The sequence below is a fragment of the Protopterus annectens genome, chromosome 10.part0 (genome assembly GCF_019279795.1).
Source record: "Protopterus annectens isolate FY-2018-M chromosome 10.part0, PAN1.0, whole genome shotgun sequence".
NCBI lineage: Eukaryota > Metazoa > Chordata > Ceratodontiformes > Protopteridae > Protopterus > Protopterus annectens.
This window is the reverse complement of record NC_056744.1, coordinates 1,079,737,051-1,079,809,139: the sequence shown is the minus strand read 5'-3', so window position 1 is coordinate 1,079,809,139 and position 72,089 is coordinate 1,079,737,051.

Below are 72,089 nucleotides of genomic sequence, written 5' to 3'. Positions count from 1 at the left end.
GCAAAGCCACAGGAGGTGGATTTTTAAACATTATCATAGACATACACACTTCCAGGCTGGTCAAACAGTATGACGCATGGGAGACATCCAAAGTGCTGTTAACTGTTGACAAAACACCTACTCAAATCATAGCTAGCTGCAGACCTCCAACCATGACTCTGGACACCCACTACACCTATCTAGACTTGCTTGAATCTGTCAAGATTCAACCATCTACCATGCTCCTGGGTAACTTTAACTACCCAACATTAGTGTGCATTCTACCTGAACATGAATGCACAGAGATTCCTCGGCTTTGTCAATGGCAATGCATCAGATCAGCTTATCAGCATTCCTACAACAGGTGGTAATATCCTGTACCTGCTCTTAATCAACATGAGTAGCCTCTGTAGCACTCTTACAGTGTCATCCTCCTTGGTAATATCTGACCATATAGCCATCACTGTTGAGGTCACCATCTCCCCTGCCCCCCCCCCGTCAGGGTCAAACAAAAAAACAAACTTTCCAAAACTGACTGTAAATCCACTCAGAGCAGGTAGAAGTAGCTTTACAGCCACCGTCCCATCAGTTGGAACTAGCAGTAGTGTCCAAGCCTACACCACAATACTATCTAAGCACCTACATAGCTGTATGGACTCAGCAATACCTGAAAGTACAAAATCATTCCCTCAAGGTAGGGTAAACCTCTGTGCTGGACAGCAGCAATACACAAATACCATAATAGGTGTAAATAAATGTTGGACAGGGCCAAGTTGGAGTAGGTGCCTGAACAAGCAAATAAGGTTACAGGTGAATTACCCTAATTGGACACATCCACTAAGGCCAATCACTAGGCCTTCCACTCTGCAAGCCCAGAGGCAACACCCAAATCTGCTCTGTAGTGGTGGTCAATAACACTACATACACATATGGCATAGATATAGTCAACCTGCTGCAGACAGGTTAAGTGTAAACATCACCCCCTGTCCCTCCATTGGTACACCTGGACATGCACAACACCTGCTCCCCTCCCCTCATCATCAGGAAGCAGGTCCATAATGCCCTCTCAAAGGCAACACAGAGAAGTCTCCATAGGCCTGATACCATCCTTGGCTGCATCCTACATAACTCAGGCATGAGCTCTCAGCTCCATTACACACTGTAGTCAACCAAAGGCTAAGCACCAGTGTCATCCCATCTGCACAGAGGACAGCCACTGTCATCACTATACACAAAGGTGGAGCAGTCCACTGACCCAGCCAATCATATGCACATCAGCCTAACTAGCCTGATCTGTAAGGTCATGGAAGGCAATATCAAGGACCTTATAAACACGGACATTGGCAACCTCAGAATGCTTGAGCCCACACAGTGTGGTATTGTCAATGGGAGATCAGGCCTGTTAAACCTGGATGACTTCACTGAAGTGGTCAACAAACACAAGGACAAGGGGAAGATCATGCACACTGCCTACCTTCACCTAGCCCACATCTCTCACAATAATCCCCAGGTGGCCATGATACATAAGCCTACACAGCTAGGCATCAACCTGTATGCTACCAGCTGGGTAGCTAACTGGTTCAATGATAGTACCCACTCGGTCAAAGTAGTGGAAGCCACCTCTAGTAGTAGACTCTTACAGAGTGGTGTACCCCAAGGATCGGTCTGGGGGCCTCTACTGTTTGAGATATACGTTTCTGAGGTACAAGATAAAACCAGTGGTCTGTGGCTGATCAGATTTACAGATGATTGCAAGCTGGTCACTGTCTTACATTCACCCTACTTATGTGAGCATCCTCCAAGAGGCCCTTACCCAAATTAATGACTGGTGCAAGAAGCAGTGCCTCAAACTGAATGCCAGGAGATGCATTATTTTCCCTGTTGTAGTAGATGTCATCCACACTAATTATGACAGTAATAACAAAAGGACAAAATGATTGACTTCAACAATTGGCTAAGCTTCTGGTGTCATTCTAAGGGGATCCAGTATCTGTCTGCTTGGGATGACATGGTTGACAAACCATGATGCTTTGCCAGAGATGGCCTGCACCTGTCGCCCCTGGGATTCTGGGTACTGGCTAAGGCACTTGCCACCCCTATAGTGCCTTTTTAGGCAAGGTTCAAATGACAAATTCAACACCGTAACAGGAACAGGCAAGGAAAAACTGAGGGTAATGCTACTCAATGCTAGAAGTCTAAATCTCAAAATGCACTCACTCGAGGCACTCCTTAAAATGGAGAACATTGATATCTGTGCAGTGACTGAGACCTGGTTCAAGGCTCCAGAGAGCACCCCTGCACTACCAGGCTATAAGTTGGCCCCCTGGTGGTCCCCTGCCATGGGAGGGTGGCCTAATCCTATCCTAGACCTAGTCATTACCAACATGAGTAACCGGTGTTCCACACCTGAAGTCAACTCCTCGTTGGTCCAGTCTGACTGTAAGCTAATCACCCTTGATATCCACATCCTGCCCCCACCCCCCATTAAGGAAACCACAGTAAAAAATTTCTCCAAAGCCAACTTTATACTTCTTAAGACAGAAGTGGTGAACTTCATGACACCTATGCAGATGGACAATACAGTTACGACTGCTGAATCCTACACAAATGCACTTTATAAGCACTTACACGACTGCATGGATTGTGCTATCCCAAACAGAACCAAGATGCTAACCTCCAAAAAAAGGAAGCCAATCTGGTGGTCCCCTGCCATAAACAAACTGTACAACAGAAGGAAGAAATTGTTGCAAAAGAGAATAAAATCCCATGAGTGGAGGAGCTCCCTGGTCAGCCTCAGTAAGATGCTAAGATCCCTTATACGATCCTCCAAAGCTAGCTATGAAAATAAAATCACCACTGATTCTAAGGACAACCAAAAAGCATTCTATAGCTATGTCAAGAATCTCAATGGCAACACCCAGATCTGCTCTGAGTTATAGTACAACGGCACGAAAATTACAGAACCAACTGATATTGTCAACATCCTGGCAGATAGGTTCAGTGCTTATCCCCCTCACCCCCTAAAGGGCCCATATCTATACAGGAAGAATGCAGAGTCCCTGTAATCACAACTATGCAGGTAAAAGTTGCACTCTCTAAAGCCAAAAACACAGCATCCATGGGATCGGACAACATCCCAGGTTGCATTTTACACAAACTTCAGAACGAACTGGCTCCCCACCTAAGCACCACGTTCAATCATAGCCTCACATCAGGCTTTGTGCCCACTGAATGGCGTACAGCAACAGTTATCCTACTCCACAAAGGGGGAGTCACCACTGATCCCGGGAACTATCGCCCTATTAGCCTGATGAGCCTAGTTTGCAAGGCCATGGAACGTATCATCATGGAACTCATAAACAAAGACATTGGTAACCTCCACACTCTGGATCCCACCCAGTTAGAGTTTGTGAAAGGCAGATCATGCCTCCTGAAGCTGATCAACTTCTTTGAGGCAGTCACCAAAGCCATAGATGAGGGTAAGGTGGTTCACACAGCCTATCTTGACCTCGCCTTTCGACACCATCCCCCATTCTGGAATTATAGCTAAGCTCCCTAAACTAGGTATAAATCCCTACGTCACAAGATGGGTTGCCAACTGACTCACTGACAGAACCCACACTGTAAAAATTGCACACTCCAAATCTGACCTCAAACCAGTGATAAGTGGAGTACCACAGGGTTCAGTCCTGGGACCTCTCCTGTTTGGTATCTACTTCTCTGAAGTACAGGCTAACACAGAAAGCCTCTGGCTAATGAAGTTCATAGATGACTGCAAACTAGGAGCCATAGTTGAGTCCCCAAATGATGTGGAAATCCTACAGAAGGATCTCGCTGAGACAGATGCCTGGTGTCAGAGCAATGGCCACAAGCTCAATGCCAAAAAGTGCATTGTCATCCTCTTTGATAAAAACTCTGTACCCATGAACTACTACATAGACAGCAGTCTACTTAACACCGAATGTGAGATAAAGATACCTTGGGACCCAGGTGGACAGTAGTCTGTCCTTTGATAGTCACATTGCCACAGTAGTCAGGAAGTCCTTCTACATGGCACACCTCATCATAAAAGGGTTCTCATCCAGGAAAAAAGAGGTCATTGTTCCCCTCTACTCGACACTCATTAGACCCATTATAGAGTACAATGCCCCTTTTGGAATGTACCTCACAAGACATCTGCAGCAGCTGGAAAGGCCACAGAAGTACCTCACAAAGAGGATTACTGGCCACAAACAGATGCCCTACACTGACCATCTCAAAAAACTCCAGCTTTACTCCGTTGTATATTGCCTACTCAGAGGCGATCTCTGCCTAACATATAAAGCTATGTCAAACCCAGAGCTGTTGGACATGCTACACCTAAAGAAATCCCAATCCCTCCAAGCTACACGCTCTAGGGACCTAAACATTGTCACCACAATAAACAGAACATGCTGGAGGGATAGATTCCTGTCCCAGTGACTTCCCATACTCTGGAACAAACTACCTATCTATATCAAACAAAGCTCTTTATTAGCACTCTTCAAGAAAAACCTTGATGATTGGATGGGAGATAGGAAATTCACCCCGGGGATCACCTCTGTGGCTTTGCTCGACAGGAGCACAGGAAAATAATTTTCTTGGGTGGCTAAAGCCAGGGTACCTTTTTGGCTAGGCTTGTATAGGCCCTAAAGACCGATAGCCTAGTACCTACCTATGAACCTATGAGCTATCAAGGAAGACAATGATAAAATAGGACAACAAGGTAAAGTTACACATTGCAAATGCATGGGTACACCACACAGGATGCTGTTGAAAGCAACCCAAAATATATTTAAGCAAACGGCAAATGCATGCCACATGGGCAGACTGCATTGCTGATGTTCATCAAAATGGGCAAGTATAACTCATACATACACAGTAATGTGCAATCATGTGACATCAACAGGCATAGGTAAGAAAGCTAAGAACTTCAATCACATACACATATGCTGTCATGCCAATGTGGAATAAACAACCACAGGTATATGTCATGTACCCTTCTCATTACTGAGCAGAGTGCACTCCTGTAAGCATCATTATAGCACATCAATGATAAGAATGCTCACATGTCAGCAGTACAATGGTGTTTTAGCATGGACTGGACTATGTGCAGAGACATGTACACTCATCAGTTAATGTGTACAAATATTGCCAGAAATATGAACTTATGTGAATAAGGAATGAGTGTGGAAATGTAGCATACAGCAAACACGGCATACTGTACTGTTACTGAAGAAAAGGAGGACAGTCCATTGCCTTCACATGGCACACAACATCACATCATGCCAGTGGGATAGCATGACAACTGTCATCCAAAACAGATGGGCAATGATATGTCCTTCTGTTGTGCATAAATGATATGGCAATACACAAATCTTAACCATACCATTGTGGTAGTACTGGACTATGGACAACATGTGTTGTCTGTCATTTTCCCTCAGTAAAACAAATGTTTACAGGTAATTGTTGCAACACTAACCACAGTGCATGGACAGCTGAATGTGGGAGTAAAGTGCAATGTATCAATGCATGTTCTCCTCCAGGATGCAGCAGGTATGATGGCTTGTGCAGGTATAAGGCTAGCTTCCTCATCTTCACCCTCATCATCATCTGAGGACTCCAGCAGTGGCTTGGCATGCACTCATCCACAGGTCCCATGCTCTGTCAAGATGAATCACAACACAGGAGCGAAATTACATATGCATGCCCAATACTGCCTGTCTGCATAATATACTCACTGTGACACAATGAACAGACGTAGAATATTTAAAATATGTTATGACGATAGTCCAGTGTATCACCATATGTGATATATGTCAGTAGTCAAAACCATGACAATGAAAAGGAAATGTCTATTATGCCGCACATTCCCATGAAGATCATCTTCTTCTTTCGGCTTTTTCCCGGTTAGGGGTCGCCACAGCGGATCACCTTGTCTGCATATTGAATGGCAGTGGAGTTTTATGGTGTTGAGTTGCCAGCCCAGCGCCCAACCTTCCACAGAAGGCACACTCACACGCACACCTAGGGCCAATTTAGAGTGTCCAATCCACCTGCAGCATGTCTTTGGGATGTGGGAGGAAACCGGAGCATCCGGAGGAAACCCACGCAACCACATGCAGACTCCGCACAGAAGGCACCCCAGCTGAGGATCGAACCGGAGAACCTCTTGCTGTGAGGCGGCAATGCTAACCACTGCACCACCGTGGCCGCCCATTCCCATGAAGATCATACTTGACCTTAAAATGAAACTGATGTGCACATCTGCAATCTAACATATATTAATTAACATCCCATCCACATGTGAGTTCTGTAAATACAAATATGAGACTGAAGGTATAGTAGCGTACATCAAAGTTTTTATTTAAAACACAGTTCAATTTAAAATGGTGCAAATATTAGCAAGTAGCACAATTATAATCAACACAGTTGCGGCTATCGAGTGTCTCCTCATGCACACGACACCTTCCCTATGTCACATTATCTATACTTATATCATCTATACTTGGACATGTCCAATAAGAAAACATGTCAGGGGGAATGCATCCATCACCAATGTGAGCAGTTCAATCAAGGCCATGCAATGGTATGCATAACACAGCTTAACACTGGAAATCATGATATAACATGATATGACATGAACAATTGTTTATTAGCCAGCATGAAGCATGGCAAGCGTATGCAAAGCTAGCACATGTAACATGTCCTGCCATTTGAATGAAATCATGCTTGACAATGCCTCATGCCACATTAACATAACTGAAATTTACCCAAATAAAAACATGTAAATGTCAAGATAACATTATTATTGGGACTTGCATTGTTTAATAATGTTACCTGCCTCAGTAACCTGTTCAGCTGAGTGTCTGACAGCATGCCATTATTTCCACTGTTTTTCTCTTGCATGTGTTCCCTTTTGCAGTTGTGTCTGTGTAAATGTAAATTGTAGACTCTGTTTGTAATGAGTCATATGAACAGCCACAATTGACATTGTTAAAATGAAGACAAAGTGAGATGACTGTATTGTGGAAAGTATGCAAGCCATATGACAAATATCTGAGCCAGGCAGCATGGTAACTTGCTTACCCCAGATCAATATGAACAATACACAAATAGTTGGAATGATCAGTCATTAACATAGTCACAGCCTGTGGTGCTTGAGAAGCTAGTATATGTTGTACAAACAGTATTGTATGTCTACAGCTGTATGCAGGAGCTACCTACAATTATTAACAGCCAGTAGCCTGCAAACTGCAAACATCTGATGTTTGCTGATTATGAAATTTTGCAAAGAAAGGTCTATCTGCACAAGTATCCACAAACACAGGATACAGTTATGATGTAACAAAAATATCCAAGGTGTAGGCAGATGTAATACCAATGTTAACTAAAGGGCATACCACACAGTCTGCCAATGAAAGTGCAAACACTAACAGCAGCCACCCATTCAGTCGATGAATACACGCAACAAATCAGTCACTAGAAAACACATCCACAAAAATACCAACACATACATCATAAACAACAATCAAAGCACTATAGACTTGTATGTAAAATGTATGTGTGACAGATACACAAACCTGACTGTCATTAGGCTGTGACCTACATTTCAAAAATTATCTTCGGAAAACATCTCTTGCTACCAAATGATATTTCAACATATTTTTATTTCAATCAGACTTGTAAGCACAGGTATGGTTTGATTATTGCACTTACCCTACTGATGCATGATGGGTATTCCGGCATTCTAAGCAGTATACCCGATGCTACAAAAATACAGACTTGCACCAGATACATTTTATTTAACAAAACAGAAAAATTAAGTAACATACCTGTCTCCCTCCACTGCTCCTCCAACCTGTGCATCTGCTTGATCCACAGGTAAAATTACAGGTCCTGTCTTCATCACCTGAAAAAAGAAAAGAGCCCTCAAATAACAGGGATACATGTTGCTCAGGTCAAGTACTAAATACTGACTTTCAAAGAACATCAGAGTATCACAAATTATCATATGTATTTTGCAGTGTTACTCACATAGGCTTTTACTTCTTTGAACACAGTTGAAAGGACATGAGCTTTAAGCCTGCATTTCTCACCTATGTCCAGAGTCTAACCCTGACATCTAACTGCTTAGCTAACCCATCCTGTGTGAGACGATGTGTTGTAAATTTAGTGAAAAGAATTGGGGTTATGAATATGCAGGGATGTGTTACTAATATGGATCATGGCTTAGGATTTCAAAAAAGGACCCACATGCTGGCCATGAAAGTAAATAATTTTCAAGAATGAATTCATGTCAGCACTGTGGTCACAACCACTAACAGCAACTGACACTTTCTTCTTCTGCTTTCGGCTGTTCCCATTAGGGGTCACCACAGACTAACAGCAACTGACAGTAACAGCAATTGAAAACCTTCATCCCTCAGACAGTGGGACAGTGTCAGATATCACATAGCTTCTGCTAACAGAGACATAAAAGGTACTGTATTTTAGGGACACAGTAAGGAAAGTGGGAGGACTACTTTTACAGATATTCCTTGGCAAAGTACACATCACAAATCAAAAAGCATATCTTCCTTATCTGCAATTCAATTGTAAGTCTGACCATCTGACACCCTAAAAAGATAAGATGTGGTTGTTGAAGTGACTGTAATAATGAATGACAAAGCCCCACTTGATAGAACTTTTAAAAATAATTCTATAGTCCACAAAACTGTTTATCAGACATATAATACTATGTTGCAAGTTTAGACAGAACCCTATACTTAAAGATATGCTGTTAATAGAACATTACGGATTACAAAGATATGCATAGCAATTTGACAAGTAACAGAGTTATTTTTAACCATGCAGAAAATAAATGTTAATATCAATAAGCAGTTATATACAGAAGAATGCTGGACAATATATGAAATACACAAATATAACAATATAATGATATGTCTCCCCTATATGGAATTGAATACAGCATGCCAAAATATGGACAGAATGGCTAATTTCATTACAGGCCAAGTTAACAAACAGCACGCATTTCTTTTTAACAAACTGATACTGTATGTGTGTATCTGTATTCCTGCAGGTAAAGGATGAATACAGAAACATCCAACATTTTATTGGCCATTATATTCTAAAGAAATAACAGCTATCAACATGTAACTGAAAACATATCTGTAAGCAGTCAGACAGGCATTTCTCTTGGCTTAAACAAACAGGGCTGCAGAAAGAATGTTTACTATATTAAGAGGACATATCCATGTATATACAGATGTTGTGGAATACCTGCAAAGTGAAGGATTTAATGTAGGAAGTTTAACACAGGTTATGTCACAGCATGATGGAACGAGTCCCCCATGTAAGGAGAAACAGGAGGAGCAGTTGCAATCTGAAGAAGAAATATGGACAAGGGAAAGAAAAAGAGATTTAATATGGTGCAATATTTGTGCAACGGAGAAAGCAAAACTAACCAATACAAAAAGAGCAGCACCAAACATATTTGAAGAGAAATACAGTCAAAGGCATCCAGATATGGAAAAACTTACAATACAAAAACATAAAAAAAAACAAACAGGAAAAGTAGAAAAGAGGATTAATAATGGAGAAGTTAAAAAAATAGAAACTGAGGTTATGGATTACCTGTAAAGTGAAGGATTTACTGTACTAAATCCAACTCTGATAACATCACAGCAGGATAGAGTGATGGATCCCTAAATGAAGGAGAAACCTGTGGATTGGGAAACATCTGATCAGTTGCCATATGAAGATACTTTTGAGGCTTCCACAGAAAACCAGTATAAATGTTTACTTGGAGTTACACAGCAAGGAAAGGAACAGGAAACTGTAGCAACTCTGACGCAATGTTGTGGAGTGATAGGCCAGTGAGTTCCCACAAGAAAGAACAATGGATGACATAGAAAAAAAATGAAGAGAATATGACACAGGAAGATGCTCTGGAACTTTCCATAGAATGCCCACAGCAAATGGAGAATGTGCCCTCAGTTTAGAAGAAAACAGTCGAAGAGAAGAGTTGTTTGATTTAATAGACATAGACAGACATATTGAGATCAATGAAAGAAATAGACTACAGAAAGTCAATAAAACCTAAAAAGTTAGAAGTTTGATAAAACAAATGAACACAGTATTTAGGACTGTTCATAGAAATCCATGCAATATAACAGAAGTAAATAGGATATATTGCTGTGCAGCTAAATTAATAAAAGATAGACCCCCGGATTCATGAAGCTCGGCGCAAGGCCGGTGTAAGGCCTGCGCCGGCCGTGCGGCGTATATATGGTGTAGTAGCACCATATGCATATTAATGAAGGTGCATTGCCACCACATCCATGTGCATAGGACACGTGCGCGAGTGCATGGGGCATTACTAAGCTGCGCCCGGAGGCGTGTCAATGTCGGCTGTCGATGAGCAACCTAAACTGCTGAATATTATAGTCCGCCTGCAATAGTAATCGCACCTATCAGTGTCCGTGGATAATGAAACGTATGCAAAGCATGCAAGACAGTTCCCGGCTACACAAAATGGAGAACCAAACAGAAATGCACGCAACACAGTATGAGTTTCCGTCCATGGAACAAATGATATTTAAAATCGTGTGTCTGTAATGTACTGCACTGTAAGTAGTTATACCCAGTGGAAGTGAAGCGCATCATGTCAGCGCGGTGCCAATACACATGTCTAGCCCCATGGGCAGGGTCACCAGCAGTCCCACAGTGGTAGTGATAGTACACAGCTGGGCAGTTGTGGCCATATAACAACCGTAAAGAAACCTGACAGTCCAAATTGTATACCAAACACACACAAACATATGAATATTAAAATGTGCTATACACATGAACAGGAACGTAACCGGCACATACACATAGGATGATATATGCGGAACCGGTACATCCAAATGCAGAACCCATGCATGCAAATGCAATACACAACAACCCCTGTATAGCGCATAACCCGCACCCATATCCGAATGTCCACCAAATCCAGCTACCAGCCTTGCACAGCCGTACACCTACACATTGCGAGTATTCCCCATATGTAGTAGGAAGTATCGTCCTAGGCAGTGTCAGGATTGCAAATATGTATCCCACGTTTGTAAACATCCTATCACAGTTACGTAAATCCAAATGCCCGCGCGTTCATGTTTTGGCAAAATGTGTGTACATCCTGCGTGGGATAAGTAACCTGTTGAAACCTCAGAGTTGTTTACACGCCACGGTGTCTAGTACTGTACACATCTGGACAAAACATGTATGTGTAGTCACGGTACTGTTCAGTTTCTAGACATACATGCAAAACATACTACGCAGGATGGAACACCTGTCCACCATGCAGGTCTCCCCACTAGGGTTGCCACCTGTTCAGATGCCCAAGGTGGGACATCCTTTGTAGACGTGAGAATTTGCAGGATAAAACATACCCCCGGCCAGTGCAAAGGACAGAATTACACTTGTATGCCAAGATAAAAGCTTATTTCATAGCATTTGAATAGCTTATGCTATCCCAAATAATAGTTATGTGTTTCAGATACAAAATACCTGTATCATGCAACTAGTAAAGAAAATAAGAAATATACTTTTGTCTTAAAATCACAGGGCATTTGCCATGTCTTAGGTTTCATCACAGGACACAACTATCCAAAGTGGCACTTGCCCTCGCAAAGAGGAACAGGTGGTAACCCTACTCCCTACTGAATTATCGACAGTATATATTCAACTCAATCACATACCGACACCACCTCTCAACCTATTACAGCAACAAAATCTGGACAAAGCCTAAAATGATGGGTGGACAAATAGGGACAGATGTAATTACTGCTCTCCCAAACTTCGAAAGTTCACAGAATAATAGTATGTACATCAGCATGAAATGTTGTGAAGGATGTGGGGTAGTCCCCGAGTATTACAGAGGTCCGTACATTTTTACTGTAACAAATCTTCACATATGTTGACTGTACTACTGCATACCTATAGTTAATTCATAGTTAATTCATGTGCAAAATAATAATCCTCGTATGAATGAATACAGGAAATAGTCAAATGTGAATGGGAACACCACTCACCGTGGATTATGTATTGTAACCACCCCCACCCATATTATGTATTGCCAACATTATAAGCTGCTGACAGGTGCCCAAACACCTGTGTCTGTAAACACAGGTAAAATAATGTGAATGGGAACACCACTCACCGTGGATTATGTATTGTAACCACCCCCACCCATATTATGTATTGCCAACATTATAAGCTGCTGACAGGTGCCCAAATACCTGTGTCTGTAAACACAGATAAAATGTTTAAAATGGACAAACACTGTCCATGTGCTTTGTCTGACATTTGAACACTGTCAGGGCAGTTCCGTTCACCATGCGGACAAGCCTAAACCCAGATCACCACATGAACACCTTGACAATTAAAGACCTGTATGTGTCAGGACTATAAGCCTTGGGGTTCTGAATATCCCTGCAGTGATTAAATATGCAGCTTGGGCCCAGAGCAGTAGGGAATAGGGAATGTGTAACATGTAGTACCGCATTTTTCCCAGCAGGAGAATGGATGCCTGTGTCGTAAGTGAAGCGGTGAGGCATATGTTAATGTAGCTATGTACTATGGGTATGCATATAAATGAGTCATAACACCAAAAGTATAGTGGTTACAGCATCCGGCCAACGTGAATGCAGTCCCGGTTCAACTACGACTACAGCACATATAATGTTAAAGTGTAATGAATGCGTCTGTGCTGTACAGACATTTAAATATGTAAAGGTGAACGTGTGTTTCGCATACGTCCATTAACCGGATTACAGATAATTTACTGGTACTGTCACAAGTAATAAAGCCCACGTAAGCACAAAGACTTAGTAAACATATGTAACCCACAATAAGGATATGCATGTGTGCCTGCGCGTAACCCACAATAAGGAAATGCAAGTGTGCCTGTGCGTGTGTGATCCGCTCACAGCATAGTAAATGAATGCTGTTTCCCCCACGTTAGATCTACATGGCTCAAACCTGTTAACCTCGGCCTATTTCATAACCTGTATGAAACCGGACAAAGGCATGCAAACTACCGGTACAAATAGGGACAAACCCCAGATATGTGCCAGAACAAACATAGAAAGTGGATAGAATAACGGGTGTGTCAGTAGCATGGATTCTCTGAAGGGTATGCAGTCGTAACCTAAACTGCTTGCCAGTATTTCCCACCATAAGTCTCAAATGAAATGCCACTACATTGCCAGATAGACACAGGTTTATGTAAAACACACTGAAGATAAAGAGGCAACCAGCTGTACACTCTGCGACAATCTGTACAGTGGAAAGGTATGGTATGGATATAGATATATGTGTATACACATAATCCACAGACGTAAACCAAAGCAAGTTATGAAATGAGGATTGTACATGTATATATGTATACACAACAAACATATGTCCTGTAGATATGACATATGTACATAAATAGGCCACGTTATAGCTAATATGGGTAGACAAACAGACATGCACGAAAGGTGAATAAACCACTGCCTTCCAAACCATTGGCCAGAAAGTGACAGTCCAGCAAGTTCTACACTTTAAACATGCATATAGGTGTCCATTGCAGGACCCCAAAAATTGATCCATACGTAGTGTCAACTGACAATGACGCAAAATAAGTGACTTCAGCAAATATGATATAGCTGTACATGCAACAGTAGCAGGTGCAAGGGTGATGACACATGTGTCGATAGAATGTATATCGTACGAACTGATATCCGGAGAGTGGGGAGTGCATATAAGTGTCTCCACACTTCAGTACCGCTCACATTAAACATGTGTAATGGGTACTGTAGAGGATTGTCAGGTATGGGAATCATAGGTATGCAGAAATGGGCCTAGGTGTTGTTTGGCAGAGATTTCGTAGGCCTGCCCCGTGGGAGTGATGTGGGTATAGCACACGCCTATATTCTCAATAATGGGACAAACCATCCATTGGATATTGCGTAAACCATTTTGGGAATATGTAGGGCCCTATATCAGTGTCATACAGGCGATTATCATGGATGGACATGCGTACGACCAAGATGGTAACCATAACTGGCAAACTGTCAGAATAAGACAGCTGCACTAAGGCATAGTGCATGAAATACAAATAGGGACTATATTAGATATACCCCAGACAAAGTCAGAACATTGAGAGAATACTGGCGTAGCCAGGAATATGAATGTTATGAGTGTTACTAATCATGTAATAGAAATGTCAGTCACTATTATCTAACCGCACAGTTCATAATACCTTGCCAGCAATTTACCAGAAAGGCACATTACTATGACAAATGTAACAAGGGCAAAGGTCAAACGTCAGGGCATTTACCCATAATGTGTACAGGTTAGGGGTATGTAGGTAACCTGTCCAAAATACATGTACAGAACTAGTGATACTAGGCAGACAGGTGAGAAGAAAGACATCAGGACAAATGAGAAAACATGTACAAGTCATACGCATGTACTCCGACAAATGTGAATGACAACGTATGCCCTGTGAATGTCAATGTGGAAGGTTAATAGACTCAAAAGACATGTGTCCCTCAGGGTGTCATGCAGTGTCACCGTAACAATTTCCAGTCCCCCATACTCGTACGTGAGCTCTGCAACTGACGGAAAGCGCAAATACCGGCGCACACATACGGTACATGATAGACTAATCAGTGTGGATAAGCAGCTGTTGGCCTGTGTGAGGAATACTACCCTCTGGGTGGGTGTGTCCTGCAATATAAATGTAATGGCATGTGGCCTGTGATGCCACCATACAGTGTGTGTATTGGTGTCAGAAAGTTGATATCTTGTATCAGACACATACTCCGCAACTTTACAGATTTACGCAGAATGTGCAGAGTTCTGCCTCATATGTTTGGTGTGTTCCACGTAACATCAGTACCATTCTGGCACATTCCTGATAACTGAAGTCATGAAATAATGACAAACATGTGTGTTTAAGACACCAAATCCATCAGAAAAGCCATACTAATGCAAAACCTATTATTGTGTCAACTATCTACATTTGTAAGAGCAACATGTCACTACTGCCCCTATGTGTCCCACTATCAGATAAGGCCTTGTCCAGAAGTTTGCTCTAGGAGGTGGAGTGGTATGATCAGAAACAGTTACATGTGTGAGGAAACAGCATTATAGACTGCAAGATAATGCAGAAGGTATGAAATGCGCTGCAGTAGGACGTTCAGTACTGTCCGCAGGTATGTGCTGACATGTCACATGACACAGCAGTCTACATGAAGTACCTATAGGGCTGTCACCTTTACAAATGATGATAGTGGGACATACCCACAGCCATGCACACAGCACAAATAGACATACACACAGCAAAACTAGGCCATGATACATGAAGCCTCCGGCATGTACGAGTACAGTGAGAGTACAGCAAGGATAGATGTCTGCCAAGATATACAGCAAACGCCTGTAAGGGCAGGTAACACCACCCGTAACATGGACGTTGCATGGACAATGTTGGGATTTGCAACATACCCCATTGGTATGTGAAAGCTATGCAAATATGCGATACATGAAACAGTCAGCTGTCCATGCAAGAGCAGAGTTATGGGCAGAAAATAGATTATTTGTATATATATATATATATATATATATATAGAGAGAGAGAGAGAGATACAGACATACACACACAGATACACACACACACACACACACACACACACACATGGCAGGGTTGTGAGCAGAACACGAATGTAACCACTGTACCACACAACAGCATTATGCAGTGACAGAACGTGCAACCATGAGTAGTGGATCACGGAAATCACACAGGCATACGTCTAGCCTGTAGACAGCGGCATCAAAGGCAAAGACGCCGCACAGATGTTATGGTGAGTGAATACTGTAAAAGCAATGTACTGTTATCATGCAGCTGGAAACACACACACACACACACACACACACTTGGCAGGGCTGGTAATCGAACTTACACATAACTACCCTATCACACTACAGCATGACGCATTTACAGAATGCGCTACCGAGATTACTAAACACAGCAGACCCACAGGCATTCTTCTAGGTGTGTGTCAATATCTGCAAAGGCAAAGACATCAGCAGGATATATCTGTGGTGCAAAGTGTCTGAAAGCATAACCTGAGTCCCCAGGCAGAGGGGAGCATGCACACACACACACACACACACACACACACACACACACACACACACACACACACACACACACACACACACACACACACACACACACACACACATACTTGGCAGGCCTGTGAATTGAACTTATACCTAACTACCTTATCACAATACAGCATGACGCATTTACAGAACGTGCTACAGCGATTACTAAACACAGCAGACACACAGGCATTCTACTAGGTGCGTGTCAACATCCGCAAAGACAAAGACGTCAGCAGGATCTATCTGTGGTGCGAAGCATCTAAAAGCATAACCTGAGTCCCCAGGTGGACGGGAGCATGCACACACATGCACACTTGGCAGGCCTGGGAATTGAACTTACACCTAACTCCCCTATCACACTACAGCATGACGCATTTACAGAACGTGCTACTGGGATTACTGAACACAGCACTCCCAGAGGCATACTTCTAGGTGGGTGACATCATCCGCAAAGGCAAAGACGCCGATAGGGAATGTATGTGTTGTGAAGCACCTAAAAGCATTACTGTGTCCCCAGGCAGCTGGAAACACACACACACTTGGCAGGGCCGGGAGTTGAACATACACCTAACTACCTTATCACACTACAGCATTATGCATTTACAGAACGCGCTACTGAGATTACTGAACACAGCACTCCCAGCGGCATACTTCTAGGTGGGTGACGTCATCCGCAAAGGCAAAGACGCCGATAGGGAATGTATGTGTTGTGAGACATCTAAAAGCATTACTGTGTCCCCATGCAGCTGGAAACACACTTGGCAGGGCCAGAAGTTGAACATACACCTAACTACCTTATCACACTATAGCATTATGCATTTACAGAATGTGCTACCGAGATTACTGAACACAGCACTCCCAGCGGCATACTTCTAGGTGGGTGACATCATCCGCAAAGGCAAAGACGCCGATAGGGAATGTATGTGTTGTGAGGCATCTAAAAGCATTACTGTGTCCCCAGGCAGCTGGAAACACACACACACACTTGGCAGGGTCGGGAGTTGAACATACACCTAACTATCTTATCACACTACAGCATTACGCATTTACAAAACGCGCTACCGAGATTACTGAACACAGCACTCCCAGCGGCATACTTCTAGGTGGGTGACATCATCCACAAAGGCAAAGACGCTGATAGGGAATGTATGTGTTGTGAGGCATCTAAAAGCATTACTGTGTCCCCAGGCAGCTGGAAACACACACACACACACTTGGCAGGGCCGGGAGTTGAACATACACCTAACTACCTTATCACACCACAGCATTACGCATTTACAGAACACGCTACCAAGATTACTGAACACAGCACTCCCAGCGGCATACGTTTAGGTGGGTGACATCATCCGCAAAGGCAAAGACGCCGATAGGGAATGTTTAGAGAGTGAGCAGTCTGAAAGCATATTACTGTCCCAAGGTAGACGTAGACAAACACAAGCAGTGCTGTCATCGGGCCAACTAAATATCTACGGAGCACTACAACACTAAATATATACGGGATGTGCCACAGACAGTACACCCTTCGAGACAGCAACCAGTGTGTTCAATGTAGGCATCCATCGTGACATTGAAAATGGACATCTGTTGCCTGGATGACCACCATGGCTATACAGGATGTCAATGGCCATGCCCACACGCTTAGTATCACATGCCTGTTTGGAATGTACTGTGTGTCCATCTACACAATGGCGTACTGGGCATGCTCACACACTTAGCAGTTGCAAAGGGCCATCTTGCATGCACACGGATTGTAATCACGGAAGGGCGCAGTTTGGAATGTACTGTGTGTCCATCTACACAACGGCGTACTGGGCATGCTCACACACTTAGCATTTGCAAAGGGCCATCTTGCATGCACACGGATTCTAATCACGGAAGGGTGCAGTGTGGAATGTACTGTGTGTCCATCTACACAATGGCGTACTGGGCATGCTCACACACTTAGCAGTTGCAAAGGGCCATCTTGCATGCACACGGAGTCTAATCACAGAAGGGCGCAGTGTGGAATGTACCGTGTGTCCATCTACACAACTGCGTACATGGACTGTACTGTGTGTCCATCTACACAACAGCATACTGGGCATGCTCACATACTTAGCTGTTGCAAAGGCCTGTCGTGCATGCAGATGGAGTGTACACACAGAAGGGCACAGTACAGAAGGGCACAGTAAGGTATAACTGTCCTCACTCACAGGGCGGTCACACATGCAGTGACCTGTACACACACAGCTGACATCACAGCTGTCACAGGTGCAGGTCACACACGTACACACTGCAGTGTACACTGTAGCTGTCAAGTCAGCACCATGTCATTGGTGCAGCACTACACAGCCTTACAGTACCACAACACCATGTGACACATGACCACTGGGCTGTACAGAGGTGTACACCAGCTGTGCAGAGTACACATGTACCAACAGGGATCCAACAGGTGTTATGCATTGCAATGATACCAGTATACATGCACAGGTCGGCTCAAGACATACCACGACCCTTACACAGCTGTGACACCTGACTGTTGCTGTACACCAATGAACACACATCTGGATATGTCATACATGTGATTGTGTGGATGTGTGCATGGACTGCACACACAACACATACATACATAACCTTTGATGTACCTCATGCATAACAGTGGCCTAATCAATGCTACACATGCGAATGGAAGGTGGGCCCATGTCTGTTGAATGCTCACACTACAGGGGGTAGCAGTGTTGACCAGGACACATACCCTTGTACTGGTCGCCTGTGACACCCATGATATCATACCACAGTCCATGTGTTATGTATGTCAACACACATGTCCAACAATAGCAATGCGTACAAACATGGCAACAGGAGACACATGTGACATCTGTACTGTGCATGCAGCAACCATGCATGTGCAGTGGCCGATGTCCATAACATAGTTGCACCTACCTATGACATGCAGTCACAATGCAGACCCATCATTGACACCTGTATATGGTGACATACAAACAGCACATATGGAGGGATGTGTGTACATAACGTGGTGTACCACCTGTGTATATGTATGTGTGCAGGGGGTGGCTCACAGTTGTGTCACACACAATCCTATCATGCCATGTGCAAACAGGACGCTATGTCGCTGTTACGTGATGGTGCTGACACAATGCATACACAGCGGTCAGGTGTTACCAACTATATGTCACATGGCACCTGTAACACTTACAACCTCCCGTGTGCATATAGCAACACATTTGCCAGATATAGCATTGGCACACATAATGCAATCAATACCGCTGCATGTCTATCAAACGTGTCATCATATGGCAGTTGTATCATTCCCAACACTGCCATGTGTGTCTGAATGTGTAACACATATCGCATGGAATATGTCCCAGTTGTTACACATCCTTGTACACCATTGTAGAGATCTGTACATATGTCAGTGTGGGAAGCATGACGTCGGCCGGTGTGGTGCATCACACACGTCGGCTGTCTGTATACACGTGTGTGGTCACCACAGTGTGTGTGTGCCTGTATGTATGTCTGGTGCTTGGTGTGAGGGTGTATGCTAATATACGGTGAGAAATGATCACTAACCCCACGTGGTGATTAACCCGTAATGGTGATGCATTGCACTACCCTGTTGATGCCATAGGTCCCAGCCATACTGGCTACCTGTGCATGTTCCTTCTCTGTGACACATTGTGTGGGTGCATAGTACTGTGAGGGTGATGACCACATAGGCAAGGGTCCCCACCTGCACACTATGGGGTGTGCGTTATAGTGGTGTACACCCCGTGAATGTGGCCATGTTCCCGTACTATTACAGGGTCCTACTGCTGCACAGTGTGGCCTCCAGCTACCAAGTGACACCTCACAACATCATTGGCCAGACCGCTGTGTACAACCCCTGCACCATGTCACCATACCTGTAATGGGTCCTGCTATGTATGTCATGTCTCTGTCCAGTGTAGCCTGTGGCACTGACCACATGTGTCAGGTGCAGTATATGTGTGGACATCTGTGTCATGTTGGTGTTTCCAACAGTCAGGTTGAGGGTACATGTAGCATGCTGATATTGCCAGACGTGCCTGTGAGTAATCCACAGTTACACGTGGGGGACTGCAAACAGTGCTACCTGTAGGCACATGCAAGCACACCATAGGTGGGAACCAGGGTATCACAACCAACATGGTGCTACAGATGTAACCGAGACACATACCGTGAACACATCACAATGCATGCTGCACCTGCACTACATGGTATGACCGGTGCATGTCGACAGTACACAACCTATGTCACATACACATCTCTCAGTATTCACACACAACCAATGCAACATACACATCCCTCACTATGCATACACAGGTAATATTACATACACCTCTCACTATGCTGTTCACCCTGTGCATCAGAATATTTGTGCATAACCCTGCACTGATGGTGTGGATGACAGGGATGCGGCACAGGCTTCATCATATGCACAGGCTGATATGTTTGCCAGGGGCATAGGCTGCACCAATGGATAACATCATGTGTGTGTGTAAGGGCCGGTGAGTTGACTGGACATGTCTGTGCAGAATGCATGTGGATGTTGTGGAGCCCTACAGTTGTGTTTGCTGTGTGCGTGCATGTGTGTACACAGTTCTGCCATTTGTGAGGCCTACACGGGGTATAAGTGACAGCCCCAGATTGTACAGAGCAGGTTGTACAGCTCACTGTTTCCGTCCACGGCCATGTGACCTGTGCCTGCCTGGGGATGCACGGGCACTACCAGGTGGAGGTACAGAGTGGCTACTGTCTGACGACACATGTCCGCTGGAACCATGTCCTCACTGAGAACATCCAGGGCCACGTCCATGTGGCCTGCTGTGTCCTGGTGTTGACAGCGCAGCAGCAGTTGCACTGCTACTGCTACTGGCACTATGGGCATGTGAGGTGGCATGCTCATGTCGACCTACACTAGGTGGTGTTGCTGGCCTACGTCCACATGGCCTACGCCTCACTCCTACCAGGTGTTCCAGCACAGACAGCTCCCGCTTGTGGATTGCCATGCCTCGGTCAAGGATTCCGACCATTTCAACTAATCGCCTATCCAGAACATTAGCAATCTGCTGTTGAGCATTTGCCAATGCCTGGATGTTGTCATTTAGGGTATGGATAGCAGCCCTCTGCAGCCTCTGCCCTTCTCTGTTCTGCCGTTAAGCACATGCCTGTGCCACCATTCCAGTCTGGAACATGCGTCTGGTGATACCAGCTGCTGCACTCTGTCCTGCAGGTGCATGTCTGACAGAGGTCCTCCTACGAGCAGCACCGGCCACATGCCTGTGTGGCACATCTGCAGTCATTACACTGACACCATGGTGTGTAGACACACCTTCTATAGCCACCACACGTTCCTGTTCCATGCTAACAGATGCTGACTGTCCTTCCTCTATGGCCACTGGTGATGCGGTATGTGTTGGCAGCAGAACTGTGTGCGGGGAAGAGGGGGACATAGCTGGGATGGTAACCATTGGCACAGATTCAGCCCCTGACAACCCTGCCTGTACCTCATGCATATGTTCATCACAGCTAGTATCGGTGGGGCCACTAACATCAGATGGACCGCAGGAGGGTAACACACCTACATCACCTGTGAATGCAAAGAAATACTGTAAAGTACAATAGACACAGACACAGACACACACACACACAAACACAGACACACACACACACAAACACAGACACACACACACACACACACACACACACACACACACACACACACACACACACACACACACACACACACACACACACACACACACACACACACACACACACACACACAGACACACACACACACAAACACAGAAACACACACACAAACACAGATACACACACATAAACACAGACACACACACACACACAGACACACACACACACAGACACACACACACACAAACACAGACACACACAGACACACCATGCATGTGATTTGTCAGATGGCATGCAGCATGCCTGCGATACAGCAGAGGGCATGCAGCTCAGACATTAATAGTGTTAGTAAGCATACCTCCCTGGGGTGCACACTACAGCAAGCAGGTGTCATATCAGTAGCCATGCAGTTCACACAATCATGGTAGTATGCATGCATCTCCCTGATACACCATGTGGCCCAGAACAGGATAACAGTACACATGGCTGACGCGACCTTGACATGTAATCTGCTGACATGTGCATTAACATGCATACATGTCTGACACAATGGTGTCCTGACACATGTACAGCATCATAATGGGCTTCACATTGCAGTGTTGTGTGTATGCCCTACAGATAGAATGCATGTTTAGCAAATGTGCATGAGCATGGGAGGGTAGTGTGAGCGATCTACATTGCTATACAGTGTGAAGTACAGACACTGTGCCATTGCATGGCATCATGAGGCATCTATGTTGCAGTAGAATGCATAATATGTACACATTGCAGAGCCATAACTGCAACACAGTCGTGATGTTCAACAGATCGTATATGGTAGACTTCAGTGACACCTCTAGTAGCTGTGCACAGGCTTTTAGGTTGTCCAGTGTACCACATCAACTGTATAATCGGTCAACTAAGGCTATAATTGGACCATGCGTGGACAATGTGCAACAGGGTGTATACACATCCCAAGTACTGTGTGGCTACATGTCTCTGGCCATCCCCCATGGCCATGTGTGCACATGTGTTGGCCAATTGTGTGTGATGGGCATCTATCTCACATGTCTGTGTTGTCCCATAAGACATACACTCATAGATGTCAGATATGTCACAATCCACAGGGCTATGCAGACAACGGGTTGTATGTTTGGTATGTGGGGTATAGGTCATGCGATAGTGTGACAATATTGCAGACAGAACACTACATGTCTGGGACATGTCAGGTGGCACATCACAATGTGTGCACCCAATGCAGGGGCATATGACACAATGGTGACACCTGTGGGATGCCCATATCACAGCTCACTGTGTGGTACTGTGTGTGTACCACACATGTTGTTCCAATGCATACTACATATGCCTCCATTGTAGAACACCTCCACCGTTGTATGCACAGCTGACCACACATGTCGCAATGACAAGTACTGTGGTTTCAAGTCGGTGTATCATTACATTTGTATATATTGCACATGGGTGGCCTGCGTGAATGAAGGGTGGTGCGACCTGCATATCGTGACTGGAACAAACATCAGGTGTGCAAGTGTTAACTGGCCACATGGCAAATAGATCTATACTGCAACATGCCTGATACTGATGACAGTCTCACCTGCAATGGACTCATGTCTGTGCGGCATGCCAAAGGTACCTGTATAGGGGTGACACACCAGTATGAACATTATCCATGACTGTATGACAGCCACAGGTTGCACTGTGCATGTGAACACATTCACCTGTGTAATAGCATATAGTATGCACATGTGTGCATACACAACGTAGCATACTGTAGTATGCAGCATGTGTGTCCACATACCTTGCATATGTTGTTACTTTACATAATGTACAGTGACACATGCAACTACATGGGATATAATAGCCATATGTGCAGTACTGACTTACCAGGCAACTCCAGGCTCATTGGTTGGGAGACACCCACCTCCACGATGGCAGCTAGTGTTTCTGGATGCTGTTCCCTGGGTGTCCGCAGACTGGCCAGTAGCTCCTCGGTGTGTGTGAGTGGGGGCTGGGATGGTGGCCCACCACCTGTTCCACCTTGTTCCCTGGCGATTGCAGTGGCACGCTGTTTTGCATGTCATATCAAGTCCATGCAGTGTCTGCGCACCTGCTGGTAGGTGCAGTTATGGCCATCCATATCGTTCACCCTCCTGCATAGATCCTGCCACAGGTCATCCCGCTGCTGGACATGCTGTGGCACATGGCTGAACAACAAGTCATAGTTGTCATGGAGCTGTGGGATGAGGACATCATCCTCCTGGCAGGTGTATGCTGGGAGGCATGTACAGGGCATTATCTGTAAGACATAATGATGATGACAGGTCACAGTTTCAGAGATGTACAGAGATACTGCTGCACATACATTTCTATGACATCTACTACATCTGCACAGTTATCTTTGCAAAGCATCATGACACTGACATGACTGATGTGTTTGTGTCACACGTCACACCCATTATGCATTGGATATCATCACCATATATGTGTGTCACCTCATTACAGTGTTCATACTCCATGTAAATGCTGTCTTGCTGTGGGCATATCTATTTGCCTGCACTTGTGTTCTTACCTATCTGCACATGCCTGGATGTGTCCATGGTACTGCTGTTGACCTGGATGCTGTGTATATGTCACATATCAACACAGACACAGTCGTAATGGACTTGAGCAGTGACAATGCACACATACGCATGGATACCTGTACATGCATGTGTTTTGCCATATACATCTACACAGCACTGTACAACTGTTCAACATTCTGCCATGGATCGCCTGTATTGCACATGTGATAGACATGGGACAATGGCTAGTCAGACAACATTCGCAGGGATGATTATCAACCATAGCATGTACGAGCATGGTTTCCAACCTGTAACAGACAGCCATTGTGCCACCGCAAGGTGCATCAATGCCACATTACTGATCCAGTCAGTTGATAGTACATCTACCATGCGGCCATCACACCATGTATGACTGGGATGACATGTGCAGCTTTGATGGACAGGGTTGCATGGTATGGTGGGAGTATGTCACATATATGGCACAGGGATCTGTCCAGCCTGTGGTGATCCTAGTATTAGGATGGTGGCTGACCATGACATATGTCTTATACATCAGGATATGGACATGTAGCATGTCCATCATCATGGTGTAGCAAATGTCTTTCTGCAAGGTGGACAGCATGCTGCATAGTGGAGGTGAGGATTGTGAAGGCTGGTATCGCACATCCATGCATAGCCATTACCCCTTAAAGGTGGTATGTGATCCAATATTGGTCACCACAGTGCTGTATATGGCTGTCCAGTGATCTCCGTGCTCATGGATGGCACCCTGACATGACATGGGTACCTCATATGAGTACCTAAGGGGCCTGGAGATGTCACCAAGTCGGGGGGTGCACCACACAGCACCATCCCTTACACAGTGTCCATAATGTTGACCACAGCCTAGGTAGTAGTTTATGGGTACAGGGATGTTCACCTAGCGGTGACATTTCTGGTATCATCCATCAGACTGTGCACATATGTCACACACCTCACCCACACAGCCCATTCTGTATGTTGTTCACAACACTGACACAGCTATACTGATAGGTCATGGCCATTCACAGCCTTACATACACAGATGCCTAACATTTGTCTGTGTGGTATGGGCTACAATGAGGGTGGGGTACAACACATTAACCCTGTTCTACTGTAGCTGGCACTGGTGTGCTGTGCACATGTCACTGTTGCACCTTTTGTAGTTGTGAGTCTGTCAACAGGCCACTGGTGGAACACTCCTGTGACATGCAAAGGTATTTGTAATCAAATATCCGTGCTGTCTTGTACATCTGTACTGCTAACATCTACAGTGCTAATGGTTCATGGACATGCACACCATACTCAGCAGGGTTATAGTGTGGTGCCACCCTAAATGACTGTCATCACCACTTGTGGGTTGATATTATCCAACACCCTATCTGTATTGTATGGTCATGCTAGGCACTTGTTCAGAACTTATGAGCATGTCATGAGCTACTGATTACTATAGCACCCATTCCACACCATTTCCCACAGGTACACTGGCTGTCCTACACTTTCCAGCTTGCTTATGGTACAACAGCTGTTGTACACACGTAACGCACATATCCTGTGGGACATGGTTGTGTATACAGGCATGTCCAACTGTCACGTACCAGTGCTACTGCCTGTCTATATGAGGGATATGTCGTACATGTGGCAATAGAGCAATTGTCTCATGTACACATTCAATGCTCACCTCCCAACATACGGCACTACAGCCTGTGGGGGATGCACTTCTGCAGCCGTGCTGGGGGCATAGCTCTCAGGTGTACCTCATTACGAGGCATTACCTCATTTGGGGTTCTAAAAGGTGCATGTTCCTCAAGGTTCCACATTGGAAGGGTCTGTCACACATTCATTGTTGGAAATTGTTTACCTGCTAGCCATGGCTAAATAGTTGGGAATCATATTAATTCATTAGAATACCTTTTTTATACATAAAACCAGCCTAGTTTAGCCATCATATGCCCTTCCTAGTTGAAGCTGTTAGTAAGCCAGTTGTAAGTGTTCCACGTTTTGCCCATTTGTCACACAGTATGAGGGCTAATGTTCCTCAGTTTGGGGACAGGAGGTTGACAGCTATGGCTGGGGGTAATGCTGTCACCAACCCTGACTGCACCTGACAGTCATTTGGGGATGTGTAACATTCGCAACACACCCCACCCATCACATAGTCTCACATGATCTACACCACTGGCCACACCTACGAGGACAGCTTGTGCAGTATGTCTCCATACTCACTGTAGGCACCAGAGGTAGCCCCCATCATGGAAGACAACATCACCAGCTTATAGCCCACAGACTCATGTGTGCCCATCACATACAGCCAATAGTGAGTTATAACATTCACAATGCAGCAGTCATAGATGACTCTGTAGGGATTCACACTGCAGTTCCATACAGCAGGCTACACAAGGCATTAGTCGCTTACATCTTGCTGTCGGGTAACTGCTTCTGCAACATAACCTATGCACCCATGCCACACCTCACCAGGTATGATATGACTGTCATTCTCCATGTTAGTGTGACTGCCCTGTGATGCCACTTCACAGACTACGTGTGCAGGGACATGCAATAGCTCACCAGTCTTATAGTCCTGAGGGTGTGGGCCAAGCCCTGGGGAGCATTTTGCATTCATCTGGACACGATACCACTGTACAATGACCGACTGTGTCACTTCAACAGTTGCCTATGCTCCTATTGTCATTCCACAGGCATCTGGTATCTGTCTGCTTTGACTGACCTGGTCAAACACAATGCTGTGGCACAGATGACTTGCACCTGTCAGCCCTGGGAGTACAGCTCACATGTAAGGCTCTTGCTGCTTCTATACTGCCTGTCTTGCAAAGTTTCCAATAACTGTCGCCGGCAGGACGGGAACTGGCAGGCACGACATGGGGTCATGTGACATAATGCTTGCATCTTCCTCTGTGACGCACGCAGACAAGGCACACCTTATAATGCACCACTCAAACATCTCTGCAGTGACTGGGACCTGCCTCTAGGCTCTGCAGAGCACACCTGCAATGACAAGTTATAGACAGACCATACCTTTCAGGCACATACCTGGACCGGCACACCCACAGCTGAGGGGTTCCCATATCCCACTATGTTTTGCACACATCCTGGCAAGTTACTTAGCACAATGCATCAGAGGTGCTCCACGTGCAACTAACTGTGTCCGGGACCGCTATACACATTGTAACAAGCGACAGAGTCAACATCATACCCCACGGGTAACATACCTTCTATGTTGGTATATTGGACAGTGGGCCTCAGACAGCTACTACTGATGTCTGACTGACACTACTCCACACTTCACTGGGATAGCCACTCATGTACCAACACATCCATGAGTCATACCATCTGCTCTGCTGGATCAACCCGTACACACCACCTCCAAGACCTACATTACCCTTGGCATGAACACTACCACCATGTGACTGGTGTTACACACCTGGGATTATCCCTTCATTGGTGGATTCCGAACATATGTTAATCAACCTTGTTAGCCACATCCCGGCACCACACCCATCACAGCATACACAGTACATGAGTACTACAACACCTACTACAGACGTCTGCTGACAGTGGTTGTTAACATCATGACACCCGTGCAGATGGACAATGCACATACAAATGCTGACACATACCCCAGTGCACTTCATTAGCATGTACACAACTGCATGGATCATGCTATTCCACACAGAGCCATGATGGTACACACCAGATAACAGACGCCACTCTGGTGGTCATGTTCCATGGACATATGATGTACAACAACAGGTGTAGGCTGTTGCAAAGTGATGTACATTCCCTTGTGTGGGGTGGCTCAATGGTCAGCCGTGGTGGGGCCACAGGGTCCCTCATCACATACTTCAAGACTAGCTACATAAACATGACTGCCACACATTCCGGGGTGTACCACAAGGCATTATGGTGGTATGTCAGTAGTCGATGGCAACACCCACATCTGCTGTCACATACAACAGTCACTCAGGAACATTGCAGACCCAGGTGTTGTTGGCAACATGCTGGAGGATGGATTCAATGCTGACATTACACCCTCTCACTCACTACAGGGCCGCAATCCATACATGAACATTGTGGTGTCCCTGTGGTCACACCTACACAGTACTGACCTACACTCTATATGTCCTGGGACACTGGCCCCATGTCACCTTCCAATGTCCCAGGCTGTGATGTCCACCAACCTCTGAATTACGTCTCCCCACTAGGCCACCATATTCAGTAATTGCCTTGTTTCAGACATTGTATCCCCTGAATGGCACACAGCAGCATTTATCACACTACACATAGGTGGCACCACAATGCATGAGTGGGACTATAGTCCTATACACCTGACTGGACTGTTCTGCATGGCTATGGGGCACATCATCAAGGACATCATTCACAGAGACATTGTTGGGCTCCCGTCCTTTGCTGCCATCCGGGTTGGGCTTGTTAGGGCCAGAGCATGGCCCCTACACATGGTGGACTCCTTTCATACAGTTACCAGGGCAGTTGCTGATGGTACGGGAGTCCACACATCCTACATTGTCCTCTCATTGCCTTTCAGCACCATTCCCCATTCTGGTATTGACAACATACACATCCACCTGCACATCGTACCCTGTGTCTCAGGATGTTATGCTATGTGGTTCATGGACAGGACACACAGTGAGGCCAGCATACCATAGTACCTACTACATGTCAGGTACATTTGGCATACCACGGTCCTCAGTCATAGGGCCCCTCATGTTCAGTATATGCTTCCCTGTGGAACAGGCTAGCACAGGGGACTTTCCCTGCCTAGCTTTCATACCCCTGCATACGAAGCACCATGATTGCTCCACCAGCTGATACTGACTCCAACCATATGGGTGTCACTGTGACAGATACATAATATGACTATCATGGCATCAAGCTGCATGACACAAGGTGCATGCACATCACCTTTGCATTACACCATTCACCCACTGACTATCACATGGATGGTAGTCCCCTACATACATATCACATTGTACATGTTTGCAGTACACACATATGTCGCACCCACTCCTGTGGTTACCGTATTGCCACTATGGCATGGATATCCTTCTACATGGCCACACCTATCTGTACTGGGTGTGTAACTGGTGCATAGGCACCCATTGTACCTCTGAACTCAAGACATCTACACACATTCAAGGGTACACCACCCCATTTAGGGTGTACCTTACACAACAGCTACTGCTTTACATGCCACAACATTAACACGCCATGACGTTTACTGAGCTCTGACAGTTTAAATATGCGGCTGCACTATGGACACCACATCTGTGCACATTTGCATACTACATACTCAGGGGTGACCTCTGCTGATCAGACAGGACCCATGTCCACAACATTATTAATGGATATACTCTTCATACGTGACATAAGCAGAGGCCACTGTGAGCAACATGCTCATGGATATGTGCACACACGCCACAATGAGTGGGATGTGCTTGTGGGTTACATTCCCAAACCGGACACTCACCATGCTTTGGAACATAAGTCCTATGTACATCACACAGGGACACTCAGTAGCACTGCTCATGTGATACCTCCCTTGGTGGTTGGGAGACACATGTAGGCCTGGGATCACTGCAGTGGCTGTACTGTGCAGAGGTGCAGGTGACACCTGGCTCTGCTGTTCACAGGACAGTACCCTAGAGAAGTGCCACTAGTGTGAACACTGTAGTTGTGCTTACACATGGACTTGCCAGACTGCATAGTACCCCACTATGCACCTGTGAAGCTATTACATGTCCTTTGTGCATGGTTACTTGGTAGCCCTTCCATTTAGATTAGCTATCATGCTATTACAATGTCCCATACCTACAAGCCATATGTATCTTGTTATTGTACATAGCAATAGACGATACCTGTGGTATGCATGATATGTCTGTTATGCTGTGTAGAATATCTGTCATATCTACCTATAATACTATACATTACACATATTTCACATAGTATCCCATAATACAAAGCATACTTGCACAGCGGGACCACCTTACATATGTCATTAAAGTTATATGCCCATACACATGCGTGCTGTGACAGTATATCAACATATACTATCTCCTTCTATGGCACGTCCTTATTGGACATACCCTACCACTGACGGCAGGTTGTATGGAATTGTTCTGTTTAACACCCTCATGTAGCATCCCTTGTGGTGTCTGTGCTGTTTACCTTGTGTCCTACTGCTGGACGCATGGTTTCTACAAGCATTAGTATGCTCAGCAAGACATCACTACATAAATACCTTTCCCCACTTTATGCATTGCGGTCACATTTAATTAATGCAAACCAGGCTATACATACAGTAAAACTAATTAATACAGATCATGCTATACATAACCTTACATATCGGGCGTTCTACATACCTTGTTGTCGTTACGGCGTTTCATTTCTATCTCTCTCACAGTGTTTCATCTGGTATTCGGTATGAGCATACGGTTTGAATGTCTGGCAAGTCATCCTTATATACGTCGATACCTGTAACATGTGGATTCATCCCGCCAATTGATGTTCCTGAGTGACTAATTACTTGCATATCAGCTGTGCAGCTACTCCATTCGCCAATTATGCGGCAACAGTGGGGTATAATTGGATTCTCCACTTGGGCGTTGCCTATTTGCCCTACCTTCGGGGAGATGGTCTGTATTGTGTTTTGTTATGTGTAACTGCAACTGCTATGCATGGAGACAAGTATAGTTTGGATTCATGTCCCCCATGGATTGTGTGTGACAGGTAGTGTATTTGGTTCAACATGTGGGTGTACCTGTCATCCCAACGTCTGTTAACGGAGTATTGCAAACAAAACCTGTAACATGGCTTTTTATTCCATTCTACAACGCCTGCAATTTTGCATGACGCCTTTAATTGTGTCTCTCACAGTATGTTGAGGGTTCTGCAGATGTAATTGTCTGACTGGATGTTTTTGCTGCTATTACAGTCTGTATTGCTTTAGTTTCTAGTGTGGGGGATGTTGGTGGGTGTATGTAGCATATACAGGTGTGTGGGCCTTGCATTTCTACATAATCCGTATATATGTGCGTGGGCTCCGTCCCTAATTAGAGAACTAACAGTTAGTAGACTTATGTTACGGGATTGTACATTGGGCCATTGTTAATTGGTTTCTATATCGTCTGCAGGTGAGCTTGCTACTTGTATACCTCCGTAATTGCAGCGATATATCAAGGGATATGTGTAAGTGACAGCTATCCCTTGTATTTATGTCCCACATATTTGCAGTCATTGTGGTTGTGTTGTTAAAAGAGCCTGTTTGCCATGGGTTGCCACCTTTTCATATGGTCATTGTTGGACACTTGTGGGACACACAGCGGTGTTTACAGGCCAACACGTAGCCACGGTCAGTACACAGGTTAGCACATACTTTTATCCTCACTACATGTCTATTGTTGTGTGACTTTGGCTACTTATCATATTGCATGTAACATTTATGTTTCTTACATACAGGCATAACTATTAAATACGACTGTTACATTATATATGGGACATATTTATGTCCTACCATCTCGGATATTTGCCCTTTGTACTGTTTTATGTCAGGACACACCTGCCCAGGGTGGGGCTGTCCCTCCTACTGTGGGACAGGTAGTAACCGTATGCCTACGGCTAGCTATACCCACACCTACCGTACTGATCTGCCTCTGACTTGGCACTAACAAACACATGTTGCGGACACACACACACATTACAGTCACACAGAGATGCACACGGCACCCTCAACACACACTTACACAGTCTACGGCACTCACAGACACAGTTGAACACAGTACCTACGTGGACCGCAGCACCGGCAGCAGTGACTAACTGTCCCTTCATATCATCATACTATTACTCGCGGATGTACTGTTCCGGTACTGTGTTCTATCGGTCTTTCAGCCTCGTGGTTACGCATGTCGGTATGTTACACATTCCATGGTTGGCAGTATCCTATTTATTTGTACCTCCAAGGTGTTATGAATGTCGTTGAACTATCTATTATATTTTCAGATATCGCTGAATCCATCTATATCACCATATATCCCTCTATTGCCCTTTCTATCTGTATTATATATATGCATATGTGTACACACATATATATCTGGCGGGGAACGTGACAGGCACACAGCATCACCATATGCTGTAAGGCTCATGTACTGTTCAGGTGTTGGCATTCCGTGTTCCACTGGCTGTTGTGTTTACAATGTTTGAGGGCTGCCTATGTAGGAGTCACACATTGGGCCACCTATACATTACAATTTACAGGTGGTCATGTTTGTGTGCCATCCATTTTACTGTGTGTGCAGGTGGAGAGGTGTCAGTCCGTAGGGGCCTACACTGTCAGAGTATGTGCTATACGTTCCCTCTTTGCCAAGACGTAGGCATATTGGTTACACCTCTGTCTGCCTACTGGGGCTGGCACAGTGTGTTCATGGTCTGAATCCTCCTGTGCCTGTAATGGCCTTGGCAATTGTGGTGGGCTATGAGGGCCTTCACCATTTTGTCCCTGCTGCAGCTGCTTCCGCAGGATCATATTATGTACCATGGCACATACTATGACGATGTGGGCACACGTGCCTGGAGAGTACTGCAAGGCTCCACCAGATGTATCCAAGCACCGGAACCGTGATTTCAGCATCCCGAACACATGCTCTATGATGCTTCTGGTTTGTGCGTGTGCCTCATTACGGCGTTCTTGCATGGGTGTGTGTGCATTTCTGATGGGAGTCATCATCCACGGCTCCAGTGCATAGCCAGCATCCCCCACAAGATGGCCATGTGGGATGTCCCCCCTGACAAATACCTGATACAGCTGTGAGGCATGCCAGATATGGGAGTCATGGTAGCTTCCAGGACTGCCAGCACACACATCCATGATAATGCCCTGGGCATTGCACACGACCTGGCAGTTGATGGAGTGGAATCCCTTGCGGTTTATGTAGTGCCTACCCTGCTCACCGGGTGGTGACTTGATTTGTATGTGCGTGCAGTCTATCGCACCCAGTACCTCCGGGTAGTGTGCCACACAGTGGAAGTGGCGCATATTGCTGGCCAACTCCTCCTGAGTTCTGGGGAAGTATATCTGCTCATTGGCATGTGGTAACATGGCATCCAGGAACTGGTGTAGTACCCTGGATGCTGATGCCTGTGAGATACCCATTATATTTCCAGTTGGCCTTTGAAAGGTACCTGTGGCCAGTATTCGCAGGCTTACACATACCTTTGTGTCCACTGGGATGGGTTCCCCTCTGTTGTTTCTGGTTCTCAGGCGTGGCCGGCACAGCTCCACTATTTGCTGTAAGATGTCCCTGTCCACCCTGTAATGCTCTACTATCTCCAGGTCATGTAGCCCCTGGTAGGTTACCCTTGGTCTGAACACTCTCCTTCTCCTCCGAGGCCTGCGGTGGTTGTCAGCATCATCCTCCACAACACCGTCAGTCTCTAACACATGCTGATAAATCACAGCTATGGCAGCTCCCAACATGTACATTTTAAAAGTTCCCCGTGTGTTTACACCTATGGTGCGGTGTTTGGGAATACACAGGTGTGTGTTGGGTGCTTTCACACTTTATACTATTGTGCTGTGAACACCGATGATGTCATAGGGTGTGTATGTACGATCATAGCTACAGGGTATCTTATGTGTTTTACTACCAGAACTACTATTGTGGTTCCTTTGGTGTTGAATTACATTTGCCTGCCGTGGATTACCTCTTGACCTTCCCTTTACATTTCTGCACGTTGCACCTACCATTTTCTGGCGTGCATCCTGCAGCCTACTTTCATTTGTACTTTACTGGACCTGGCGTATCTTGCGTTATGTGTGCTACTGCCGGCCTGCTGTCAGTTTGCTTTGCTCTGCTGTGTCAGGTCTCCTATCTTTGCAATCCAATACCTCCCCTCCTTTCTTTGCATTCCAATGCCTCCCCTATCCTGTTTTGCAGGTTTCTGCAAGCAGACTTGTCAGCTACCGTCGATTGGCCTTCGTGGGTTGATTGGTGTTGATTGCTCATTAGTACTCCAATTACCTGACTTCCGCATTTCCTTCTTTTCTTCCCCTGACCTTCCTGTTTCTGCTATTGTTTGCGGCCCGTGCATCCGATTACTGGGTTTCGGTCATATTTTCATCCTCGTACACATGCGCTTTTGGGCACCATGTGTGCTCTCAGCTAAACGATTCTATACCTTCCTCCCCACCCCTGTCCTGCAGCTTTGCTTAGCAACGGACAGGCCATATTTGCATTGCTCCAATGTGCTTATTGCTATGGTAGCACACCCCTCTGCTGATGTCATGTATCTCCTCTGAGCCACTCCTCGGTGTTATACCACTGCGCCGTATTGTACAACCTTCATCCGGTGGGACATTTGCGATTCAGTATTATCTGCCTCATTTGCATGGCATTGACTACTAATTCATAGTTACCGTGCGGAACACTATCGCAGGCCCTTAGCAACTCTTGCACCTTGGTTGTGGTGTTCCATGCCTACCATTGAGTATTATGCTGTAAACCTGATTTCTATTACGTTGCGATTTTATGACATTTTTATAGAATTTCTTTATGTTACAGCTTCCGCGCACATGCCCTGCGGTTGTGCTGTGCGTTACTGTGGACATGACATTAAATGTTGTTATTTACGTGTTGTGCATCTTTTCTTATGCCATTGGCTGTGTATTTCGCCATTGGCATATGTTAACGTTGTGATACCTGGGTCTGGCCCTCTTCCATAGCTCCGATGTTCTGTTTGGGAAAATGTAAACCGTATTTTTTGGTTTACATTTCCGTGGGCTTACGCTACATATGCACCACTTCATGAATTGCTATATGCCTTCTTTTGCATGGTGCGACACTACACATGGGATGATTAGCATACCTACGTCGGGGGCTGTGCAGTTCTGGCGTATGCCGGTAGTGCACGTGGAATTGTATCGTACCTGAATCGCTCAACGGCCATATTTGGCATTATACTGCCTATGCTATGCCTCCGCCTGGCGCAAGCTTCATGAATCCCAGGGAGAGTCTTGCCACAAAACACAGGGTAGTAAGGGAAAGGATGGGAAAAAATCAAATGCCATCATGAAAGTATTGGATAGAGAAAATGATAAAGCAATTAGGACAAGAACTGTTGAAGGGTATACAAGACGCAGCAGCTCAACAAAAATACTTGGAAAGATAGATGTGATAAAAGCAATGTGTAGTATCAAAACAGATCAGGATCTATTGTGCACTATCACAAATAATAAACTAAAAATATCTGCACAGGCAGAAAAACTTAGAAGATATGTAGATAAATATAAAGGAAAAGTACAAAATAAGCAATTTATTGATGACCCAAAAACTTTTATAGAGAATTGGGAAACAAGGCAAAAGGAATTGAAACACCACAAAAAAAGAAGAAATAGATACATTTTTGGAGAAATATCTATGAAGATCCTGTGGACTTAAATAAAGATGCTGAAGTCCAAATGTAAAGGATATGAAATGGGATGAAGTAACAGCCAAAGAGACTGAAACAAAGTTAAGAAAACCCCCTAACTGGAAAACCCCAGGCCCAGATGCAGTACCTAACTTCTGGCTAAAAGTATTAACATCTTCACATGAAGATTTAGCTATGAATAAGAACAATGTATAAGCATACGCCAAACAGACACCAACCTGGTTAACAAAAGGAAAAACAATACTCCTACTTAAGAGCGGACCTGCAAGCTATCCTAAAAACTATAGACCAATAACTTGCCTTCCAAGGACGTATAAACTATACACTGGAATTGATGCAGACAGAGTTCATAGTCATTTAGAAGAAAACTTAATCGTGGCAATAGAACAAAAGGGTAACAAAGGAAAGTCATATGGAACAAAGGCATTTGTTGTTAAATAAAGCCATATTATACCATGCGAACATCGCAAACCCGACAAACGTGCATGCTGATTGGCTAATCCAACCAGCGTGCACATAGTAAATCCTACAAGAAACAACGCAAAAAGTCCGGTCGCTAAATATCATGCGGCGACAGCAAATAAACAATAAAGTAAAGTAAATCTAATACCCAAAACACACAACAATTTAACGAAAACACAGAAAACTAACCAATTTCCATACTACACTCCTCATTCCCTCACCTCGAACACTAAAAATAAAAGTCATGCAGTCGCAAATATATCACACACACACTACATAACCACCACTTATAACACAATAAAACCAAGCATTCTCATAAAACCATTCACTTACCTATATTCCCTACAATACCTATACACAGACAACTCCAAAATGTACATACTAAAACACACCACACATCCCTCAAAGTCAAAACACACACCATACCGAACGTCCACATCAGCATACATCTAATAAAAGCATACAACACCACCATCTAGTGACCAAATAGTAAAAGTACATATTTTAAAAAATTAATACAAATTAAAATTACATCACATTTCAACATAGTTATAACTACTAAAACATAACTACACGTTATAAACTTCTACACTGCTCAAACTATATTATACCAAGCACCACCTAGCCCTTTCCTAACATTTCCTGAAAAACTAAAAAATAACATGTATTTAAATTAAAACAGAAATAAACAATAAACACAAACTGAAAGTGTGGACTATTTTATCTCACAAAAAGTGGAAGAATACAAAAAAAAAGCAAACAAAAACATAAATAACAACAATACAAGCATAATACAAAACAAACTAACACCAAGGTATAATAGCAATAACCCACTTCTGGGTGTGGGTAATGCTGGATTACCACGGTTGTCTTTGTTTGGTCCTCGGCACCAAACCACGCCAACCGTGGGTAAATCCAGCATTACCCACACCCAGGCGTGGGTTATTGCTATAAGATGACTTGCCTGCTTAATTTAGCAGAAGCATATTGGTGTCAAGTGGGAAAGGAAATCAAACTAGAAATAGATTAAAATCAAGTAGCAACTGAATGTGCCAAAAAACAAAAGAACGAATATAAGGTGAAGGATCAGATGAAAAGGCAAGACATATGGAAAATGCATAAATATAGCTGCAAGTGTAGAAAACTCTTAGAACAACTTCATGTTGATCAGGATCAAATGCAGGAATGGTTAACGAGAGGTGAATTTAAACCAAAAGACAAAAGGTTAATATTGGCTGCCCAAGATAATGGACTATAGACACATTGGTTTACAAAGTCCATTGAATGTGTGGGAGAAACAGACAGGGTTTGTAAAACAGAATTGGAAACAGTTGCACATCTTGTTGCTGGTTGTGATATAGTAATGGCAGAAGGACCGGATACTGAAAGGTATAATAATGTGGCAAGACTGTTACAATGGGATTGTGCAAACATTATATTATTGAAATTGCTGAAAAACATTGGAAACGAGTCACAAAGCATTATAGAAAATTATGAAGTTTATATCATATGGGATAACCCATTACCAACAGTTCAAAAAATAAATGTGAAAAAAACGGATATAGCAGTCCATGAAAAGAAGACAAAAGTAGCACTGGTTATGGAAATTGGTACACCTAGTGACTATAGTGTCTTAAGTACTGAGAGACACAAAGTCATAAAATACCAGGATGTACATGCAGAAATGAAAGCAATGTGGAAGAAGGATACTCAAACAGTTCCAACAGAAGCAGAAGCAATGGATCTTCTAAAACAGAATTTACAGTCGTACTTATGTTACCAATACATGTAACTGTATGAATTGCAATAGGAATCAGTACTGGGCACATTGTGGGTGCTGCAAAGAGTACTTCTGGCTAACATCAAAGATTGAAACAATACTAATTTCATGAACTTTAATCATACTTTGACTTAGGAATGGGGTCCATTTCAGTCATGGAATTAGAAACTCAAAAGACTTGGAGAAATAAAAAAAATAGTAGTAAAGGTGATACTTTCGTAGTATAACAGATAAATATGAAATTCTAAATCATTAGTGGCCTAGGAGCTATAGGTGTCAGTTATACATGACTATACTGGATGTGTGAAATGGTGTTATTATGTGTTGGAAAACAGATGTACATCTACAATAAACAGTACTATGTACATTATAAATATTGGTAAATAAATTAACAGCATGGGAAGAGAACCCAAACTTGTATGAAGAGTACTCCCACATCTTCTTAATTATCCAGATGAGCTAACTGCCAGAATGCCTACTTAATGGTTATAAAAGCCATGCATCTGAGACACTGCTATATCTCAAAATTATGTAGGGATGCTTAGGTATATGTAATATTATGACACTTACTGTAGGCATCCACCAGCTGTCTCAATGACCCTACAGTGAAGCTCCTTTGCATCTCTCTGATGCAGGTCACTGTAGTGGTGGTGAACCTGCACTCCAGTCTGGTAGACTCCTGTAAGTCATCGATGCTTCCTTGCAATCCAGTACCACATGTTGATCTTCGCAAAGTTCCTTGGTCTGGCTACCATCTGATGCTCCATTCCAGAGTAAATGGTCATCATCTGGATAGTCTCCTCCTTCACCCAATTGAGCACGCAGACATGTTGAAGCCTCCTGGAAGTAGCCATCTTGAGGATGTTGATACTCCAATAGAAAATGTAGTCAGACTTAAAAATTTCTGCCTGAGGTCTCACTTAATTAGCAGGTAGCAATCATCTTACCTGTAAATGTATCAAATCAGTATTTAAAACTGGTGCTTATGTCACATTATCAGTTCATTGAAGAATAACGGGCACATGCTACACATGGTACCATTTATCGATACCTATTGGGTACTTGCGTGGAACACCTTCCTGTTATGATGTGCTAATTGTTAATGTGCCAGATTTCAAGAACTTATACCGACATGCCCAAATGGAATTCCAAAACCCGGAATGTTAACAAACCTCATTAATTATGCATGGAGTAATTGGTACTTAAAAGATGGGTGCACATTAGCTGCTCCTACTTTCAGTTATACCTATGTCATAGGTAGGTAGCCGATAAGGTAAATTGGCACCTGCTAGCCTTTCAGTTTTGGGAATATTAGTTCTGTTAACATTACTCATTCTCAGATGTATCCATTTAGATTTCTTTTTGTGGAAAATGTATGCATTAAGACAAATGTTTGTAACTTATTGGAGTGGTGTTTGATTTAACTGTATACTTTCATGTGTTGACATTTGCATTAAGGACATGCATTAATTTCTCATATGCAGTTGTATAAACAGATTTGCATAGCAACAGTGAACAGTAAATAAAGTCAGATTTACAGATTATTCATATATCTTCAGGGTGGCTCCATACACTCTGTGATGTACATACAAAACCTATGGATTTGTACAATATCTGTATGTAATGTCCTTTTGTTATTATGGATATTTATTTATTGATGGTTCTTAACACAAGTCTTATAACTACTCGTTTAATACAAATAGTATTCGTACGTTCTGTGGCCTGCTTACAGATTTTGAGGTTTTCCGATGCTTTCCGTAAGTTGTTCAATTGATAGTTTACAGATACTTTGTGCTAAAGTAGATGGCATCCAATGCTCAGTAATGATTGAGTTGATCTGAGGTATTTTTAATACTTGTCTGTTTAGGCTGCAACTGCATTACAGCTACAGCAACACATATTTCTGTTGTACATAGATGCTTGTGTAATATTTTAATGTGAAATGCATGCAAACTATATCTCATATGGCATGATGATGTGTTTGGACCTCCACTCAGTGAATATGTAGTGTAATGGGTTCAAATCCCAAAGACATCTTCTACAGACATCACAAGTTATTTTCATTTTACAACTGGTATGCATGCAGGCATTGTTGCAACTTTTTATATCTCACAGAGAGTGTGAGATAGAAGTTTGCATTGCACAAGAATGCATAGTGTTTATGGTGACATAGGCTCTCCACATAATCATCTGCACATGAATATGAACATATGCATATTATTGTCTTTCAGGTGGCAAACAGACTTAAGGGAGAGAATTTCTCCCCACAGAAAAATGAGATTATAATAGATGCTCTGCGACAACGTGGACAGAGATTCCTTGGAAGGACAGGGAATAGAATATGGAGGAAGGAAGTGTAGGCTGACATCACCAACATTATCAATGCAATTAAAGATCACATTAAATCCCATGAGCCCTGTCATCATTGCTGCTCTAACACGATCCTCCATGGAGCCAACAGGATATGACAGTATGAGAGATTGAGGGATGCCACTGGTGGTGGCCTACCATTGACCCCCTGATGAAATCACAATATTTCTTGCATCCCTGCATATGGTGAGTGGGGAGTGATGCAAACCCAGGGGTGGAGTAGAAGTAGGAGTTCCAAGCTGAACATGTATATCTTACTTTGCATGACATGGATGACTATAGAAAAAGGAGTCATTCTTTTCTTTAAAAAATGGAGCTGTTAGAGACACCAATGGATGACTCATCCTCAGCTGTTGAAATGGATGGAGAAACTGGCTCACAGTTACCAGCAGCTAAGAGAAAAAATATACCTAACCCTTCAAACTCAGGAGAAGTGCTGGACACAAACATCATAATAAAGGCTTCCATTTTGGATGGTCTTTTGTGTCCAATGATTCCAAATTAACAAAGTGTCATATTGTACATAACATCTCTTCTGTTAGTTTATCCACGGATGAGGTGGACGTTTTCAATAAAAGCATAAACTTTGTTCTATCTCTTCAATTTTCTGAAGAAGTGTTAGTTAAAGATTTAATTGCTTTTTGGATGAAATTAAATTTAATGTTGTGTGTTGATGGAAAAAAAGACCAGTCTGGGGACAATGAATTTCATTATAAGGCATCCAATTTTGTTCCCCCTATGAATAAATATGTTGCAGCCTTTCAAGGAGGCATTCCTAAGGATTTACATTTTATAGGTTCATAGGTTGGTACTAGGCTATCGGCCCTAGGACCTATACAAGCCTAGATATAACAATTTCCTGGCTATTTATTCCCACAGTACTTACTTCCCTGGACCCATGTTTAGCAGGGTGACTGATGTGATCCCAGGGGTGAATTTCCTATCTCCCATCCACTCATCAAGGTTCCTTTTGAAGCGTCTATATCATAACATTGAAGTCTCAAAACTTTGAATGTTATAACATCGAACCCAAAACCATGAAAGCTGAAAACACGGAGGACTGAGAACAGTGATTTTATCCCTGGGAATAAAATCACTGTTGCAGTACAAAACACCAAATACACAAACACTACAAACTATTTCTTATGTAGGGGGCTTTGCCCCCCCACACCCCCCTACTTAAATATACCAACTCCAAGATCGCACCACAGTGGAGGAAATAGTGAAGCCATGGAAACAGCCCACCAAATTCTTTCCCTGGGTAAGAGTTTGATGTTCCGTGGCTTTGATATTGTCAGTCTTCGAGGTTTTCGGTTCAATGTTATAACATTAGCAGTTCTGAGACTTCGATGTTATAATATAGACCCCTTTTGAAGAGGGCCAAAGAGGTGCTCTGCTTGACATGTATGGGCAGTCTACTCCAGAGTCTGGGGAGTCTCTGGGTCAGGAACCTATCCCTCCAGCATGTTTTGTTCATTGTGATGACAAGGTTTAGATCTCTGGAGCATGTGGCTCTGAGGGATTGGGATTTCTTTATGTGTAGCATGTCCAACAGCTCTGGGTTTGACTTGGCCTTGTATATTAAGCAGAGATCACCTTTGAGTAGATGATATGCGACAGAGTATAGCTGGAGTTTTTTTAGATGGTCAGCAAAGGGCATCTGCTTTAGGCCTATGGTTCTTTTAGTGAAGTATTTCTGTGGCCTTTCCGGGCGGCCACGGTGGTGCAGTGGTTAGTGTTGTTGTCTCACAGCAAATGGTTCTCTGGTTCGATTCTCAGCTGGGGTGACTTCTGTGTGGAGTCTGCATGTCCTCCCTGTGGTCACGTGGGTTTCCTCCAGGTGCTCCGGTTTCATACCAAAGACATGCTGTAGGTGGATTGGACACCCTAAATTGGCCCTAGGTGTGAATGCATGTGTGTGCGCCTTCTGTGGAAGGTTGGGCACCGGGCTGGCAACTCGATACTGTAAAACTCCACTGCCAATCATGAACAGACAGGTGATCTGCTGTGGTGACCCCTAACTGGGAAAAAAACAGAAGAAGATTTCTTCAGCCTTTCCAGTTGTTGCAGATGTCTTGAGAGGTACATACCAAACGGGGCATTGTATTCTATAATAGGTCTAATGAGGGATGAGTACAGTGGGACAATGACCTCCTTTTTTCCGGATGAAAAGCCCTTAGTGATGAGGTGTGCCACATAGAAGGATTTCCTGACTGTTGTGATGTGGTTATCGAAGGTGAGACCACTGTCCACCTGTGTCCCTAAGTCTCTTATCACACTTTCAGTGTTACTTCCACCTATGTGGCAATTCATGGGTACATGTTTTTTCCCAAAGGGAATAACTATACATTTCTTGGCAATGAGCTTGAGCCCATGGCTCTGGCACCAAGCATCTGTTTCTGTAAGGTCCTTTTGTAGAATATCCACATCATTTGGGGATTCAATAATTGCTCCCAGTTTGCAGTCATTTGCAAACTTTGTTAGCCAGAGTCCTTTAGTGTTGGCCTGTACTTCAGAAAAATAGATGCCAAACAAGAGCGGTTCCAGGACTGAACCCTGAACTACTCCACTTGTCACTTGTCTGGAGCTGGATTTGGAGTCAGCTCCTTTACAGTGTGGGTTTTGTCAGTAAGCCAGTTGGCAACCCACCAAGTGATGTAGGGATTAATGCCCAGCTTAGTAAGGTTATCTATGATTCAAAAATGGGGGATGGTGTTGAAGGCCTTGGTGAGGTCCAGATAGGCTGTCTGGACTGCCTTACCCTCATCCACAGCTCTGGAGACTGATTCAAAGAAGTCAATCAGGTTCAGGAGACAAGATCGGCCCTTCACAAACCCAAACTGGGTGGGGTCCAGTGTTTAAATGTTGCCAATGTCTTTGTTTATACGTTCCATGATGATACGTTCCATGGCCTTGCAGATCAGGCTCGTCAGACTGATGGGGTGGTAGTTCCCAGGATCCAAGGTGGATCCCCCCTTGTGGAGTGGGATAACTGTAGCTGAGCACCACTCAGTGGGCACGAAGCCTGAGGTGAGGCTATGATTAAACATGACACTTAGGTGAGGTGCCAGTTTATTTTGTAGTCCGTGTAGTACACAGCCCGGAATGTCATCTGGTCCCATGGATGCTGTATTCTTAGCTTTGAAGAGTGCGGTTTTTACCTGTGTGGCTGTTATTACCGGAATTTGGCAATCTTTCGGTATTGAGATGGGCCCTTTAGGGGATGGGGGGGGGGTGAAGCTGGCACTGAATCGATCTGCCAGGATATTGACAATATCCTTGGGATCAGTATATTTAATGCCATTCTGTTGTAGCTCAGAGCAAATCTGAGGATTGCCATTTAGATTCTTGACATAGCTATAGAATGCCTTGTGGTTGTCTTTGGAATCTTTGGCAATTTTATTTTTCTAACTAGCTTTGGAGGATTTTATGAGGGATCTCAGCTTCTTACTGAGGCTGGTAAGGGAGTTTTTTGCATCCTGGGATTTTCCTCTTTTCTGCAACATTTTCTTCCCTTTGTTGTAAAGTTTGTGTATGGCAGGGGACCACCAGATTAGCTTCCTTTTTTGGAGGAAAGCATCTTGGTTCTCTCTGGGATGGCACGATTCATGTGCAAGTAGATGTGCTCATACAGTGCCTTAGTGTAGGATTCAGCAGTCGAACTTTCAGTCACATCTGACTTGAGCAGCATGAAGTTGGCTTTGGAGAAGTTTTTTACGGTGGTTTCCTTACTGGGGGTGGGAGAGGGATGTGGATGTCAAGTGTGATTAGCTTATGGTCAGACCTGACCAACGAAGGGGTGGCCATAGGTTTGGAGCATCGATTTCCCATGTTAGTAATGACCAGGTCTAAGATATTGGAGCACCTGGTGGGACTATGGATTAGTTGATCCAGGGCATTGGAATTTATGAATTCAAAGAACTGTTGGGCAAAGGTGTTGGTACATGAGTAGTTTTCCTAGTTAATGGCAGGGTAGTTGAAATCACCCAGTATTAGGGTGTTTGGTTGCATCTTAATATTTTCCAGTATGTTTAGAAAGGTGTAGTGAGAATCTTGGGGCATGGTGGGGGATCTGTAGCAAGCTACAATTTGGATTACAGTCTTACCTAGTGTTAGCTGCACCTGGAAAATTTCAGATGCATTGTGTTGGGCAACTAGCCTGTGGTGCGAATATCCTTGGTGAATATGGACACTCCTCCACCTTTAGTATTTCGGTCCTGGTTTGGTGGCTGAAAAGTGTGGTAAGAGTTATAGCCTGGTATTGCAGGGGTGCTTTCTGGAGCCTTGAATTAGGTCTTCGTTACTGCATAGATATTGATGTTCTCCATTTTTAGGAGTGGCTCGAGAGAGTGCATTTTAAGTTTTAGACTTCTAACATTGAGTAGCATTACCTTCAGATTTTGCATGCTTGTACCTGTTATGGTGGTGGTTTAGTCCTTAGAACTTTGCCTAAAAAAGGCACTATAGGGATGGCAAGAGCCTTAGCCAGTAACCTGAATCCCAGGGGTGAAAGGTGCAGACCATCTCTGGCAAAGCATCGTGGTCTGTTATGGTTTTGTACAACCCAATAATCTTTCTCATTCTCAGACGAAAGTTTTACAGACCTTGCAAGTTAATAAGAATGTTATTATTAACCAGGCTGATAAAGGCAAGGCAATGGTTGTATGGACTGGGCTGTGTATCTAAAGGAAGCACAGACACAATTGTTGGTTAGCTGGTTTTATCAGAAAATGTTTTTAGATTCTACACCAAACTTTAAACATAATTTAGATGCTTTCTTAAAAACAACTTTAGAAGATGGCATTATATCTAAGGAAGTAGTATATCAACTAATGGTTCAAGTCCCTTCCCCGGGGTATTTCTATATGCTTTCTAAAATGCACACCGATCCCCATTTCCCTCCAGTAGACCCATAGTGTCAGGTCATGGTTTTTTGACTGAACCTTTATCTGCTTTTTTGACATTATGTCTGAAATCTCTGTTTGTAGGCATTCGCTCAACGATACAAGTTACCACTCAGTTTCTGAATATCTTGCAAGATGCACAGTTAGAAGATGATTGGTACATATGTACTTCAGATGAGAAGGCCCTATATAACAACATTCCACACTGGGCTGGGTTGATGGCATTACAGTACTGGTTTGAGAAAATGCCCATATATATATATATATATATATATATATATATATATATATATATATATAGAGTCCTGAATTTAATACATTTTTGATATGTTTAATGGAACATGTGTTCACCAAAAATGTTTTTCTATTTTAATGGAGAATGTTTTTTACAGTTAACAGGTATAATGATGGGAGCATCCTTTGCCCCCATTTATGCAGATTTATTTATGTTTTTTTGGAGGAACAACTTATATAAGATGTAAGCCATAATATTTATCTTGATGCCATGGACAAATGGTGGAAATATTTAGATGACTGTTGGTTGGTTTGGAAGTCTGATTTCATTTTTTTAAATAATTTGTTCAATATCTTACTGATAGCAAATGGGGATTGCAGTTTAGTGTTAATTACGATATTAAAAATATATCCTTTTTGGATGTACTGTTCTCTAAAAATAATGAAACTTTAGCCACTTTTGCTTTGGAAAAGCATTTTAATTTAAATTTTTTGGATCCCACTAGTTGTCACCCCCTCATGTCATTGCAAATATTCCAAAATCACAATTTATGAGAATTAAAAGAATTTGTTCTATCGCTGAAGAGTTTAGATCAACATACCAGTGATCTTTTCCAGTGGTTTAATGATCAAGGCTATAGGTGTTAGACTGTATAGAGAGTGTATCATACTCTTAAGACTGTTAGTAGATTTGAATTAGTAAAATATAGAGGAAAAAGAGAGTAGAATTCTGCTCTTAGATTTGTTACTACTTTTGGAAGTAATTCTTCAACCTTTCAAAATTTAATATCTAAACACTGGGGTATTCTTCTATCAGAAAAGAAGTTGCTAGATTTGATTCCATCTAGATGTCAGTTTTCATTTAGATACAGTAGAACAAGAGGTAACCAACTCAACCATTTATAAAAAGGGTACATCTGTTGGGCTAGATGGACAATGAACTATGGATGGGTTACCGCTTGAGGATTGTCATCCATGTGGTCATTGTTCGGCTTGTAAAGTAGTTTTAAAAACACAACAATTCTCTTCTGCAAACACTTCTGTTAAATAAAATAAAATTTCAATACACAGGAGGTTCAGGTTAAAAAGTTTACTAGTGTACACCAGGAGGCAAAAAACGTACAAGTATAGAATTTTGTCTGACATGAAACAGGAAGCACACAATTTTATATAGGTTTAACATTTAAGCTATGTCCACCTTACTGACATGATATGTCACAGGGCATCTACATCACTTTAGCTTACAGTCCTCTATTCATAAAACTGTTGATGCTGTATATTTAAAAAAAAAAACTTTTCCTCTAGATACAATACGGCCTTGCTATCCAGCTGGTCAGACATAATGTGTTTCTGTAAAGTTACTTCTTCAAGGTTTCATATCAGTTTGAATACAATAGCAGCTTCAGTCTTTTAATACACGTCTTTGTTCTCTGTTACACTTTCTCACACAGCTGCGTGCTATCTCAGTAACACATATACAAGGCCAAATCATTCCAACAGGAAGGAGCAGAAGATTTCATTATTTCACACATTTAATTTCCTGACCCAGCAGATAATCACTTGTGAAAAGCATAAACATTAAAACTTGCTAAGCTAGCATTCTGCCAAGGTCAAGGATCAGCTTTGCTTCAAGCCACACTGCAGTTTCAAAACTACTTACATTTACACATGAATACATCTGTACTGTTATATGATTAATAGAATAAAATGCATTATATACTACTTTGCTTTTAAACTAGCATTTCTCATATATTCAAATACACATTTTTCTAACATTTCCCCCCCATTAATACTTTTTATTCTATTTTGAAGTATGCATAGTGTCATTTCATCTCCTTAGCCTTTTCCACTTAGGATTTTCAGCTAGGTGAGTCATTCAATCTATACTTCAGAAAAAATGTCATCTGAGATCAATCTTTCAATCTCAATATGTTGGTACAAAGTTTCAGTAACAGATACATCAATAAAATCTTTGATTAATCTTTTCATGCAGGGAATTCCACAGCAAATACATGCTCCTATTAGGAGTATACCCACACAAATGGCAATCAGAATATTCATTAGGATGGAACCCCACCCCCCCCAAATAGATTCTGGAAAAAGTCCGTCACTGGGTTTGGGTCTAGTTCAGTCATGGCTGATACTTGCTGAATTACCTCTAGGTGTTTATTGATCTCATGACGATTGTCAGGAATATAAGCACAGCATTCTTCTTTGATAAGCGCGCATGTACCACCTCTCACCGCTAGGGTGAAGTCAAGAGCCATTCGATTTTGTAGCACAACAGTTCTCATTGCATTCAATTCATCAATCACCAGTTCTAGGGTGGAAAAAGTTTCATTACTCATTACTTCGAGAAGTTTCGACAACTTCCTCAGCTCCCAGATCGATTTGACTGCTCCATAGGCTGGGAATATTCCTGCCCAAGATATAACACTGTCACTCAAGTCCATATGGGTCAATTCGCTTTTGTCTTTTACTGAATTGTGGTCTTCCCAGCCAGCTTCGATCTTTCCAACTGGATTCACAGGTTTTTCAACTGGACCTTTGGATTATTGGGCTGCTTCTCTCATGTTTCGTATCTTACCCAAAGGTAATTCTGCAGTATGTCTTATTGCTGGAACCAAATAACCCAAAAAACAACTGCCGGACCAATTCTCAGGTAACCATTTATATGCTTTTTTCCCACAAATAAAATAACAGTTTTCTACTTTAGTACTAGTACGCATCAGCCCTGTATGAAACATTTTCTGATCTATAACTGATAATTGTTTAAACAAAACTGGATTTTTGCGAATGTCATTCATAGTTGTTTTCAATGAGTTTAAATACGAGTCATAATTAGTATTGCAAAAAGTATTGCCATTACCATTCTTAATATAACATCGGTAAGATATGGTTATATTACAATTGCTCCAGCCCACCTGGAGGGTGTCATTTTTATAAAAACATACAACTCCTTTTTGTGTAACAGGTAAAAATAAAGCTATTTTGTCCTGTGATCTCACAGTTCCTGTATCGAAAAGTAAATTCTCCCAAGTCTCATTTATCCCCAAAGGGACAGCGGACATTATCAGTCCACCATATGCTGTTGGTATAGCTGTACAAACCCAGCAATTTGAAATGTTCATAGTCTCTGCATATACACGTTTCATGGCTAGGTATGTGTTAAAATTTGGATGCCAGTCTATAGACATTTCATCACGCCTTCCCACTTTCACTTGTGTGGTTGTGTGTAGGATAAACCACAACAAGAGGAAAATTGTCACAATTACAGTCAATAAATGTACACTCAACAAAATGATTATGCAACATCTCTGGGGTTGATCTAAATTTCTATTCACTTTGTTTTTGGCCATTTCGGTCTGGTTGTGTATCAGTCACAAAGTTTTTATCAAGTTGAAAGTTCTTTACCAGTTTACAATGCGTCAAATGAACCCAGGACGTCCTCACGGCCACTCTGACTGCAGTAGGCGTTGCCAACAGAACCTGGTACGGTCCCTCCCACTTTGGACTCGCCCAATTCTTCCTTTTCATCACTTTCACCCAAATGTATGTCCCAGGACCCAAGACTGCTTCCACCGGTCTGGTCTGTTCCTTATCTGAAAAAGAGTTAAACTGCAAAACAGATTTATTTGTTAACAGTTTCCTCATATAACTAGCTAATGAACTGTCAGCCTCTTGCTCTGCAGGCATGAGAGCTTTCCACTGAGGCACATAATATGCTCTCCCAAAAACCACTTCAAAGGGAGTCAAACCCTTTACATTTGGAACTGTTCTCATACTCAGCAGTGCTAAAGGCAGACAGTATATCCAATTCTTTTGGGTTTCCTCTACTAGCTTCCTAAGTTTACTTTTTAGGGTACCATTGTACCTTTTCACCAGTCCTGCTGACTGTGGGTGGTAGGCACAATGGTTCTTTAAGGAGATACCAAAAAATCTACCAAGTTGGTGGATTGTCTGGTTTACAAAATGTGTGCCGTTATCACTATAAATCCTTTCCGGAATGCCAAATCTAGGGATTACTTCCTTTATCAGGGCTTTCGCCACTGTTGCTGCATCCGGGTTTTTGGTTGGAAAAGCTTCTACCCATTTAGAAAACATGTCTACAATAACTAAACAAAACTTTTTCCCTTCACATTTATTCAATTCTATGAAATCCATACAAATAGTATGGAACGGGTATGGTGGTATAGGAAAACTTCCTTGCTCGGTTTTAAATGCTCCTTGTGCATGGTGCTTGTTACAAGTATGACAAGCTGCACAAATTGTTTTGTGTAGTTTGTGTATCCATATGTTTGGAATATTCGGTTTACTAACTGTACTATCTCCCCTGTTGAGACATGGCACTGCCCATGGCTCAACAAAGCTGCATATCTAAATAAATTAGATAGCAATATCGGTTTTCTTTCTTTGGAAATGTACAGTCCATTCTCAAGAATTGCACCTCGTTTTACCCATTTTTGTTTCTCTGCTTTCGTAGTAAGTGTCTGCATTGTTTTTAACATGTCTAAATCTAAAATCTCAGAGGGTTGTAATTCCTCATTTAAAAGTAAAGTTTCTGAGTCTGAGGCTGCTTGCTTTGCAGCTGCATCAGCTTGTGCATTGCCTTTTGAAATCTTATCCTGCTGTTTTGTATGAGCTACACATTTACAAATAGCTACTTTGGTAGGTAAATGAATAGATTCTAATAACTCCAAAATAAATTGCGCATGATTAATAGGTTTTCCACTGGATGTTATCATTCCTCTATTTTTCTATTGTTGTGCAAATACATGTACTGTAGAAAAAGCATACTGACTATCAGTATATATGTTCACACACTTGTTTTTTGCTAAAGTACATGCTCTCGTCAAAGCTATCAATTCTGCTGCTTGTGCAGATAAGTTGTGTGGTAAGGATTGAGCTTCTAAAATTTCAGTGTCTGTAACTACTGCATACCCTACCAGATTCTTCCCTGTAGGACCTCTTCTGCATGAGCCGTCCACGTAATATGTCACCTCGGCATTATCCAAGAGCATATCTGTGAGATCTTGTCTAGGTAAAGCTAACTGTTCAATTTCCTGCAGGCAGCTGTGTGGTGTGCCATCCACAGGAGTTGGGAGTAGTGTTGATGGATTTAATGTCGTACATCGTTCAATTGTCATATGAGGTTGGCTCAGCAGTATAGTCATACGAAAGATGTCTAGCAGGGAAAGGTATGCCACTTTTCTTGCAGTAAAATTATTGCAGCAACTGCATGGCACCAATGAGAGAGGTGGAATAACACCACTGAGGCCGAAGCCTGTAACCACTGCTTGTACACAGTGAGGCAAAGATCGTGCCACTGGGTCTAACTGTGATGAATAATAGGCTATGGGGCGTTGCTTATCCCCATGTTGTTGCGTCAATACTGACATCATATATCCTTGCTTACAATCTACGGTCTGAAAGAATCGTTTATGATAATTCGGAAGTCCTAAAACCAATGAAGAAGCTATCAACTGCTTCAACCTGCAGAAAGCCATTTCTGCTTCAGGTGTCCATTGTAAGATATCTTGTGCTACCATTGGTGTCTTATATATCAAGTCAGTCAGTGCAGCAGATTCCAAAGCATAATTAACTCCAACAAAAATTAGTTGTGCCCAAGAAAGACATCATTTCTTTCTTGGTTGTTGGTTTGGGTGCTTGCAAAATTGCTGTTTTTCTTTCCTCATCTAGTATTCTACCTTCATTGGATATTACATAGCCCAAGTATCTAACTTGTTTTCTCCAAAGTTGTAACTTACTTTTGTTTACTTTGTGTCCTTGTGTTGCTAAAAATTTCAATAATGCTACAGTATCCTCCCTGCACTGTTGCTGGGTGGGGGCTGCTAGCAAGATGTCATCTACGTAAAGTAGAATTTGACTACCTCCTGGTGGGGTAAACCCTGCCAGGTTGCTAGCCATTTCTTGTGCAAATATTGTTGGACTCTCACAATATCCCTGTGGTAGTTGAGTATATGTATACCTTTTACCCTGAAATGTAAATGCAAACCAATATTGACTATCAGGATGTATAGGTATTGAAAATAAAGCATTGCTAATATCTACCACAGAGAAATATTTCTGTTGCGGTTCTAAATCGTTTAACAAGGTATGTGGATCTGGCACCGTAGGTGCTCTAGGTATTATTGCATTATTTACAGCTTGTAAATCTTGTACCATCCGCCATTCCCCATTTGCTTTTTTAACAGGAAATAGGGGTGTATTACATGGTGAATCAGGAGATTCTACCAGTACTCCTTCTTTGAGTAATGCTGCTATTATAGGCTTAATTCCTATTTCTGCATCCTTTCTCAAAGGGTATTGTCTTTTCTGTGGTCTAAAAGCTGACTTTGGGGTTATTGTAACTGGTCCTGCTGTTCGAATAAGTCCTACATCTGATTTGCCTGTTGACCAAAGAGTTGTTAGAATTTCACATAAAGCCTTTTCTTCTTCTTCTAATAAGAACGCTAATCAGCTGTCCTCGCTAGATTGCAAGTGTACAGCTGGATGTGTATGTGTCAACCAATTCAGTTTTTGTTTTTGTATCCCTTGTTCTGATAGTTCTAAATCAGTCTGTTTCTCCCATCTTGTTACTTTTTCTCCTAAGTCTGCCCATTTGACACTTTTGTTCTTTGTCAAGCTGACATGTGGTAACCGATTTGATCTATACAATGCAAGGAATTCTTGAGGTAATGAACAGCTAACTACACTGTTCCCCTCAGTATCCCAGTACAAAGTACGCAAAACCAATCTAGTTGCATGATCTCTAAACAATTCTTGCTGATACTCTCTATCAGGTCCTGGTGTAGTACAGTAGTATAGAGTACAGTGTAACAAATGCTGTCGATCAGTGTCAAGGGAGGGGGCTTTACTGATGGCTACATTCATCAGTTCCTCAGTTACTGCCCCTGGACCAGTCGTGACTAGGTCCTGGCTGTACCAGTAAAAAGTTTCACCCTCCGATCGCACTACAAAGGTATCCATTTGTCTCTGTGCCTCCATACCTTGTACAGCTGGAACTACTGCTATGCCAAATATCTGCATAAGGTCCCTACCCAATAGGTTTACTGGACACATTGCAGAAACAACAATTTTACTTCTCTGGGTCATACCTGAAACAGTGTCAGTTATTGCTATATCATGGGAAAGTGGTTCCCTGTATAGCTGTCCGTTTGCTGCTTTTACTAATATATAATCAGGTGATTCGGAATGTTCTGGTAATTTGGAGGGGTGTATCAAAGTATGTGACGCTCCTGAGTCACACAGGAATTTGACTTCCCTTCCCTCCACCATAAGTGTAACTTCCGGTTTTGTATCTGCTAAGTAGAGCTCTAAGCTCAATAATGCTAAATCCAAGATTTCACTTTCTTCATTCTCCATATCTACTTGCACTTCCTTTACTCCTTCTGTCACATTTATATTTGTTTTCTGTTTAGTAACTTTTCTTGATGATTTCTGACTTTCGCACGATGTATCTTCACTATCATATAGTCAGTCCTCATCTTCCTTATCTTCTGTAATTACCTTTTTGTTTTGCCTACAATCCCTTGCTAGATGTCCCTTTTTCCTGCACTTGAAGCATTCACCTCTCTTTTTCCTCTCTTCAAAATCTTCTGATCGTTTGTCAGACTGTTTGTTTCCCTGGGCATTCTTCTTGCCCTTTTTACCTAACTGTAATACAAATACTTCAGCTCCATCTTCAGCAGTGAAGACTTGCGCCTTCTTTTTCTTTTTACTATTAAAATGCCTTTCAGCATGTCTAGTGTATTCGAGTAAGGCTTGTAGCCTCGCTGTTCGATGGTCTATCATATGCTTCGTAATGAAGCTACTAATAGGTGCAATGCAACCTTTCAAAAATGCATTTTTTAATTGTTGTTCATATGGGGAATCATTTGTTTGGTTCTCAGGAACCGACATACCGCTATGATTATTAAAACATTCTAATAATCTAGCATAATACCCATCTATTGTCTCATTTTCCTGTTGTATGCATTGATTAATGCAAGTCCAGTCTGCTCTAGGTTTCCATTTCTCAGAGATTCGGTCTATCAGACCTTTCACTCTATTGTCTAACTCTGCGTCACTATGTGGGAGTGGTTTAAATTCTGCATTATGAGGATTCCAATTGCCACAAATCATGTGCCAATCTGGACCTATAATTTGTCTTACTACTTTTTCTACTTCTTCCCCATTCAAGTGGTAACTCAACCTCATGCCTTGTAAATCTTCGTAAAATTAACTTTCAGATGGGGGATTCCCTCAGTAGCCTTCCGGATATCTTCCGGTGTCCATGGTCTATATACTAAGAGTGTTGGGTCCTGCCCTTCCTGTCCTGCCTGAGGATTTGGAACTTCTATAAGTGGGCATATTTCTTCCTCACTCTCATCCTGTAGATTTCTCTCTATTTGGTATGATTCTGTGTCCCTATGTGTTTTACGTGTTCGGGACCTAGTTTCAATAGGATCTCTAACAAATGGCTGTGGTCTTGCTGAAACTTCAGGATAAACCGGAGGCGGACCAGCCTGTCCACTCGCTTCATATCCTGAAAAGGGTAAGGGAGGGGGCAAGGGAGGAGGAGGAGGAGCTGTTGCTATTACCAAGTTATTATTCTTTTTGTCTAAAAATAATGGGCAGGATTCACGAAGGCTTGCACGGAGTGTAAGAGACGTGCAACATTCCATGCAAGCCTCGCGATCCAGGAACAGCCCTAAGCTCCGTGTAAGAGACCAGCTAAAACGTCTCTTACACGGACTGGGCGTGGACATGCTAAATACCTCACTTGCATCCGAAAGGTATGCAAATGAGGTATATTAGCGATCCACGAAGCAGAAAGCAGTCCGTGTAGGAGACGTTTTAGCTGCTGAAATGTACTCAGTTGACAACTGAGTACATTTCTGCAAATTCCACAACGGAGCCATGTCAGCTCCAAAAAAGGTTGCATATGACTCAGGCAGCATGCCAATGGCCAAATATGTGGCCATTGGCAATACAACCTGATGCCAAAATAATAAAATTATAATTTTTTTTTTCGGCGATCACCGATGTGTAAACCCAGCACAGCCCCGCGCAAACGGGCTGCACTGTATGAAAACATAAAAAAGAAGATTATAAACCCACAAATGTGGGTTTCATGCAATACATGGAATGACAATGCAGGGACCAGCAGACCAAAACCAACATGGCCACCATGTAGTGGTGTCTAAGGGGGGAAGCTGAGTCTAAGACATGTAACTAAGCATTAGTAGGCAATCTCATGTAAATGAGGGTTCGGATACTGAATCACACAGTCACATAGCAAATGAGCACAGTCTGAGTAGTGTAAGAGATACATAAGGGGGAGGAATAGAGTAGGAGATAGGTGACATCACAGGGAGGAATGGTAGAAAGAAATGCAGTTCATTGGAGGCCAGTGTAACATGACAGATGACAGGCACAGATCATGGAAAGAGGTGTGCCACTAGATAAGTCATGGAAAGTCAAGAAATGGAAGGTGTACACTGTTACTTATACCAAAGTTTCTTGCTGTGCGTGCATGCGCACGTGTGCACGCCAGGAAGCGCGAGTAGGACAGTGTGTGCACATGTAAGGCAGTCTGAGCATGTGGGAGCATGTTGGGAGATGTTTAACACTGTTTGCGCGGGTGTGCGTGCGTGTAGGGGAGGCTGAGCATGTTGGAGGCTGTTGGCAGACGTGTAACAGTGTTTGCGTGGGTATACGCGCGTTCTAACCCGAATAAGTAGATTCTGAACCGTGTAAGCACGTGTGCGTGCGTGTAAGCCACTGTGAGCGTGTTTCAGATAGTATGCACGTTGCTCCCCCCTGAGGAAACAGAGAGGAAAAAGGAAGCAACAGAATTAATAGGAAGCTAGCAGGGATAACTGCTGAAGCTAGCAGGTGAAAACAATTAGAAGCAGGCAATTACACAGGCAGAATATTAGCCCAGTCCAGCACTTAAAACTCTGCAAACAGTAGTGCAGGATGTTTCCCTTAAGAGACACTGCAAGACAGGAGTAAGCTAATAGAAGTGAAAACTGAAAAAGCTGAACTCAGAGCAGAAATGTTAGGGGCTGCCATAGCTGTCATAATGAGACATAGGCGACTTGCTGAGGGTGGTGACAATGCAGATGGTGCCAGACAACCCACAGTGAGGAGACGGAGAAGAGTGTACAGGCCCAGGGTCACCTACCACGGGTTACATGAGCTGGAGATAGTAGAGCGCTATAGAGTGGACAGAGAGCTCCTGTAGCAAATTGTTGAGCTGTGCAGGCCACGCCTCACACACAGAACCAACAGAGGGGAACACATCCCAGTGGAAATCAAGGTATGTGTTGGCCTAAGAATACTAGCAACAGGTACCTTCCAGAGACCAACTGGCGATATGATGGGGATATCATAGGCATCAGCCTCCAGAGTACAGCACCAGTTCCTGGATGCCATGTCAGCACATGTCGGTGATCATGTATATTTCCCCAATGCCCGTGAGGTATTGGCCAGCAATATGCGTCTCTTCCAGCAAATAGCGAAATACCCTGAGGTACTGGGTGCAATAGACTGCACGCACATACGCATCAAAGCACCAGCCGGTGAGCGGGGTAGGGCCTACATTAACCGCAAGGGCTTCCCCTCCATCAACTGCCAGGTCGTGTGTGATGCCCAGGGCATAATAATGAATGTGTGTGCTGGCTGCCCTGGGAGTTACCACAATTCCCACATCTGGCATTTGACGCAGCTGTACCAGACATTTGCCAATGGGGACATCCCACACGGACACCTAGTGGGGGATGCAGGTTATGCACTGGAGCTGTGGCTGATGACACCCATCAGAAATGCACACACACCTGAACATGAACGCCATAATGAGGCACACGCACAAACACGTAATGTAATAGAGCGTGTGTTTGGGCTGCTCAAGTCACGGTTCCTGTGTCTGGACACATCTGGTGGAGCCTTGCAGTACACACCAACTACATGTACCCAAATTGTCATGGTATGTGCTATGCTACATAATATGATCTTGCGAAAACAGCTGCAGCAGGACCAGCATAGGGCCAGGCCAAACAACCCCCCACCATTGCCAAGGCCATCACAGGCAGAGCGTGACTCAGAGGAGGAACAACCTGAGCCTGCCCCAGTAGGCAGAAGGAGGCGTGCCCAGTATGCCCTGGCCTTGGCAAAGAGGCAAAGCATAGCACATACACTGGCTCAGTAGGAACCCTGGGAATGATACCCCCTCTGACTCACTCAAATAATAACATGGATGCCTAAAATGACATGACCTGCTCACAAACATGTACAGGGAAGTGTAATATGCGCATCCGACAGAGGCAGCCCTGCAGCACCACCTGAGGCATGAATGCTATGTGTTAAGTAATGTAACACCATGTACTATATGCACACCTGAGCATCCTGACTAACATCCACCCTCACCAAGCATGAAGTCACAAAATGACGATGGGATGATCAAGTGCAATAACTGGCTGAAGTAATGCAGTCAGTCAAAGGGGAGCCAATGTGTTTCAGGCTGGGAAGATATGCGGAGCTTGACATGATGCACCACCTGCTAGGGGTGGCGTGCACCTATCATGCCATGCCCCATGGATACCGGCAAAGGCTGGTAGTACCCACAGCATGCCCTGAATAGGTAAGCCTCAAAACACAAACCCACCTTCATAGGTTCTACAAGGGATAGGAACCTAGATGTAATGCTACCCAATGACAGATGTATAAACAGCAAGATGTGTGCAGTGTAAACACACACAGTATGGAGAATGTAGATACCAGTCCTGTAATAGAGAACTGGACAAGGCTCACATCAGCACCCTAACACTACTAGGTCACACCTCATACTGTGCTGTACAGCCGCAAAACATGGAACAAGCTACAAAAGGAGGGTGACTAGCAAGAAATGGCAAGGATAACCACACCCTCACGTTGGTACCACAATAACAAGCAGCATGGAATAGCCATGGTCAAATACCAATGGCTAAAACTGCCTCGCAGTATATAGCCTGCTGCAGACTACTGTCCTAATACCAGGAACAGCACCTGGCCTATGTCGGAATACATGAATATATCAAGCCCCCCAAACCACATCATATTGCTTGACTGAAAATACCCAGACATACACCGGTAGCATTGTACTAGCAGCAACACAGTAGGAGAAAATTACCCAGATTCCATAAACCAAAATGCCCAGGAACATACTACTACTCCCACAAGAGGGGTAACCATACTGGATGTGACAATCAGTAACATGTGTACCGGATGGCAAGATGAGAAGTGTACCCCTCACTGGTAAGACCAGACCATAGAGTAATCACATTGGATATACACATCCTGACCCCAGTCCCTGGCCAGAATACCACAGTGAAAAACATGTGTAAAGTATAGGTTGCAGCCCTCAAAACCGATGTTGAATCCACAAAAGGCCCTGTGCAAGTGCAGAATATGGGACACACCACAGAACATGTTATACAGGCATTCCATGAACACAGCCAGGAATGCTTGGAGTATGCAATCACAAATAACAACAACACACAATGCCATACACGCAGGCATCTGGCATGCTGTCCTCCAGCCATTACCAAACCATGCAAGAGAATGAGGAAGCTACCACATGATAGAGCAAACATAAGAAGGGAAGTAATCACTGACCAGTAGTATGGCAACAACATATGTCCACACATACAATCCACTAAGTCCAGCCACAACAAGTAGAATCTGTGAATCCAGAGGCAATGTGACGCCAGTACCAAGTACACAGACAACCACAACACCCCCCAATAAATACAAATATATGTGATAGATGCATCCATGTATCCAAACCAGAGGTTGAGCTCCAACAACTCAGTACTGTCAACACTAGTCAGGAGGAGAAGGTAACCACATACACCACAAACCCAGTCCCACATAGACCTACCACAACTGTAAACCAAACACATAAACACAGACAAACATTCCCGGAGGCCTTAATTACAAACACACCACACCAACAGAAGCCTCCAAAGTAGATCACAAGCAACCACAACCTTCAAACATAGCACATGCAATGAATAGTATGCAAAGCTGGTGTGCCAAACAGTCACAGGCCAGAAGGAGAAACAACATGCCTGATACAGTCATAATAGGTGTCTGTATAGGCAGACACACAGCTGTCCCACTCACCAGACTGAACAAGGGAAAGGGTAGAGTAAGCTTCTTGTAGGCTGCCACAAAATGCCACATAACACAAGTACGCAGGTCACCCCAAAGCAAACAGAAATATGATGCACTCAATGTCCATGCTGGTGTGAATTACCTGAGATGTACCTCCCTGGTCAACATCAAAAGAGACATGGATGGTCCCTCTGAGTATGTACCCCAGGGCGGGATGACACTGGCTGTGTGCAGCATCCAACCCTCACCAAGAATGATGCCACAGTACAAACACAGAATGCTCATGTTTAACAGCTGGCACAGTTACAGCTGTCAGTCCAAGAGGGTCTAATGTGTGTCTGCTTGAGATGTCAAGCATGACAAGCCACGCTGCTGCTGTTACAGGGATGGCTGTCAGCTGTTACCCATGTGCATCTGGATACTGGATAAGGCCTTTGCCACCTCCATAGAGCTGTATGTAGGCAAGGCCAAAAAGACTACCCACCAACCTAGAAAACATAAGTGGTAGGAAACATAAGGGTAATGCTGACCAATGCCAGATATGTAAACTGCAATATGCATGCCCCTGAGGCACTTCCCGTTATGGAGAACATTGATGTCTGTCTAGTGACAGAAGCCTGCTGCAAGCCTAGTGATAGCACACCAGCACTACTAGGTTATACCACATATCATGTATTATGGCCCCAACACCTGCACCAAAACATCAAAGGAGGGGGAGTATCCATATGCAGCACAGACACCCATATTGCCAGGTAACTGACAATGCACAAAGCAGCGGACACCACCCATGTGCACATAATTGTAGTCAAAACTGCTGTACAGTCTGTAGCATGCGACAGACCACACTCTCACACACAAGAACTCCACCCAGACATCCGAAGACACTGGACAGTATGAATGTCCCACCAAATACCAGACAAGGTACACACAAAGTACCACATAGGTGTCAAACCATTATGTATGCAAGGAGTAATCAGGGACCTAGGGACACAGGTCGACATTAATCTGTCATGTGACACCACAATGCCAAAGTGGCTATGAAGACTGTTGATACTGGACACCGTACCATGAAAGGATTCACATCAACATCAACAGAGGTCACTGTGCCGCTGTACTGTTCCCTTATCAGACCCATAATCTAGTACAATGACTCATATGGGATGTACCGTACGTAACACCTGCAGCGGTTCGGAAGACCTCTTAGTTACCCCACCAACAGGATAAAGGGTGTGAAATATATGTCATATGCTGCCTGGCTGTAGACACCCCAGCTGACTGCAGTCACACACTGCCTACACAGAGGCATTGTATGTCTGTTGTACAAGGCCATGTCCAACACAGGAGTAATGGACATGCTACACCACAGGAAATCAAAGCCATTGGAGCTGTGAGAGTCACAGATGTCAACCTCAACACATAATGAAATAAGATGTGCTGGAGGGACAGATACATAACCCATAGGCTCCCCACACCCAGAAATAGGATCCCAATCCATGGTAGGCAGAGCCCCTCACTGACACCCCTCAACAGGAATATTGCCAAGTGGATGGATGACCGTACATGTATACTGGGGGTCCCCACTGTGTCACGACCAGACAGAGGCACAGTGAAGAACCTCATAAATGGCCATAATTGAACATAGCAAGGGTGGCGAAAGACACACACACACTCTAGCTAGGCTTACTAATGGCCTAGGGTGTCTAGCCTACTATGAACCCATGAACCTATGAAGATACAAAATATACAGGACACTAAGGATAATCACAAGGCTTACTCAACCGATGGTAGGAACCATGTTGGGCATCCACAGATATGCTCCAAATCACACAGATATTACAAACAACATACCAAACACACACACATATTGCTAACATACAGCCTGTCAGGTGTAGTGCAAACCCCCCCCCCCGAGTGCAAAATACCTATCCCAGCAGATGGTCCCCTGACATTGCAGATGCTGAGGTAACAGCCATCATCTGCAAAGCAGAACACACAGCAGCAAAGGTATGTGATGGTTTCCTGTGCTGAGGCCAACATGGACACCAAGAATAATGGAATGCCAAATCACACTACTGCCCAATATCAGCCTTACCACAGGATATGTACCCAAAGAGCAGTGTACAACAACAGTGGTCCATCACAACAAAGGTGTTGCCTGAATGGATACTGCAAACTATCACCCCAGGATCCTGACAAGCTTGGTCTGCACAGCTATGGAAAGGATCAGTATGTACCGCAGACAGAAGGCTATTGTGGACCTACTGATACTGGACCCTACACAGTGTGGCTGTCGTAACTGCAGATCCTGCCCCTAAACATGTTTGACCCATTTGAAGCAGTCATTAAGGTCATTGATGAGGGCAATGTGGTCCACGCAGCGTAGCTGGACCGTGCACATGCTTCTAGATAATACCGTACGAGTTCAGTATGGATATGTTCACCAGCTTAAATATATACCCCTATGTCAGTAGAGGGGTTGCAAACCAGACCAAGGACAGAACTGACATGGTCAGACATGCCGCATCCATGTCAGACTACAAAACAGATATGAGTGGCATCCCACAAGGCCTGGTCCTGGCCCCCCCCATTCTATATATATGTCCCATAGGTATAGGCCAACATGGAAGGACTGTGACTGAGCATGTATGCAGAGGAGTACAAACAGCCCACCATATCCGACCCCCAGCTGACACAAGCAACCCACAAAAGGGCCACCTGCAAACAGACAACTGTAGCCATAGCCATGTCAGCAGGCTAAGTGCAGAACTGTGTATAGACAACCACCGTGGATATACAGTAAGTGCCCACAAATTACCACACAGGTGTTAACCCATGAGGTTCCTAACATGTAATGTGAGACCTGGGTACAAAAGGTGATAAATATCCTGCACTGGACAAACATGTGGCTGTAGTGTTCGCAGAAACATGTACCATACACCCACCCAAACGTGAAGGTTGGCAGATGTAGATAAGGGGAACTCACTGTGCTCTGCAGCCATCCTCCATCAGCGTCACAACTGACTACAATAGCCCCTGTGGGATATACCGCAGCAGACACCTCCATCAACTGTAAAGTCCACAAAAGTACCCCACCAGGGGTAGCAAAGAGCATGAACAGATGCCATGTGTTGCCTGAGTAAACAAACCGCAGCCCTACACACTGCCATCCTTCCCAGCTACAGGAAAGCTGTGCCTGATGTATGAAGCCATGTCCAACCTGGAATGAATGAACATGTTGCACCTTGTACAATCTGAATGGCAGTGAGCTAAGCACATGAGAGACCTGAACCCCAGCACTGACATACATAGGACAAGCTGTACAGAATGATCCATAACACAGAAGGCACCCCCACACGTCAGTAAACTCCTGGTACAGGTCAGCCAGATCGACACCCCTCAAGAGGCATCCTGATGAGTGTATGGGAGATGGTAGGCTACCCTGGGTATCACTGTTATGTCAGAGGTAGACGGAGGCACAGTATACTAACCATGACATATGTAATGGCAAACTCCAGTTACAATGTGTGTTGAAGGACAAACACACCCTGTGAATAGCATCAGAAATGGCCTAGGGAACATCGCTAGTGTTTGCCAATGTCCACCCATGTTGTGGAATACACTAGCAATGTTGGACGAGCCTGGTGTAGGTAGTCCATATCTGAACATATTGCAACATGGTCATATGTGCACAACTGGCCCCTACACAGTCTGTTGTGCTCACTATGAAGATGTCAAGCAGTCATAGGACTAAAGCCCAGGATACTGTCCACCACAGTGAAAGTACCGAACCAGTACACTATATGGTACTACAGTGTTAGGTCATTATGAAAGTATGTTGAGAACTGTCTGCAAAGTATCCCATGCAATCCCTGCAGGCACAGTATAATCCCTGTTGTGGCAGACATGAAGCAGTTGGCCAGTTAGTACACAACATGACACCCAACACACAATCATAAACGTGCGATATTGTCGAAGTTCACACACACCCAAATATGTGGTGGACTTCAGAGTGCAACATATGGAAAGCTCACACTGGGCATGCTCGCACACTTTGATAAATGAGGCATATGTCAGACGACATGCCATGGAAAGGCTGAACTGGGCATGCTCACACACTTAGGCCATATCTCCATTTAGCAGTTGGCCACACATATCTGGTATTTGTATGTGTCAGTCCAGGAACCAACCACAACACAGCAATTAGCCCAGTGCACACAGTAAATGACCACAGACACATAAGTGATATAGTGGATCGCCCTCATATGCAAACATCTTCCACAGATACACAAGTTGGTCATAGGAACAGGGAATGCCATGGCAATAAAGACCTGCAAACAGTAGAACAGCACAACAAATATTGTGCATCCAACAATTGAACATATGGGTGTAGAGGTCAATACTAGGCTTCTTGCCCCAGGGACTGACAGCTCAGCCAGAGTGTGCTTGGCATCTGCATCCCCAGGATAGTAGGCTACTGTGCCACTGTAAAGTAGGTCACAGAAGGCAACATGTGAGGCTAGTGAGCTGTGCCTCTGTCAAGCAGGGGCACCGTGGAGGTCTCAGGGATTGAATGTGCTAAGCCACAGCCATGTTGTCGGTGTGTGCTGTGAGAGGGTTGCTGAGGATCTCTGACAGTAGGTGTCTGTCAATAACAGACTGAGGGGAGCCCTATCTGCATTCTCTGGACGATTCCACTGTCAACACTGTGTTGTAATGAGTATGTGTGAATGAAGTGCCGTGCCAGAACTGTCCACAGATGTCCTCCCTCTGTGGGCCACAGCTCTGCAATGTATTAGATCACTCTGTCTGTTGAACGGCGCATATATGGCTGGTGTACAGCTGACAGGTGTCTTGTTGTGGAGCAGTCATGGGTATATGTGGGATAGCATGACCAATGCAAACTGTACACATGCTCATAGAATGCAATTGTCAAGGATTATGCTGAGTGGCCAGTATAGTCCTCCAACATGGGTCCTCTGAAGTCATCCACCCCAGTCTACACAAGTGTAGAGTCTGCTTGTGCTAAACACAGTTTGTGTGCAGTGACAACCTTGCCTGGGGGTGGAGATGAGATATGGATGTCCAGGGAAAGGTGGGTATGGTCAGATATCAACAATGGTGGTCTACCTCTGATGTGGAACAGTGAGTACCCATGTTGCAGATGGACAGGTGCAATATGTATTCACCCATGTGGCTGTGGTGTGTGGTTCTGCCATAGCACATGGACCCACAAATTGTAGTGGTGGTAGGGTAAAGTGGTAGAGGCCTGAGTAGTCCTCACACACAATATGCCTGTACCTGATGTTAACAACTGGAATGGTGTATGTGAATACCTGCATATCCTGGCACTGTTCCCAGGGAAGCTAAGTGTGTGTCCTGGATGTGGGTGTGGTGTTCTGGACTGTTTGTGTTGTGTGTTACAGGTCCTGTGGTCCCAAAGCATGGTATAGAACATAACCTGCCAGTGCGATGTGCATATCTGACCCTGACGTAGGTGGCTGCAAATGCATATATATGCTATCCCCCACCCAACAGGTAGTACTACATCTACATACCTCTGTAGAAATAAAGACGTCAGCACCCTATAAATACTACAGGTGCAAAACAGATGCCCAGTAATTCGGATAGTGCGCTCCGCTAATGCATTTTCTTCAAGTGTCATAATATAGTTAGGTAGGGGTTCGAATCCTGCAAATGCTCAGTGTGTGTGTGTGGGTGAGTTGGGTTTGTGTGTGTGAGAGGGAAATATCCCTTTTGGCAACTGGGAGAACACACTACAGGATGCACACTCCCTTCACAGATGATGTCAGCACCCTATAAGTACAGCAGGAGAATAGCGCGCTCTACTAATGCATCCGTCTCGAGTGTCATAACATAGTTAGATAGTGGTTTGAATCCTGCAAATGACAAGTGTGTATGTTTGGATGAGGGCAGTTGGTGTGTGTGCAAATTTGTGTGAGGGAAATGTCTCTTTTGGCAACTGGGAGAACACACTACAGGATGCACACTCCCCTTTCTAAACACAGATGATGTCAGCACCCTTTAAGTACAGCAGGAGAAGGAAAGCCTCCCAGTAATGCGAATAGCTCACTCCGCTAATGCATCTGTCTTGAGTGTCATAACATAGTTAAGTAGTGGTTTGAATCCTGCAAATGACAAGTGTGTGTGTTTGGATGAGGGCGGTTGGTGTGTGTGCAAATTTGTGTGAGGGAAATGTCCCTTTTGGCAACTGGGAGAACACACTACAGGATGCACACTCCCCTTTCTAAACACAGATGATGTCAGCACCCTTTAAGTACAGCAGGAGAAGGAAAGCTTCTCAGTAATGCGAATAGCTCGCTCCGCTAATGCGTCTGTCTTGAGCGTCATAACATAGTTAAGTAGTGGTTTGAATCCTGCAAATGACAAGTGTGTGTGTTTGGAGGTGGGGGGTGAGTGTGTGTGCAAATTGGTGTGAGGAAAATCCCCCTTTTGGCAACTGGGAAAACACACTACAGGATGCACATTCCCCTTTCTAAACACTGATGATGTCAGCACCCTATAAGTACAGCAGAAGAAAGAAAGCCTCCCAGTAATGCGAATAGCGCACTCTGCTAATGCGTCCGTCTCGAGTGTCATAACATAATTAAGTAGCAGTTTGAATCCGGCAAGTGTGTGTGTTTGGATGAGGGGGGTTAGTATTTGTGTGAGGGAAATGTCCCTTTTGGCAACTGGGAAAACACACTACAGGATGCACATTCCCCTTTCTAAACACTGATGATGTCAGCACCCTATAAGTACAGCAGGAGAAGGGAAGCCTTCCAGTAATGCGAATAGCGCACTCTGTTAATGCGTCCATCTTGAGTGTCATAACATAATTAAGTAGTGGTTTGAATGCTGCAAATGGCAAGTGTGTGTGTTTGAATGAGGGGGGTTGGTGTGCATGGAAATTTGTGTAAGGAAAATGTCCCTTTTGGCAACTGGGAGAACACACTACAGGATGTACACTCCCCTTTCTAAACACAGATGATGTCAGCACCCTATAAGTATAGCAGGAGAAGGGAAGCCTCCCAGTAATGTGAATAGTGCACTCTGCTAATGTGTCACTCCCGAGTATCGTAATGTAGTTAAGTAGGAGTTTGAAACCTATAAATGGCATGTGTGTGTGTTTGGATGTAAGGAGTTTGTGTGTGTGCATTTCCGTATGAAAGGCATGTTAGTTTTGGCAATCAGGAGATCACACTACCTGATGCACATTACCCTTTCAAAATACTGATGTTGTCAGCACCCTATAAGTACAGCCAGAGAAGAAGAACTATCTAGTAAACCGAATAGTGCGCTTCGCTAATGCGTATTTCTCACGTGTAATGACTTAGTTAGGTAGGGGAATGAATCCTGCAAGTGTGCGTGTGTGTGGGGGTAGTAGGGTGTGTGTAAATGCAAGTGTGAGAGAACAGATCCTTTTGGCAAATACTACAATACACCAGATGCTGCATACTCCCCCAGTAAACACAGGGGATGTCACCACACTATCAGCACAGCCAAACAGGGCTAGTTGGCTAGTAATGCCAATAGTGCGCTCTGCTACTGTGTCTATTACCATTGTCAGAGTACAGATAGGTATGTTTTGGTAACCCACAACTGCCACGTGTGGTTGTGTCACACAGTATGACCTTGTGTGGGTCTTTGTACATAACAATGCATGCCATTGCCTAAACCAGCAATGGCATTGCACACATGATGTATGTGTGTGACACATACACATAAATACCTGTGACCTGCACTAGTTACCATGTCTGACACATGCCTCAAGTGGATAAATGGTATTTGCAATGTATACCAATATGACTGTGTCTTACTGTGCAGGGTCCACACATGGTATGTCTCTATACAGTGTGGGTGTATATGGTGAAATACCTACAGCAGGAGATACACATCTGGTCTGGGCCATATGGTGTACATGTAGTCGATGTACAGGTGCTGCATGTTCCCACCTGTTGTGGTAGTGGTAACATGTCATTCCACTGCAATTCAGTGACCACATGCTGTGAACCCTTCAACTAGTGTGTTGTAGCTACAGTAATGCTCACACACAATGTTTGGCTGGATGCAGTCCAGCCATATAAACACAGTTCTTGAGACTGTCATATTGCCAGTGTTGTTATGGAGGATAGGTGGTCTTCCTGTGTATGGGAGGGTTGTGTGTGCCAGGCTATGAACCAGATGGCAGTCCAACACACTGTTAGCTGCACATGATTAGGCCCTGATGGTTTGTGCTGTGCCAACAACCTGGAGGTGTGTGTATCTGTGGTACCTTGGGATACCACCCCCCTATCCATGTGTGTTACATGTGTAGGGGACGACAGGCATGGTATGGGGCATAACCTGTCAGTGATGGGTAACACCTGTGAGCCATGAATCATGAATCTGGTACTGCACTGACATTGCAGTTCACCATGCTGAGGGCAGTGTCTGGTGCATGCATCTTCCGGTGTATACTGCTGTTGTTGTGTAGCAGCACTGTTAGTGTCCTAACCTGTGTGATACTCATGGAGGTAGCTATGTAAACCATGTCCTGCAGCATAAGGCAGTATGTGTGTACCAAGGAGCTTTGCCATTATACATCGGGCCATGGGTGTCACGTGCAAGATGACCCTTGCACATCATTGCGGCTTCCCTAGCATGTAAGCACACATTGACAGCCAGTGGATACCCAATGAATGACAGTGGAGACTGAGCATAATGTAGACATACAACACCCTTCCCACATATAGTGGTAGAATACCTGGTGAGGGTATGTTGGCAACCAACATCAGGCTCATACTGGCCTGTGTCACATGCTGAGAGATCTCAGGCAGCCATACAGGCATGGTCAATGAGTGAGTCATATGTGTTCATGCCTCTGACTGACCTGTATGCATGTGTTCTGTGGTGGACCATAGGGCCCCTGAGGCATATCACTGTGACCTTCACCAGATACAGCCTGTTGAGCGGGACCCCAGTGCAGCACACAAGACAGGTACCTGACACGTCTGTAGCAGGTGTGTTGTGTAGCCCTACAGGCTGTGAGTGTGTGGCACAGGGGATGTGCGTGCCATGTGTGTCATGTGCTCTGTTCTGACGGAACATATGCCTGTGTGCCAGCTGCGGAGGTGTGTGATGCCCAGGCAGGATGCTATTCTGAGTCCCCACGTATGCCCCAGTGTGTTCAGCATGCTCTCAGTGCGTGTCAATATCTGACTTGTATTGTAGTCACTGTAATATATTTTATTTATTTATCCTACATTTCTTGACTGGGATAGTCCGACTGGATGCATGTCCATTTCCAGGGGAGGCCCGTGAGACAAGCTACAAGGGTAGCAGATACAGCATTACATAATACCAGCATTACATATTACAAACAGATTATTTACAGAGATTACATAAGTAAGCAGGTTAAACATGTTCCACAGGTTAATGTTAGTCCTGAGCACAAGTCAGGATTAAATTAAATTACACAGTAAAGTGGTTTACAGATATTACACATTCGAGTTAGCCAGGCTTGATACATTGACATAGCCAGTTAAGTGACAAATGTTGTATGAGTTTAGTTTTAAATTGACCTAAGGTGGACAGTAGGGTAATATCAGCTGGAAGTGAGTTCCAGGATCTACTTACAGAGTTTGCAAAGAGAGAATCACCGGCTGTGTTATTAAACTTGCTAGTCTGAATTAGTAGTTAGTTAGAGGATCAACGCGGTCTAGGATTGTTATAGCGGGTGATAATATTTGAAGTGCAGGAGTATTGTCTGGATTATAGAGGATTTTATAGGCCATAATCAGTTGGTTATACTGTATTAGGCTGGGTATTGCAAGCCAACCAAGCTGATTTAGATTGGTGCAATGATGTGTCCTAAAAGGCAGCCCAGTGGCAAACCTGGCTGTGTGGTTGTAGCAAATTGAGTGTTTGTTAAGGACAGTCTTGTTCATATTCGAGAGTAGAGGGAATGCATACAGAAAGGTTGAAACAAGGTGTGAGCAAGCTATGGCACCTTTAGCTGGAGGGGCTAGGAAGGCTTTAATTCTGTAAAGTGACCCTAGTTTTCTATTGATGGCTTTGATAATTTGGTTAACATGTAGGTCACATTTGAGATTATTGTCTATGATGACACCTAATAGTTTAGTAGATGGGTCAGGGGAGATTATTGTGCCATCAGTTGATGTTATGGTAACGGTGAAAGTGGTAGACCTATGTGTTGGTGAAATAACAGCAGTTTAGTTTATTTGGGATTTAGGATCAGACGATGTTCAGAAAGCCAGTTTTCTATTGTATTAAAGGTGGTCTGGGTAGCTGACCATAACTCTACTGGAGATGTGGCTGAGCAGATCAGAGTAGAGTCTTCAGCCTATTGGATACAGCTGACCTTTGGGATGACAGTATAAAGGTCGTTAATGAAGATGGCGAACAGCTAGGGCCCTAGTATAGAGCCTTGTGGTACTCTGAGGGTGTTAGGTAGAAGGTTAGAGAGTTTGTTCTGCCAGAGGCCAGCCTGCTGTCGACCATGCAGGAAGGATTGAAAACATTGGAAGGCTCCAGTATCTATACAGTGTTTGCAGGGTGTGGAGTACAAGTTGGTGATCAACCATATTGTATGCCTTGGACAGATCCAAAAAGAGGGCTGAGGATATATAATTAGTGTTGCAAGTATGGTTTATGGTGTTAGTAAAGGCTAGGAGGCCTGAAGTAGTGCTGTGATGAGGACATAAGCCATGCTGAGTGTCTGCCATAATGCAATGTTGGATTAGGTGGTACATGAATTGTCTATGACTAACGTTTCCATAATCTTTGCAAGTGGAGAGAGTATAGCTATTGGCCTATAATTGGAGAATTCAGTAGAGCTGCCTCCTTTGTGAAGTGGGATTACATATGACATTTTCCAGATGGTGGGGAATTTAGATTCTACCATGGTTCATTTGATTAACTTTGAGACGGGGTAAGCAATAGCATCATCTGATTTTGATAGGTACTCGGCAGGGAGATGATCAGCAGAAAGTGTAGTGGATTTCACTGTTTCAATCAAGGTACGGAGAAGTGAAGTGGCGACTGGTTGGCAGCTGAACGCAAGTAGGTTTCTAGGTGTGCTACTTTCAGGACCGGGGAGCGAGGAGGTGGATGGCTAGCTAGGGCCTGAAATGTCTCAGTAAAGAACTGGTCAAAACTATCAGGAACATCTTCAGGGGTATTATCAATAGTAGCAGCAGGGATTGGGGTTGACGTTTGTCCAGGATGTAGTATATATGACATGCCACCTGACAGGGTATGGCATTACTGGGTTCAGAGAGCCCAGTCCCCAGATTAGCTGTGTGGTGGCATCCCACACATGTGTTGTATGTTCCTGGCCAAGGGTGATGGCTGACTGCATACATGTGGCAGCTGTGACATTGACACATGACTCACATAAACCACAACTGGACCATGGAGGCGATTCACAGGTTACCTTTGCACATGCTACCCAAGTAGTGTGATTGCCATGGTGAGTACCAACACATAGGGCCAATGGGGAACAACATACTGAAGGTGTGTATGTGTGGGTGTACCGTTACTGTTTCATAGCACTGGCATATATGACTGCACATGTGGGTAAATGCCAGGTAAGACGTGTGCAATGTATCACAGGCAACATACATGCGTACAGGACAGACAGTGACGTTCTGTCATGTGTAAAGTTGACATACGTATGCAGATGTCACTAGAAGTCTACAGAAGCACTGTAACTCTGCATTGCAGGTGTAAGCAGTGTTCCAGGGAACCCCAAGCGAACATGCATGCAAACAAAGCTACAGTGAACAGGGCTGGAAGTAGTGCATTGTACAACATAGAAGGGGTAACAATAACAGTAAGTAACAATGCAAATATGTAGGCACTATCAACATGTACCCAGGAATACACAGCGCAGATGCCCATGGTAGAACTGATATTATGTCATAGTTCTTTGTGATTCGGATAACACTGGTACTGCACACATATCTACATGCGCAAACATCCACATGGCATAGTCATTGTGGGCAACTTGACACCATTACAGTACATGTCCACCATTGCATATCACTACTTGTGTTAGCTTTCCCCCTGTGCTACCCATGTATGCGGCTATCTGTTGACAACCTTACCACCGGCATGCAATTATGTGCAGCTGTTATACTTTGGTATGTACTATGGGTGCAGATAACAATTCAGGACATTCATGCAGTTACTGCAGCAGGCATGCTGGGATAAACACACAGTCATAGCAGCACACTGTACTGTTACCAACATGATACTACTAATACACTTCTATGTAGTCACCCTGTGCATCAGCAACGTGTTTACCTGTTCCCGCAATGATGTTGGAGATTGCAGGAGGTGGCACAGTGTCATCATATGCACAGGGTGTGGATTAGGTATGCCTGAGTCAGCCACTGATACCACCAATTGACATGTGTGTGTATGTGTGTTGGTGAGGGGCAGCAGTACAGGGTGGGGCAGTGTTGGTGCAGTGTGTGCATGTATGTGGTCGCCCTAGGTGTTAACATTTTGCATGTGTGTATGCACGCACACAGTTCCACCTCATGGCTGCCATATACAGGGGTTTGTGGACAGCCACAGACTGCACCTGGCAGGCCATACAGATCAGTGTCTGTGTGCACAGACACGGTACCTGTGCCTGACAGGGGTGCTACGGACCATATCCACTACTAAGCCAGACTGGGTACTGTCATCAGAACCGGGTGTGTGTTGACTGGACACATGTCCCTGTTGGGACTGTCCAGAGCCACGTGCACGTGGTCTCCTGGGGTGTTCCGATGACAGCACAGACCCAGCATTGCTGGGGCTGCTGCTGGCACTATGGGGGCGTGCGTGAGCCTGTTGTCGTCCGCGCCAACTGCCAGCTGCTGCTGCTGCCGGCATACGGCCACGTCGAAGCCGCAAACTCCCACCATTGCCCTGGCTCATGGACATCTGGTTGTGGAACTGCTGTAATATGTCCCCACAATGTCTGTCTATGACATCGGTGAAGTTACGGATAGCATCTGCAATGTGACGCATACTGTCTGTCATGGCTGTGCGACATGCTCTCAGCTCCCTCAGACCCTGTCTGGTGTACCTTTCCATACGTGACTGTGCCTGCATGACAGTCCGAAACATAGCTGAGGTTGACAGACCTCTTTGGGCATGTCGGCCAGAGGCAGTACGCCCACGGATGCTCCCACAAGAACCCATGTGTGGTACCATCGGAGGACCCTGCCCATGGCTGCTGTGTGGGGGCGCATGTGCCAC